Raw genomic sequence first — 72,089 nt, 5'->3', positions numbered from 1 at the left:
AGCAGGGAATGCCTTTCCATTTCTTTAAATCTTCTTCAATTACCTTCATAAGCTTTCTGTAGTTTTCAGCATACAGATCCTTTACATCTTTGGTTAGATTTATTCCTAGGTATTTTATGCTTCTTGGTGCAATTGTGAATGGGATCAGTTTCTTTATTTGTCTTTCTGTTGCTTCATTGTTAGTGTATAAGAATGCAACTGATTTCTGTACATTGATTTTGTATCCTGCAACTTTGCTGAATTCATGTATCAGTTCTAGCAGACTTTTGGTGGAGTCTATTGGATTTTCCATGTATAATATCATGTCATCTGCAAAAAGCGAAAGCTTGACTTCATCTTTGCCAATTTTGATGCCTTTGATTTCCTTTTGTTGTCTGATTGCTGATGCTAGAACTTCCAGCACTATGTTAAACAACAGCGGTGAGAGTGGGCATCCCTGTCATGTTCCTCATCTCAGGGAAAAAGCTCTCAGTTTTTCCCCATCTAAAGGCCTTTTCAGATTGTGGCATTAATCAGAACTATAGTTATTATGAACCAAGATAAGCTATTTTGAAGAATATGAAAAGTAAAGTCCATTACTGGACCACACTGCCCCTTTTAGGGCTTAGGAAAGGGTCCCACTAAGTGGGTCTGGGCTACAGTTGAGGACGAAAGCTGGATCAGTAGTTGATCTTACCTAGAAAGGCTACAGCTGAATGAGTAAAAGGAATAAATCTGGTCCAAAGTTTTAGAGATACTCTGAGAAATCAAGATAAGTAGATATATCAATTGATCAATAATTCTACATAATAACCACCCCAAAACTTAGTGGCTTCAAATGATTAGCATTTATCTAGCTCCTGAGTCTCTCTGGGTTGGGTGAGTGATTCCTCTGATGTGGATTTGAAAGATCTCAACTGAACTCACTCATGATTTTGCAGTCAGCATGCTTGTTGGCTCAAAGTGAGATTGTGTCTGATGGCCTCTGCTTAGATGGCTTGTCTTATGACACCTCCCGTCCCTCCAGCAGGTAAGTCCAGATATGTCCAAATGACAGGCTCGGGGATTCAAGAGAAAGCAGAGTAGGTAAAGCATCTTGGGGCCTAAATTCAGAATTGGCACACTATGAATTCTGCCACATTCTGTAGACCAGACAAGTCACATATCCAATCCAGATTTAAGAGAGGAGAACATAGACTTGACTTCTTGTCAGGGGAGATGTAAAGTCACATTGTGAAGACCAGATTTAGGAAAGCCAAGAATTCACACCATCAGTGCAATAAATCAATATTGTTAAAGAAACTTGAGACTTTCAGTTACAGGGATTGAAGATAGAAGGCAAGCCAAATGTCAAGAGCTGGGCAGAAATGTAAAGAAAACAGTACCTTTAAACATGAAATAGAATTCTGGAAAATTAATAACAGTTTACATGACCATGTACTGATGTTTGATTCATGATGAAAGCAACTCACTTTCAAAGGTACAAGTCTCAGACAAATAACTCATCATAACATGTTTGTTTAGGGGTGCCTGGGTGGCTCAGTTGGTTGAGCGTATGACTTCAGCTCAGATCATGATCTCACAGTTCGTGAGTTCTAGCCCCACATCGGGCTCTGTGCTGACAGCTCAGATTCTGATTCAGAATCAGCTCAGATTCGGCTTCAGATTCTGTGTCTTCCTCTCCTTGCCCTTTCCCCATTCACACTTTGTCTCTCTTTCTCTCTCTCAAAAATAAATAAAGATTAAAAAACTTAGAAAAAGAAAAAAAAAACCCACGTTTGTTTATTCCAGGATTTTCAGTGGTTCCTATTTGGGGATGATTTTGCTGCCCACCCCTGTCAAGGCATACTTGGCAATATCTAGAGACATTTTTATTTGCCACAACTGGGCAATTTTAATTCCAAGACTGCTACTGGAATCTAGTGGTTCAGAGCTGGGGATGCTGCTGAACATTTTACAGTGCTCAGGACAGACACTACAATGAAAGAAAAACCTCCAAAGGTCAACAATGCCAAGGCTAGAAAACATTGTGCTGGACTGATCTTCCCTGTTGAGAAATATTTTTAGTGCAGAGTAATCCAAATTTGCCCAAGAGAGTTAAAGATAGGGATTAAAGACATATTTATAGTCACATTGGTAGTTAACATATAAGTCTGAACTCAACCAACACAAATATTGAATAGCATAGCTGTAAACTTACAAGGGAGTAGACTGAAGGTTTTCTGAGGAGCAAATATTTATAAAAGAACTTCACGGGAAACACACTCGGGTCTTCCTTTAAACAAATGAAAAAATTAGGTAGCAGAATGGATGTAGTAAGATAAACCAACAGCTACAAAGGAATTGATGTTGAAGAAAAACTATAAAAGCATAGTAACCTCAGATATTTTGGTTAAAAGACAAAAATACTACTTAATTGCTCAGTAAGCCCTGCAGACATGATCACATCGTAGGACAGAAGTAACATCACGTAAACTTATGAGTTCTTCACATTCATGATTGCTCTCCTTTTGCGTATCATTTTAAAATCTAACCACTAGGTGCCTAGGGGCACCTAGGAGGATCAGTTGGTTGAGCATCAGACTCTTGATTTTGGCTTAGGTCATGATCCCGGGTTCGTGGGGTTAAGCCCCACTTCAGGCTCCAGGCTCTGCACTGAGTATGGAGCCTGCTTGAGATTCTTTCTCTCTCTGTCTCTCTTTCTCTGCCCCTCTCCCCTCATCATGCACACTCTCTTTCTCTAAAATAAAAAAAAAATTTAAGTTTAACTGTTTTATTAAAGGCCATGCTCAAATGTTTTAAGCTCTTCTGTACTTTCTTAAATGAAATGCAGAAAATGTAATTTAACATCCTTCCCTATATACAAAAATTATAACACACACTCACACATACATATATATGTGACCCATACATGTATGATAAGGTTATTTATATTTAATAATTCTATTTAAGTCTCAGTACAGACTTACTGGTTAAAATCTTACAAAAGACATATTCACTATTCTAACAGTTTGATCAATTTATTAATTTACCATCAATGTGCTAACAATTAATTAATTATTTATAATGCTAACAGCCTAGGACAGTGATGAGAAAGATATACGAGGACTTGTCTAAGATTGAATGACTGGTATCTTGGATTGCCACTAGTATCTCACAGATGATAATTCTTAACTTCAAGCCTTAAATATTGGCATTTGCTTTCCCTGATAACCTATAAGTGGCATGTAAAAGAGAAATATTCAAAATGAGTTTATGTAATGTCAATTGTCTTAGGGGCAGTAAATATTAAGGTTGGTAATCTTTACCTATTAATTTATTGATGTCAATATCAATTTTACTCAAATTATTGAAATTTGTTCCTAGAGGTTTCTTCCAATTGTCTTGAAGAGAACATTATAAATGGCAGTTTGGCTGGCTCCCTCCTATTTTATTTTTCCTACAGAATAAAAGAGAGAATCAAAAAAAGAGATTTAGTAAGGAGAGGGCATAAGATTAGTTAATTATTCAACAAATACGGATCAAATATGTTTGAGCCAGGCAGTGGCTCTTATACACTTGAGAGCCTCACAAAGAAAGAAAATGTCACAGCTTATTCTTTAAAATTTATTTATAAAATATGCCGAAGAAGCAAAAAAGAGTGAAACACCCCACAGCTCTCACAGAAGCCCTTATACGTGAAGGAATACACGTACATGTGGGTGCACACACAGTTTCCTCTGGTCAGGATTTCTGGAGATTTCCTGTTCTGTGGCCTGCCAAGGCCCAAGCTTAACACAATCAGGCTGCAATGATAAAGCTGTTCATTACAGAGCAGGTGGCTGAGCTAATTGACTTGGGAGGAAGTGTGGTCTATCAGAGTAGAAGAAGATCAAGCTTTGGAGTCAGACAGCTATTCATCTGTGACCAGCTCAATACTGAATTCACTTCAGTTGATTTTACATCTCTGAACCTCAGTTTCACTAACTTCAGACATGAATTTAAAAATTGTTCCTACTCAGTGTTATCCTAAGTCAATGTTTATTCAAGAGTTATTTTCAGTTATCTTTCTCCATTTTTGTCATTGTTAAAAGGTTTGCTTGGCCCCAGATACGAACTCTGCCCTCACAGTTATCTAGTAAAGTCATTCATCAGGGAAGAAGCAAGTAGGTCATCATTAGTCTAAGCTTGTCTGGTTAAGAAAGATTGACTAATCATTGGCTTCAGCTCAGAAGGAACTTGCATCTGAGTGCAGAGTGGTCAACTGCTTGGGTGGATCTCCTGACAAGAAGTATGTTTCAGACTCCCATTACCCCAGTGGGAAAATCTTGGATGAGGATCTAAGGCATCTGCAGGAGTTGAAGAGTCCTGATGACCTAAGGAGCTACCCTTCAGATCGATGTTGACTTTCAAGAACTGTGCTCTGGTGTTATTATAGTCCTGCCCTCAAAGGGTTCACAGATTCATAGGGAGACAGACACATACACTGATACTTCATTGCAACACGGATTCTGCAGGAGTTCCAAGAAAGACAAAGACCAGCCAGTAGTATTAGGAAAAGCTTCCTACAGGACAAAGTACTTGGAAGAAGATAAAAAGGTCTGACAGAGAAAACAGGAAAGCATCTCCACAGAGCATATACCAAGGGCAAAGTTCTTCCCAATTTATGTATTCAGGCTATAAAATTTTCAGCAGAATATCACCTAGTCAACTTAGGACTTATAAGAGATTTCTCAATGCTGCCTAGAAATGTTTTATACTCTCTCTCTCTCCCCGCTTTCTGGAAATCTTACCCAGCATTCCTCTCTTCTAGTTACTCCCCTCCTCATCTTTTGGTCTCAGGTTGTGGCCAAATGAGAAGCATTTCCCAACTGCTCAAGTCTGGAGTCTGAGCCATCAGATTCTTTTTCTTCTTTTCCCCATCAGTATTTATTATAGCATATAATATTTGCCTCTCTACTTATCTTGTCATTCTCTAGCTGTTTAAGTTCAGTGTGGGCCTGGCCTCTCTCTATTCTGATTATCCTCATGTTTTTTAGACTTAACATACACAGTATGCAGTCAATAAGATGTTGAATAAACTAATGAAAAGATGTATAGATATAAAATTACATGAATATATGTATACATTTATGTACCTCCCATACACATACTCACATACATCTACAGTGATTTCTTATTCCTTTATGTTAGTACTTCTGCTGTTTCTGGCATTTGCTTAATGCCCCAACTAGTTAAATCAAGATAGGCACAAAGTAGGAGTTGCAAACCAGAGGCATTATAGGAACTTGGTACTAGACAGGTCTGTGGTTACAGGGGTCAAAGCAAATGTCCAGTTTTTGGAATGGTGGAATATCACTATAATAGTCTCATAATTAAACTGGTGCAAAATTGGTTTTTTTATGAATCTCAGCCATGGGCTTTAAGGGACTCTGAATGCATCAATTCAAGTTATGAATTCAGACACAGGGACTTTAGTACCCGAGATGGCTTATTTTCCTCTTTCCCAGCATTACAACATCAATGAACTAAAACATACCCACTGGGAAGTTAACTATATTATAATTCCCTGTCTTTCATTTCACTGCTTTGGTCTTATCAGAAGATATGGGTCTAATTCCAAAGAACTCCACTGCCTGAAATATCTAGGAAAAAAAAGTAGCCACTTTGTTTGTAATGCTGTAAAAATGGGTACTGAAAGGGCGGACCTACGCCAGCTGACTCCATCTTGTTCTGTGTCCTTCACCTTGACCACACCTCCTCCCCTTGAGTAACCCCCCCTCACCTGCCTAACAGGACTCGGACCCTTCCCCAGGACCCTTCCCCAGCCAATCGGCTGAGGCCACAGCCATTACCTCACCAACTGCCCCTAGGCCCCAATAAAACCTTTGTCCTTTTGAAACTCGCTCTCTTTCCCTGGTATCTCACCGCTGCATCGGTGCAGGTAGGGGATTGAGCTCGAGCTAGCTCGAATAAAGGCTCTTTGCTTTTGCATCGGACTCGGCTCCCTAGTGGTCTTTGGGGATCACGAATTCTGGGCATAACATTTGGGGGCTCGTCCGGGATCCCCAAGACCCCGAGGGACCCCCGACCCAGAGAGCCTGACTGGCCACGGTTAGTGTCTGTTTGTTCTGTCTTTTCTGTGTGAGCTCATTTCTGGAATTCTGGTAGTGCCCGACGCAGTCTAAGTGGATGCACTGGAGGACCACGGGCCGGGAGTTTCGGAAGACGTTCCGATTCTCCCTTCTGGAGGGACGTGGAATCCCCTCAAAGGTCTGAGACGAGGCGGGTCGCTCCCGCTGGTCGGCGTGAGGCCGTCGTCTTTGGAGGGACGTGGAATCCCCTCATCAGTTTTGGAGGGACATGGAATCCCCTCAAAGGTCTAAGCTAGCTTGCAGCTGTGCTTCCATGGAGTTGGAGGACTTTCTAGGGGCCCTCTGTTTGTCTGTTTTTGTGTTTCTCTGTTTTGTTCTGTGGACTTACTGGACAGACATTATGGGACAGACTCAGACTACTCCTCTAAGTATTATGATTGATCACTTTAAGGATGTGAGGGGAAGAGCTAACAACCTCAGTGTGGAAGTCTGAAAGGGTCGGTTGCAGTTTTTTTGTTCTAGCGAGTGGCCAACTTTCAATGTCGGATGGCCACCAGAAGGGACCTTCGACCTCCCTACCATCCACCGAGTCAGGAGTATCATCTCTCAGCCTAAGGTGGGCCATCTTGATCAGCTCCCTTACATTATCACTTGGCAGGACCTTGTAGAAGACCCACCCTCTTGGCTTAAGCCCTTCCTAACCCTCCTCCCTCCGGAGCCAAAACCCATTCTTGCTTTGCAGGAGACAGAGAAGAGGAAAAGTCTTACCCAGCCTTCAGCACCCCTCTACCCTGTCCTACAGGGGGGTACTGAAGAAGAATTAATTTTTCCTCCCCCGTATAACCCCTCTAGGATGCCGGAAGAACACCATCCTCCCCCTCCGGGGGAGGCAGACGCTGTTCCGAGAGCGGGAGGCGGAAACGCTCCAGGGGGAAGCCCGCCCTTTACCAGACAAAGGGCTCAGAGGGGGCAATCCGCCTCCGCCGCCGACTCCACTATTCTGCCCCTGCAAGCCACTGGACCCCCAGAGGCGGAGGGGAATCAGCCCCATCACTATTGGCCTTTCGCCACTAGTGACCTCTACAATTGGAAAACTCAGAATCCTAAGTTTTCTGAGAAACCGGCAGGGCTTATTGATTTATTAGACTCTGTTCTTTTTACCCATCAGCCCACGTGGGATGATTGCCAGCAGCTTTTGCAGGTCCTGTTCACGACTGAAGAAAGAGAAAGAATCCTCAGTGGGGCCCGAAAACTAGTTCCAGGCGCAGACGGAAATCCCACCACCAACCAGGCTCAGATAGATGCCTCCTTCCCCTTAACTCGGCCCCAGTGGGATTTCAACACGGCAGAAGGTAAGGAGAGGCTCCGGGTCTACCGCCAGACTCTAATGGGGGGTCTCCGAATGGCTGCTAGAAAGCCAACCAATTTGGCCAAGGTAGGAAATGTACAACAGGGAAAAGATGAATCTCCGGCTGCCTTTTTAGAATGGATCATGGACGCATTCCGTACCTATACCCCCATGGATCCAGAGGCTCCAGAAAGCAAGGCAGCTGTTATCATGGCCTTTGTAAACCAATCGGCCAAAGACATTAGGAGCAAATTACAGAAAATAGATAGACTAGGAGAAAAAAGTCTGCAGGACTTACTGGTGGTAGCCGAAAAGGTATATAATAACCAGGAGCCTCCTGAGGACAAGCAGGCTCGCGCCATGGCGGCTGCCAGCAGTAAGCAGACTCGAGACCTGGCCAGAATACTACTAGCTACCACTGCTGACTTCCCCGAGGAACGAGACCGCCGTCTCCGGCAGCTGGCAGACGAAACAAGAAAAGGTAAAAGCACCAAGGGGGGGGAAGCAGAAGCTGCAGAAGGATCAGTGCGCATACTGCAAGGAGTTAGGGCATTGGGCCCGAGATTGTCCAAAAAGAGCTGGTGGGAAGGGAAGCAACACTGATCGAGTAAAAGTCCTAGAGCTAGATGAACTAAGTGATAGGGGAGTCAGGGTTCGGAACCTCTCCCCGAACCCAGGGTAACTCTTAAAGTGGAGGGGACCCCTATTGACTTCCTTGTCGACACCGGAGCACAACATTCGGTCCTCCGCACCCCACAAGGAAAACTAGCCAGCAAGAAGTCCTGGGTACAAGGGGCAACTGGTATGAGCCAGTATTCATGGACTACCCGAAGAACAGTAGATTTGGGAACGGGCTGGGTATCCCACTCCTTTATGGTAATACCAGAATGCCCCTACCCGCTGTTAGGACGGGACTTACTGACCAAGATTGGAGCTCAGATAACTTTCAGACAAGGGGGGCCTCAGGTCACCGATGGCAAGGGCCACCCCATCCAGGTCCTGACCATGAAACTGGAGGATGAATACCTCCTCCACCAGGAGGCACTCCCGAGAGAGAATAATATAGACAGATGGCTACAAGAATTCCCCTCGGTTTGGGCAGAGACTGGGGGGATGGGACTAGCCGCTCACAGGACCCCAGTCCTGGTAGAGCTCAAGCCAGGAGAGAGTCCGGTAAGGATCAAACAATACCCCATGTCTCAGGAAGCCTGGAAGGGGATCCAGCCACACATCCGGAGACTATGAAGCCTAGGGGTACTAGTTCCTTGCCAGTCTGCCTGGAACACCCCCTTACTGCCAGTCAAAAAGCCTCACACAAATGACTACCGACCGGTACAAGACTTCCGGGAAGTAAATAAGAGGGTCATGGACATACACCCAACTGTTCCCAACCCATATACTCTCTTGAGCTCCTTGGCGCCCTCCAGGGTCTGGTATACTGTACTAGATTTAAAGGACGCCTTCTTCAGTCTGCCATTGGCACCCCAGAGCCAACCCTTGTTCGCCTTCGAGTGGCATGATCCGGAGGAGGGCTACAGTGGGCAACTCACCTGGACACGGCTACCTCAGGGATTCAAAAATTCACCCACCATCTTTGACGAGGCACTACACGAGGACTTGGTATTTACAGACACCTTCTCTGGCTGGGTGGAGGCATACCCAACCAAGCATGAAACGGCTCAGACGGTGGCTAAGAAGCTACTAGAAGACATCTTACTCAGGTATGGTTTTCCTGCCATGGTAGGATCAGACAATGGACCAGCTTTTATCTCGCAGGTAACACAGGCAGTAGCCAAGGCAGTGGGGGCAAACTGGAAATTACATTGTGCTTATAGGCCCCAGAGCTCAGGACAGGTAGAAAGAATGAATAGAACCCTAAAAGAGACCCTTACCAAATTAACCATGGAGACTGGCAGGGACTGGGTGACTCTCCTACCGTACGCCCTTTACCGGGTTAGAAACACTCCTTACACTCTGAGTTTTACTCCCTACGAGATCATGTTTGGCAGGCCACCCCCTGTTATTCCCAGCCTTCGAGCTGAACTTATTGCTGAGTTTAAAGATCAAGAACTTTTTCTTTCCTTGAGAGGGCTCCAGAGGGCGCACGAGGACATTTGGCCATGCCTCCGTGCCATCTACGAGGCTGGCCCGATCCCGACACCTCATCAGTACAGGCCGGGAGACTGGGTCTACATCAAGAGGCACCACCGAGAGACTCTTGAGCCGTGCTGGAAGGGACCCTACATCGTGGTGTTGACAACCCCCACCGCTCTCAAGGTAGACGGCACCGCGACCTGGGTCCATCACATCCACGCTCAGCCAGCGGACCCCTCCTCGATCCAGAAGGACGTTGTCACGCGATGGGCCATCAGTCGGGACCAACACAACCCGCTCAAGCTCAAGCTACAGCGCATTTGACCTACCTAATATTGGTAACTCTGTTAACTCTGCTTGTCATTGCTCATGGTGCCGGGAGTCCCCACGCCCCCCAAAACATCACCTGGCAGATCATAGACACCAGCTTGGGGACAATACTTAATCAGACGTCCCAGAGCCACCCCAGGGACACTTGGTTCCCAGAACTTTGCGTAAACCTCCAAACTCTGTTCCCCTTGTCACCATAAATGCAGCCGGTCCCATGATTGGGTCCCTAAGCTACATGACAAGGGGGGAATGAAAGGGCGGGCCTACGCTGGCCGACTCCATCTTGTTCTGTGTCCTTCACCTTGACCACACCTCCTCCCCTTGAGTAACCCCCCCTCACCTGCCTAACAGGACTCAGACCCTTCCCCAGGACCCTTCCCCAGCCAATCGGCTGAAGCCACAGCCATTACCTCACCAACTGCCCCTAGGCCCCAATAAAACCTTTGTCCTTTTGAAACTCGCTCTCTTTCCCTGGTATCTCACTGCTGCGTCGGTGCAGGTAGGGGGATTGAGCTCGAGCTAGCTCGAATAAAGGCTCTTTGCTTTTGCATCGGACTCGGCTCCCTAGTGGTCTTTGGGGATCACGAATTCTGGGCATAACAGGTACCTTACTTAATAAGCTTCCCCTTTCCAGGACGCTGACAGACACCTCAGTTACCAGGCAATTGCCCATTTCTCATAACCAAGAAGTATCATAACACACATCATAAAGTGAAGAAGTATCAAAACAGTGCTCTCCACGAGGATGAACAGAGACTTACAAGTGACAGTGATAAAAGCTTGGCAACAGGAGTGGGTTGAGGGGACCCAGACAAAGAATAATATAGAGGCCATCTGGCAGACAAGTGGAAGGAATGGTTGGGAATCTTCCCTCACTCTAACTGAAGAGTTGTACACAGTATTTGGTCAACACACCCTAGAGCTCAGCTCTTCACTTTGTGGCAATGACTGCTGGCAATCGATGAACAAGCCATCTGAACAGCTGTGAGGAATTTTTCTGTTAGCTTTGAATATGTGATTGGCAATTGGATGACAAGATTGCTAAGTAGCAAGGCCCTCTATGCATCTCCCCTGGGTACTATAGTCTGACAATTAAGCAAAGTGGGGTGCCGGTCTTGTAGCATGACTAATTTGTCTAGGTGTTGTGCTCTGTGCATGTCATTAATAGAATAGTGGAGAGGAGGTATATCCCCCTCCACTGATATTCAGAAAACCCTTCAGCTCTGAAGTCATCTGTTTTCTCTGTCTAAGGCTCTGCAGAGAATGTGAAGCTATTTCTATGTTCTCTTGAGTAAATAGCCGGAGAATTGCTGAGTCTCAGGACATAGGTGTCTGGAAGTGATGGGGAGGTCCAAGCAGCTATTGGGTAATATTTTTATGTGGAATGGTTATATTTCTGCACTTTGCAAAGAAGGGCAAGAATTCACTATAAAAAAGACAGCAAGAGCACTAAAAGTCAGAGCAACCTCTTTGGGGTCCTGTCCCACTATGTACTGATGGAGGGGACAATCTTGAGCAATAAATGTAAACTCCCTCGCTCCCTGTTGCCTCATTTGTCAAGTTCTGAAAATAATGCTAAATTTTAATAGTGTTTAATAAATTTTAATAGCGTTTTTAGCCAGATTAGGGGACATCTATTGGATCCTCCACTTAAGATGTAGAGATCTTAGAAAAAAGGTAGTTGAATAAACATGACATTAATACTAACAAAAATAGCAGATTTATTACACTCCTTATTATTGGCACTATGAATGCTTTAAATACATGATTTTATTAAGTCTTAATACCACAGCTAAGTGAAAACACCTCTGGTTTTCCTTCTCTACATGCAACACTCACACTTCATGTCTGGTCACCAAATGTGTGTGGGGTTTTCCTACACCAAGCAACTGTCTGACACACCTGCTGGATGTCCTCCAATTTCACTCAGTTCTAACACTATCTACCTGGAGTTATTGTCAGGTACCGTGGCTAAACTCTCCATCCCACAAGACTGCCCTACTTCAGACACCAACCACAAGTCCAGATTGTCACTTGTGCTTTTTGACTGTAAATTGGAGGTTCCTACTACACCTTCAAGTTTGATCTATTGCTAGAAAGGCTGACAAAACTCATGAAAATGGCTCACTTACTAGACCAGCCGTTTGTTACAAAGGATGTAACTGAGGAGCGGTCAGATGGAAGAGTAGCACGGGGCAAAGGATGAGGGAAGGGGTGTGGAGCTTCCTTGTCTCCTCCAGCCATGCTAAGCCCCACCCCCAGTACCTTCATTGTTCAGCAACAATAGGGGGGGAATAGATGGGAATCCCACACTTGTGAGATTTTAATGGAGGCTTTGTTACATAAAGATATGATGGATTACGCCATTGGCAGGTGGTGATTAACTCAACACCCTCATTCAGCCCCTCTTCCTTCACCTCCCCAGATGTGGGAATGAAAGTTGCAACCCTCTAATCACATGACTGATTTCCCTGGCAACCAGTTTTAATCCACAGACTATCCTGCAGCCCCAGGCCATCAGTCAGGTGTCTATTAACAAACAAAAGGAAATGCATTACTGCAGAGATCCCAGTGGTTTTAGGAGCTTTATCAAGAAATGGGGACAGAGATCAAATATACACTTCTTATTATAAATCACTATATTACAACACTGTTTATGAGGATGTCTATATGTCCCCCTGTCTATATGTCAGTGGTTAGCTGAGATTTGAACCCAAGCACACTGATTCTAGAAGCTACCCATTTTACTGTCTATTTTTGGCACATAATTATTGTTTTTCAAACCTTCCATACCCCTCTTTCAAGGTGCATTTCTTTATAAAGAGCCAGGAGAATAAATTACCTTTTTTGTCACAGAGTACTTCACTTTCCCTTTTCTTTGGATGACATATAGTATTTACATAATCTTTAAATTTTTACCTTTAAATAATTTTAAATTTACAGAAAGGTATAAAGCTAATCCAGTATTCCCATACTCCATTCACCAGCTCCCTTAATATTAACATCCCCTATAAACATGACACGTTTATCAAAGCCAATAAATTAACAGTGGCACAATAATGTTAACCATATACATACTTTTTATATTCTTTTATCTGTTGACTGAGGAGAACACAAGAATTTTATTGGTGCAAAACTTAAGCAAAATCTATCTGGAAATTTCTCTCTGAATAGTAAATGGAGATTGCTTTAGGAACTTGGCTTCTCCCATCTCACCTGATGAAATCTCTGCTGATTGTCCTTCAGTGTGGATTATTAATGATGAGGAGAGTGTTATGCCCAGAATTCACAATCCCCAAAGACCACCAGGGAGCCGAGTCTGATGCAAAAGCAAAGAGCCTTTATTCGAGCTAGCTCGAGCTCAATCCCCTACCTGCACCGACGCAGCAGTGAGATGCCGGAGAGAGCCAGCGAGTTTCAAAAGCACAAAGGTTTTATAGGGGTCTAGGGGCAGTTGGTGAGGTAATGGTTGTGGCCTTAGCCTATTGGCTGGGGAAGGGTCGTGGCCTCAGCCGATTGGCTGGGGAAGGGTCTTGGCCTCAGCCGATTGGCTGGAGAAGGGTGGGAGTCCCCTTACGCAGGTTGCTGGGCATGTTTTGGTTGGGAAGTTTGAACGGGTGAGCGGGAGGTTATTCAAGGGGAGGAGGCGTGGTCTGAGGTTTCTGCAATTTTCCTGGAAAGGGGGCCATGTCAGAGACATAGTCACTCAAGGTGGAGGACACAGAACAAGATGGAGTCGGCCAGCGTAGTTCCACCCTTTCAGAGAGGAAGTTGGGTATATTGTTGTGGCTCTTACAAGCCTTATTGTAGGTGTTCTCCTCTGATCTTGGAATATGGTCTTTAAGCCTTGCTCCCAAGGTGTGGTGAGCAGCTCTCCCATCAAAGAAGTCACCTCAGAATCTGGACATGGGCTGAGCTCCATATTATCTGTAGGCCCCATCATCCCAAAGGGATATAGTCCCTACAAAAGAGACCCTGTATCTTGACAGGATCCCACATTTTATGGGATTGTTACACAGATCGAATTGTGATGATTTATGAAATGCACATCACACCATTCCTGATTTCTGATAATTGCTCGGAAAATTACTGAAATCTACATTTAAAATGCCTAAGTGGAGGCAATGTTGATAATGTTACAAGTCTTTACTTCTTAAAGTGTAGTCTCAGGGGTAGCAACCTCAGGATCACCTGGAATTAGTCAGCATGCATAAGCTCAGGCCTACTGCAGATTTACGGAATCAGAATCTGCACATTAAAAGAATTCTCAAATGATCTGTATGTACATTAAGGCTTAAGAAGCATTGATATAAATTACCTTTTTGCTTTTCCTCATGTGCTGTTATTTTTACTAACATCTTTCCCAACATACACCATCCTTTTCCTGACTCTTCTCTGCCCCAATGTATGCTCAAGACAGCTCAAGTCTAGGGGCACCTGGGTGGCTCAGTCGGTTAAGCGTCAGACTTTAGCTCAGGTCATGATTTCGCGGTTTGTGAGTTCCAGCCCCACGTCAGGCTCTGTGCTGACAGCTCAGAGCCTGGAGCCTGCTTCAGGTTCTGTGTCTCCCTCTCTCTCTCTCTCTGCCCCTCCCCAACTCATGCTCTGTCTCTTCTCTGTCTCTCAAAAATGAATAAATGTTAAAAATTTTAAAAAAAAAGACAGCTCAAGTCTAAAGATAAGTATTTTTTTTAAGTTTATTTATTTTGAGAGCGAGGGAAAAAGCACAAGCAGGGGAGGGGCAGAGAGAAGGAGAGACAGAATCCCAAGCGGGCTCCACACCATCAGCGCACAGCACGATGTGGGGCTCGAACTCACAAACTGTGAGACCATGACCTGACCCAAGACCGAGTCGGACACTTAACCACCTGCGCCACCCAGGAGCCCCTAAAGATAAGTGTTAACTGCACTTCAGCTTCCAGCTGGATTCCAACAATAAAAAAGACAAGCAAGAAATAAGAAGGCAAGGAAGAGACATCAAGGTACACTCCTATATCTCTTCCCAGTCCCACTCTTGGAGCTCAGGTGTTGACAGTAGCTGCATCTTCAGACAACAGCTTCCCTATGGCAGCCACAGCTCTGAATTGGGCTCAGGCAAGAGGATTCCTCCCCTGAACTTTCCCAACCCAAGTTACGAGTTCCACTCTTGCTAATACCTAGCCGCTTCCTCGAAAGCCTTGTTGGTTCCCTTACCTCTGCCAAAACTCTGGAAACAGTTACTTCGTTACTTCATCGAAACCTTTTTCAGGGGTGCCTGGGTGCTTCGGTGGGTTAAGCGTCAGACTCCTGATATTGGCTCACATCGTGAGATTGAGCCCCGAGTCAGGTCCACACTAAGCATGGAGGCTGCTTGGGATTCTCTCTCTCTCTCTCTCTCTCTCTCTCTCTCGACAAATAAATAAACTTTAAAAATAAAATCTTTTTCGATAATTTTTCCAAGTATGTTACGTTTCCTGCCGTGATCATGTCACTATATTTTCACTACATCTTCAGAACTGATAACTAAATATTCAGAATTGAATACAACTTATATACTCAGAATTGATAAGTCTGGACTCTGTAAACTTTGCTCTGAGAAATTTGTGAACTTTTCTATTTGTTCATTTGAGCAAACACTAAAACCATAAAATTTCTATTGCCTTCAAGTATCAGTTAGAAACATGAACGTAGACCTTCTTTAGAAAGCAGACCTTTTGGACAGTAGCATGCCCAGATTCCAGTTACCTCAAATGGAAAAAAAAACAAAAACAAAAAAACATTTAAAAATCTTTTCTGTGTCTTCCTTATGGGGCCAGATGTTTCTCCCAATATTGATAATGTCCTTCCTGACTTATTGATCTAGCTGATCCTACTTGTCTTATCAAAAGTAAATTATTTCCTTTTCACCTGGCTCCATCTATGGGACCCAAGGAATTTAACAAAAATCCCCTACCCCTGGACAAGCAGAGCAAGACTAACTCCATTTTGTGCTACACCCGCCATCTCATGTATAACCCCCATATGACCTACTTATTGCTTAAGACACTCCCCCACCCTAGTCAAGCCGCTGAGCACACCCTTACTGGAAACCGGCTCATTTAGTAATGTGGAACCCTTAACCGCCAAAGAATGTAAATCCCGCCTTTTGCTCGCCAAACTTGCACGCCAATTCTTAAACCCCGCCTTTTGCCCGCCAAACTTGCCCGCCAATTCTGACCAGAGTGTAGGCTAGTTCAAACAGTTACTCTAGGGTAAATTGTAATTCAATTGGCCACCTGCGTGTGGACTGACATGACTATGCAACTTTCTGTGTGTGTTACAATCTCATTGGCCACTGGCCCCTATAAAACTGCTACGCCTCTTAACCTAGGGGTCCAAGTCCCTGCTTCACTGTGTCGGGTATACTTGGGCCCAAGCTCGAGCTTGCAAATAAACCCTTGTGCGTTTGCATCGGTATTGGGTCCTTGGTGGTCTCTCAGATTCGAAATCGGGCGCATTACACATCTACTTTTAGTACCTTTCTTTTTATTCTATAATAATTTTATATAAAAAGTAAAAGCTTGTGTACCAAATACCCTTAAAGAATTCATTCCAAGATATATAGCACTAGGAAATTCAACCTAAGGAAATAAATCTCCGTTTCCATGTAAAAAATATTTTTTTGAAACATTTTTAAAATAATTAGTACAGGGGCACCTGGGTGGCTCAGTCGGGTCAGGTCAGGATCTAACAGCTTGCCAGTTCGAGTCCTGCATCATCCGGCTCTGTGCTGACAGTTCAGAGCCTGGAGCCTGATTCGGATTCTGTCTCCCTCTCTCTCTGCCCATCCCCTGCTCATGCTCTGTCTCTCTCTCTCTCTCAAAAATAAAAATAAACATTAAAAAATAATAAAATAAAATAAAATAAAATAAAATAAAATAATTAGTACAGAAAAGAATGCCTTAAAAAGGAGATAATTGACTAAAATTTGTAGATCTATACAATCAAATATTAAGTAGCCATTGAAAATCACCTTTTAAACTGTATTAATATAGGTTATATATATATATATATATATCTGTCTGTGTATATATATGTCAATATGTAGTCAGTATGTTTCTCTCTCTCTCAATATATATATATTACAATATATAAAATACATATTACACATACATGTTGAAGTATATAACATAAATGTTGAGAGAAGTAGAAAAACAGATCCAGAAAAAAAATATACATGCAAAAATGTTGATGATAATCACCTATATACTCTTAGCAGTGGTTTTTCTTCATATATAACTGCATTTATGATATTTTGTATGTTTATATTTAATGCATTTACAATAAAATGTAAACTGCAATGCACTAACTAAAAAATAGGAATTCTTCCTTTAAAGGTATAACTCTAACAGATTATCTGCTACCAGCTCTCCTGAAGAGAAGTTCTAAAAGTCACTTAGTTGGGACTTGCAGAATTGCATTGTGCAGAATTGCACTGTAGAAATTATATAAATGAAAAATTTGTAAGTGGGAACAATAGTAATCTGTCCCCAATTTACCTTTCTCTATTTTGTGTGACAACAAGATGCTTTGTGATCCAGCTGTTTCGCTCAAGGTTGATGCAGTAGTCAGGTCAGATATGCATCAAACACTCTATTTTGTAGATTTCATGTTTTATTTATGGTTATTGTTTTAGATGCATTTCTCCTATCTTGTGGCTGAATCCCTGCCAGGGTGACTCTTGAAAATAACAAAATAGTATGAACGATAGCAATTGTAGTTAGAATATTTTCCTCTGTGTAACTGACACTGCTGACAGGTAGTGAGAATTTTGGTTTGGCCTGAAGGCTTAATGTAAATAAAAATCTAAATGACTCACTTTTTTATTATTAAACTCTGCCTGTGATAGAATTCTCTGTCACTGTAGCCCCCGCAAGAAGCTGACATGGGTGTCAGTGTGTGCCAGAATATTCAATTAACCAAGTAGGAAGGTGACCTTTTGGTCCAGTGGCTGCCAAGGCAAATTTTTTTTCAAGAGTCCATTATTTTTCCAGGTGAATGTATTAGATAACCTTGCCTGCCAACAAGTCCTTTCTGATTCTATAGTTCTCGATTTGTGATTTTGCGAGCCTTCCAGCCCATGGATTACAACTACAAAATACAGTAACACTGTATTTGTCCAAGGATCTAGAGTTTGCAAAAGTAATTTTATGTATCTTGTTTCTCTTAACAATTCACAACACCTTAGGTAAGTAATACTATTGTCTCCACTTTACAGATAAGGAAACTGAGGCTTAATTTAGTTCATCTAAGGTTGCTAGGTAATTGATGGAGCCGGTAGTCAAACTGTAGTCTTGTTACCTCTTTAGGTAACAAAATTTTTAACTACTGTTTATTGCTACATGGCTTTCAATTTGTAAAGTCCTATGGTTCACATAATTCTACAGTTTCTAATTAATGAAAATCAATAAATCATATAGTTTTCTCCAAAAACTAGAAATTGAGACCCTGATCCATTCAGAGAGGAGTAAAGAAAAAAAAAGCTGGGTGAATATTCAAAGTTACTAAGCCACCTTGAAATTTTATGAGTCCAGAGCTGTTTTAGAACTTTGAAGATTTCACATTTTGCCATACTTTTATGCTCACCCAGCACAGGTATGTTTCTAAAAAAAAATGCTCACTCAATAGTATGTGATTCTATCATGAAGATTAAACTTGCTAAGAAAATGCTGTGTTGTTGTTTTATAGTTTTAGTTTTATTTTATTTTTTGTAATGTCCTCATAGGCAATAATCCTCTATTTTATATATTTTGTAAGTTTAAATTTTCTTATAGCAAGGGTTCTTGAAAACAGATGCTTGCTTTTCCTAAAGCTAGGAAAAGACATCTTGGAACATGAGTGGCTAAAACTGAAAGGTGCTGTTTGCCTATTTGGGATTCTGCTCTATGTGAGCCCTGTGGAAACAGCATCAACAAAATCACGCTTAGTTCATGCCAAATCTGAGGGCTTGCTGGCTTCATGTCAAATTGAAAAAGTATGACACTTTGTATGGAAGAGAATGCTTTCTTCAGTGTGTGTGTGTGTGTGTGTGTGTGTGTGTGTGTGTGTGTGAATTCTCAGACTTAACACAAAACTTAGGGTTTTTATACTCCCCTCTCTTACCCCATTCTACAGCCCATTTCCTAGATTCAGTCTAGACCACAGGACATTTGGTCCTTCAATAATTTAAGTCACCTCAGCTCTCGTGCAGTTCCTTACCCTGCATCACCACCATCCCTGCCATCACACAACACCAGCCCATTCTTTTCACTGCTCTATCATTAAGAAAGGAGTGGGATTTGCAGTCAAAATCCTTCAAATTACTTCGGCTCACCTCTCCCCTCTTAACTGCATGGTATTTCCACCTCTCCCTCCATCCTGGCTCCACCAAATAGGCAGCCAAAACCATTTCTCATCCATACTATGAATATTATCCCATCCACCCTCCTCCAAAACTCTTGCATCAGATATACCGTTTCCTTAACTCCCACCGCTTCCTTGCTTCTGTATATTTCAACCAAGAAACCCTTGGCCTCTTCATACTAAATCAACGCATACGTATCCCCCACTTTTCAAAAGTTTGCATTATGCCACTTCCCTTTCACAACAGATCCACGTTGGTACCTGCTTTCACAAACTGACAGAAACCCAAAGAGGATTTTTCACTTCTATGGAAAAAGATGAAAAGCGAAAATAGCATCCAGCACTTGTTTTGCAATGAGCCCTTATGGAGGCCATGTACCCCCTGAGCAGCAGCGAGGGCCCCGCCAAGGTCCTTCCCCTGGGAACTACACACACAGCATCTCAGCATCAAGTGCTGTAGCCTTCAACTGTGTCTGTGAACATCTGTGCTTTATCCTGATTTATTTTGTGTATCCACTAGCAAGATAGGTCCTAAGGTATCAGGAAAAGGCTGACAGGTTATTTTGGGGGGCTGGAACACTCAAAAATTTTTCCATATAAAGGTAATTGGTTCTTTCACTTTACGCCATTTCAGCTTCGGAAAGCTTTCATAGGAATGCACTACTTTCGAATAGGGAAACCGTATCTCTTCAATCATGGATGCTTCTTTTTAGTAACAGCACTAACTCGGCAGCCAAGGTACTAGTTCTCTCTGAAGTCTTTCTTCTTTTTCTTATCACCCATTCATACTTCAAGCCAGGAGTGACTTCCAGCCTCTTAGTTCCCCATCCTATTCCTCTAAAATTCTTCTTCTTATTCTTCTTATTCATCCTTCATCCTCCATCACATACATAAAGCATTATTGAGGCGTAACTGACATACAAAGTAGCATACGCATTTAATGTATACAGCAGGTTGAGTATGGACATGTACACACATCCATTCTCTTATTGCCACAATCAACGTACTAAACAAACCCAGAAAATTCTTGCTCAATGTGTTTAAAGTTTCAGTATGCAAGGTGAATAGGTTCTAGAGATCTGCTGTCTAGCATAGTATCTACAGTTAACAATATGCTATTGTGCACTTTAAAATGTATTAAGGGGATAGCTCATGCTAAGTGTTCTCTCTCTCTCTCTCTCTCTCTCTCTCACACACACACACACACACACACACACACACACATACACACAAAAAACCACAAAAGAACACAAGGAAATTTTTTGAGTGGATATATTTTCTTTTGCAAAATAATTATTTACTTTTCTGATCATAAAATCAAACAAATATACTAATTATAGAACATCTGGTATGTATATATATTTAGTTTTTTATATTCAGTAGTCTTTTTCTCTTTATTTTTACCCCCATTTATAATTAGATTTGTTAGTGTCCTATTTTATTTTTAAACAACCAGACTTTTGTGTTTATTCTACTTTTTATTTTGTATATTTTTATTGAATATTTTCTCTTAATATCTTCCCTTAGTTTCTTTTTAATACAATTTTTTAATGTTTATTTATTTTCAGAGAGAGACAGAGCATGAGTGGGGGAGGGGCAGAGAAAGAGGAAGACAGACAGAATCCCAAGCAGACTCCAGGCTCTGAGCTATTAGCACAGAGCCATATGTGGGGCTTGAACTCACAAAGTTGGATGCTTAACCAACTGAGCCACCCAGGTGCCCCGATATCTTCCCTTAGTTTCATTCGAGTTGCTCTTTTGTACTTGAAGGTCTGAACTGATGGTAATTTATGTTATAATGAAAGTATTAAGAATATGGATGGACATCTAAAGGGAGCTTTAGAGAATCCATATTTTGGAAAGCACAATTCTCCATATTTAATATATTCTAAATATACTGAAATTGTATTTTTATTTGGATTTAGTAGTTACTTAGAAGAATATTTTCCTCTCTTCAACTGATGGTTCAGTTGAAATCTGAAGTTTGCTTGATAATTTCAATTCTTTTTTTTTTTTTTTAATGATATGATCAGAGAATGTGGATTGGATAATGTTTTCCTTTTCTGGAGCTAAGTTTTTTATTTTTATTTTTTCTTTTTAGAGTGGCACATAATGAATTTTATAGTTAGTATGTAAAATTTAATAAAAGGTATATTTTTCTATTTGTGAGAGACAATCTTTAATATCTTTTATCTCATCTTTATTAATTATATTATTCAAATCCTTTGTAGCCTTTAAACATTTTTATCTGCTTTACTTGTCATGGAACAATAGTGGTATGTAAAACACTCCTGTAATGATTATGTTTCTGTCAAATTTTTGACAGTGTGCCAATACACACATTGATTCCATACCATTAGATGCCTAATTATACTTTGATTATTTGAATTGCCGTTGGCTTTATCAAATGTCATTTTTTAACAACCTTTTATGCTTCTGTCTCTTAATCATTTTAAATATTATTTTACTTTTAGCTTCTCTGGATCATATTTTACTAATGAGAGTACCTCTTAGTCTCTGGCTGTGGTCTTTTGGGATCCAGTGATAACTTTGACAAAGTTCTCTGTTGCTAAGACTAACCATTGGGCATGCTACTGATTTTTTAATTGTTCATCTGGACTATATATTATCTGGCTAATGGATATTTTCACCTTAACCACAAGTAATATTTGGACCACCCTAAAATGCAGATAAATTAAATTATTCCCCAAAATAGATGTGGAAAATTTTATGTTAATTGCATTTGCTTGAAAAATCAAAAGACTTGAGAAATTGGACTCGCCTTCCCTTTTGGTAGTAATGAGCAGAAACTTGTTCAGAGCTACCCGCTTTAAAATGGGGTGTATGCTTGTGATCTGGCTTCATGCATTTATTACCTATACTGGCTCTGTAATCACTGTTGTCTTCAATTTTTGTTCATACACTCAGTTTAGACACTGCTGTTGCATAATCAGAATCTTCCTGCAGTGATTGGCCATTTTGTCTTTGCTTGTCTGTCCTTGTCTGTAAATAGACATTTATAAACTCTTTCCTACTTTTGCAAAAGAGAGAACCACAAAAAACAAAGAACAACCTCTACCCTTGGATCAGAGAACAAAGCCCTGTTTACCGGCAACTCTTTCTGATTTTACAAATACCTGAAGTGTGGACTCAACTCACTTACTTGCATGCAAAGCATGTAACTTTCCTGTCCCTAACACCATGGTTATCTTAGGCTTTTGACTGCCTTTCTTGAACTTGTATTATTGCCTTTTCTTAATTTACACTGACAACCTGGGTTTCGGTTTCTATTCATCAACCTAGCTCCTCTCCACCTATCCACAAAAATGTTGTGACCTTGAAAACTGACTTGTGGCTGACCTAGACTCACTGCTTTCTATGAGAGGAATGTTCACCCTCATTCTCCTTTAAAACTTGACTTTTTATCCTGGCTTCTCCTTCTGAACTGGTGAGACACCGACTCACCAAGGGGAGGATATCTTGTTTCGGTGCATGGAGGAGAAAGCATTACTGTCCTTCAGTGAACGTGTTCTACTTCCTAGTGAAGTTTCCAAACCACCCAAAAGAAAACCTATAACAAAACAATTACCTGGAAAGTGAGCATATTCCTTCTCATGCATTTAGAGGGAGTCCTCAAAAAAGAATCATTGCCAAAGCAAGACGCCTGCGATGTTCAGGCCCAGGATGTTCAAAGGATATAATGGGAATTCAAGCAGGGCAGCAAGATACAGTGCCATTCCCTGCAACTCTATCGTAGATACTCATGTTTCTGTGGCTTATTTATAAGGCTGTCATGTTTGAATTTATTCTGCCGAGCAGTCATTTGCTTTAACGTGCTACTGTTCTAGATATCAACTACATAGCCATATCTCCATCTCTTTCCTTTTTTTTTTTTACCTTGTCATCTCTCAACTATTTCTTTATCTTCCCTCTTTCCAATATGACACATACTTTTACTGCTCTCTTTGTATTTCTATCGTTTCATTTGAGCTGCCACATCCTTTTTAAAGACTTAAGGTGCCGTCAGAAATAGTGCCAGTTGGACCTCCCGATCACCATCTTACTGTTACTTACCTAAGCTCTTCATTCTGACGCTGCAAATTACAGTGAAGTAAAATGCACATTTCTCTCCAACGACAGCAGTTCGTTCAGGCTTTGGAGGTGCTTGCAATCTGAGGGGATGGACGTGCTTGAAAAGAAACGAGGAGACGATTCATTAATAGTGACTTGTTTATGTCTAGACATGTTACAAACAGAGACGGCACGTGTGTTGCCGGTGAATTGGCATTTTTGTACATGCCGTTAATTAAATGATTGAGGATTTTGGTTTCAGTAGTGCAGTGTGAATTTTCAACGGGGTCCTTTCCTTGATGCGTCTTCACCCTGGGCCTGTCTGTCTCGCGTGGCTTCTTCTACCGCAGCTGCCAGTGAACCACCTGCGGGCTGGTGCTTCTCGCTAGAAGATCAGTACCTGTTAAACAGTATTAAGCTGAAGTGGTCATGGCATCTTAGCACCTAATTAGGACCCTAGCCAGAAGGACTAAAAGTCCATAGAAGAAGGTTGAACGTTGTTGAGAAATATGAAAGCCTTTGAGAACAAATACTTGCTGATGTAGACTATTTACGGACCTCCTTGCTTCTTTGCCTGTTAACCTCATGGCATATTAGTTACTTAGTGAACTGCATTTTGCTTAGTCAGTCAACGTTTCAAAAGAGTGATGAACTTTGATTTGACTTTGTCTTGGTAGATAGGACATTTTCATTTTAGACATTTTGGCAGCTTCGGCTAAAGCTTACAGGCAGGGGAAAGATGGACAGTGTAGCGAACGCTTGTTGGCTTTTAAACCACCTGGCATCCATGTCCCCTTTCTAAAGATACCCTGGGTTCCTTTTGGAAAAGTATCTCACCAAATACTGTATACGGTCCTAATGGTGGGTGATAACTAAGGAACTTGCCTATTGCAGTGGAGGATCCTTATTCTCACCATCTGGCATATACCTGCAGCAGGTATCCGATTCAAAATTGGCTAAGTGTTAGTCTCTTCTTGGACACAGAATCATGGGCAAATGAAGTAGGAGATGGTGAGCTATCGTTCCAGTAGTAGTGTCCTAATCTGGGGATTCTTTGAACTGAAATGCAAGACTGCAATCTTTCCACTGGAAAATGCAGCCTCTCAGAAAAAAACACAATGTACAGTTTGGTATTCTAACATACAGCTTATAAAGCATCAGCACTGAAATCAGACAGCATCACTTTTGCCCTGGCTTTGCATGTAATCAGATAGCACCAGGCCTGGTGTTTGTTCCCTACAGTCTGCTGCCCCTTCCCTAGGAAGTAAGTATAATCATGCCATCTACCCCATGGAGTTATATGTATGTAAAGTGCTTAGGATAGAACCCAAGATAGTGTATATTCGCAAGATATAATTATGATATCCATTGTTATACAACTAATTCCAACGTTTTTGTTTAATCTGTCATACACACACACACACACACACACACACACACACAATTATCTCAACTGACTTCTTCACAAAGTCACTCACTATCCTGCTTATAAACAGACTCTTAACTATAAAGAACAAACTGATGGTTACCCGAGGGGAAGTGGGTAGAGCGATGGGTGAAATAGGTGATGGGAATTAAGGAATGCACTTGTGATGAGCCCCGGGTGATATATGGAAGTGCTGAATCACTAAATTGTACACTTGAAATTAATATTACACTGTGTGTTAACTAACTGGAATTTAAAAACTTAAATATAGAATTTAAATGTAAAAATTTAAAGTCTTCACCCTGAGCCTGTCTGTCTCTCGTGGCTTCTTCTACCGCAGCTGCCAGTGAACCACCTGCGGGCTGGTGCTTCTCGCTAGAATATAAAAACTTAAAAAAAAAAACAAAGTAAAAACTACCAAGTTCCATATTTAGCGGGCAAGATAGTATCACTAGCTTCCAAAGCAAGCACATTGAATATCCTTCTGCCAAGTGTTATACTGTGATGAATTGGAATGTAAGTTATATTCCTTCCAGGAAACATCTTGAAGAAGTTTCTGCTGTCATATTTGCAGGATCATGTTACCAGACGTATAGTCCCTGTAGCATCTCATGGAACTCGCCATGAAGAAACTACAGCGTCTACATTGTTGCTCTTGCACCCGAAACTTCCTGGTTGTTGTGGCCGTGCTGCTGTTGTAAAGTTCTTGACTGAGTTGAAAAACACGGAGCTAAGAAACAGGCCGTAGACATGGACGTTCAGAGTCTTTTTTTGACATATTGGATCTCCCTATATTTCAGGTTGACTCTCATTGCTCAAGAGCAGAGTAAAGAGAGAAAAATTGCAGTGATCTAGAAACCTGTATCAACTCTTTAGAACTTATAATATTTGAAAGGGATATTCTGGTCATTCCCATTGTTTTTATCTTATTTATTACACTTTTGATAGAAAGGCTATATATTATGAAACACTCTGGGAGAGCAAAGAGAAATGCCCTAGAATGACAACTAGCTGGAAGCAATTTAAGCAGCTGGCCAGCCCTGGCATCTGTCAGCAAATAAGGCTAATAGCATGCTATTCACTCAGAGTCTATTTGTAAGATTAATGGTACAAGATAAGGTATTTCATACCCTTACTCTGTTTACCAGCATGAGATAGTCAGAATGGAAATGGTTTTGAAAACACAGAAATTCCATTGTGTATTTTATTGAGAATATATATTTTGTCAAGGTATTTTGACAACATTAATGTGGTTCTGACACCTTTTACTATTTTAAGAAGGTTTCTATACTGCAAAATGTATAAATGGTCCCAAAGATAAAATACAGGGTTTACAAGTGGAGGGAATTCAAAGCACTTTACTGTAGGCTCTTTCGATCAAGAGGGAAGTTAGAAATGCCTTTCTTTGTCTCAAATGTAGATCATGGATCCCACACTCATTTTTTAGAACACACTTTCATCTAGCATAGGCAAGTTAGGGGAACAACATATTCAAAATTAATAATATAATGTTTTTAATGACTAAAACAAAAATAAAACATTTCAAATAATTCTCATGACACCTATTAAAAGATATACTATCAATCATCCTATTTTGATGCCCGAAAGAATTAGATTCTTCTCATTAAATAGTCTTACTTTTCATTCCTTAAAAAAAAACAAAACAGATTTTCAGAATTAGATGTGTTAGAGCTAGGCTCACTTTGGCATCAATATAGTAGCAAAAACATTTTTTAAATTAATATTTAATAGTTGAATTAATACAAATGGCATTTCCAATAGGCCCTTTAATTACATCTTTTCAATAAAAATAAATGACAAAACCTGAATTACCACTGAAGTCTGATAAATACATTTTATGAGAAAGTTATTATAAGTACAGCACTAGGAAATATCAGATAAGGGGCATACTGCTCAAATGGCATCTTAACAAATCTTCAATTACTTTCAGAGATCATGAACTGAAGTGGACACATCAGGAAGCAGTTTTGTAACATGGAGAAATCTCTCAATGAAGATTTTGCAAGAACATAAAGATGCTCTGGGTGAAAGGTTGAAATACGTGCATTTATTGCCTTAAGAAATTTTTTAAATGTTTATTTATTTTTGAGAGAGAGAGAGAGAGAGAGAGAGAGCAGGGGATGGGCAGAGAGAGAGGGAGACACAGAATCCAAGGCAGGCTCCAGGCTCTGAGCTGTCAGCACACAACCTGATGTGGGGCTTGAACCCATGAACTGTGAGATCGTGACCTGAGCCAGAGTCGCATGCTTAACCGACTGAGCCACCCAAGCCCTCCATTACCTTTTTTTATTAGGATCATGCACGTGTAACATCATCACTATACTCTGCAGCTGCTCCTTTCACTGGCCTTTCTACATTTAATTCTTTTCCTCTTCAATGCATCTGAAACTCTGTCACCAAAATCTCTCCTTCTGAACTTTTTTTTCTGAGATTCAGGAAACCACATCCTCATTATCAACCTATTGCATCACAATAGTGGGTAGGCTGCATGTATTAGGCAGGGGTCAGGATCTCTGAAAATACCCACTTATTTTGCTGGTAACACATGAGAAAGTACTCCTCCATCAACAGCTGACCATGGGGAAGCAGGATCAAGGAGAAGAAAAGCATAAGCCTGGCCAATATTGACAAGCCAAGCTATGCAGGGTGTGTGTGTGTGTGTGTGTGTGTGTGTGTGTGTGTGTGTGTTGCAGAATGTGAGAGTCCAAATAGGTAAGTAGGCACTAAGGAATTTTGAAATTTTTCTATTTTTTTTTACTTTGTATATTCTACAGATATTTATTGGATGCTTACGATGTATTAGGCTCTGAGGCATTGGAAATAAAAGGTATGCAATGCAGTGTCCACAGCAGACTGGGAGAAGACAGATATACAGGGAATTATATACTTTGGAAGTATTATAACTGGGGTAAATACAAGGGACTATAGGAACACATAGGTCATCTAATGCAATGTGATGCAGGGGAAAAAAAGTCTTCCTGGAGGAGCTGATGCCTAATCTGAGACTCAAGGGGTAAGGGAAAGCGAATCAGTGGGAATAGACAAGAGAATGAGGGCTGCAGTGTGGGAAGGTCTTCCCAAACAGAAGAAGCAGCATGTGCTGATGCCAAGAGGGCTGAGATCATATGGCACATCTTGGAAGTTGCACTTAGCTCCTTTGGGTTGGAGAGCAGGGTAACGGAGGGCTGAAGATGTGAGACTCTTTTTGCCTCCATCGGGATTAGTTAGGGGTCTTGTGGAAGGCAGCAGGTGGAGATATTCCAGGAAAGGATTGGCAAAGCAAGTGGATGCAAAGATTGAGGAACCAAAATGAATACTGAGAAGGTAAACTCTGCCTGCCTATTGCCTTCAATCTCCATTTCCTGTTAGGGATTGTACGAAACTCGCTTCTGTGGTTACAAGCAATAGAAAACATCTCTGACTAACTTAAACACAAAGACAATTGATTGGAACGATGTTGGTGGCCTATAGGAAGGATGGAAAATTAACCTTGGAAGCAAGCAGGAAAGAAGTCAGTTTTGTATTTAGTCAGGGCTCTGTTTTAATTCAACAAAAGTACTACTAACCACCTGCTATATGGCAGACACCGTACAAGGCTGGGGACTGAAGAAACAGAATTATATAAAATAGTTATGCACTTGCCCTTTACTGCTCTTAGAATCTACGGTGTTGGTGGTGGAAGGAACGTGCCTGAAATAATCCCCCAAAGCACTTATGTCATTATGAAGTATAATACATGCTATGAGAAAGAAATAACAGAATTTTAAATTAGCATATCAGAAAACATTTAGCTGAGGAGGCACATTTAAGCTTAGATGTGAAGAATGTGTGCTATGCAGGTGAGAAGCATGTGCAACTTTCCTGAAATGTGGAAGGAGCCAGTGTACCAGAACACGGTGAAGGCAGGACAGTGGAAGCATAGTGAATTAGGCGGCGTGTAGGGTGAAATAAAAGCAAAGTGTGGCTGGAGCAAGGTCATGCACAGTGTAGTAGATCATGCATAGATTCAGTCTTATGTTCTAAGTACAGTGAGAAGCTATTGAGGGCTTTTGAGCTGAAACATACGATCAGGTTTGCATACTGAAGATTGACCTGGGTCTCATACATAGGGCAGAGACAAAGTGTGAGGCAAGCATAGAAGTGGAAAGGTCAGGACACAGGTACTTATGGCAATCTGGACACATTTAACATCTCTCTTCTTATAGTTCCTTTGGGGAATCTCTCCTCCCCCTCTGTATGTCCTAGATGTGACTACTAGTCTTGATGGTTACTCAGAGTATCCCCATCCCTCTAGTCAAAGTGCTTGGCTCACCAAGGGGCAATGACTCAACCAGAATCGATTGGTATGTTCTCTGGGATCCACATATATATGCCAGGAAAGAGAAATTATTTTTCACTGGAGTGGCTAAGCTGGTGAGATGTAAGCATAGTACATCTTTACATAGCAGCCATATTTAAATATATGAATAAATGTACGATCGTCCCAGTTCAGGGCTCAGATGTGAGGTGAGCAAGGCACCTGCCTCCGGCACATGATTTAAGCAGGTATTACCAACTTTTCCTTTTGCCTTAGCCTCCAATAGGGCTCATATACCATGATCCTTCATTTAAAATTTTGAATGTTAGTTCTTTATGGATTTTTTTTTGCATTCATTTCTTTAAACCTGACATTAAAGTATTATTGATCTTGATTACTGGGTTGTTTGGAACTCCCTGAAATCTTTCATCCTAGATGAGCACCTCGCTCACCTCATCCTTGAACATTGATCATTTTGGGTCTGTCTAGCATTTGAACCCAATTTCTACGTTCAGGAAATAACATACCTCGTATGTTTTGATGGGAAGCAGAGCTCATGTCTACTGTGTCAACCATGTCTATTGTGGATACGGTAGGTTGGTTCACTCCACATCCATTCTAATGGGTTTATTGTCTTTTATTTTAGAAGCTAGGGAACTAAAATATTCCCCATACTTCCTTGCAACTACTGATCAGATATATAATGAACGTAGGCTCTACCAGTCTTACAGCTTCACATAAGAACCCGATGCACATGAACAGAAGGCTAGGTGTGTAGTGATCAGATATTTTCGTAAGCCTGGTAGCAGAGGCATATATGTAGACTTTTGGGGGCAGATGAGGTAGAACATCTGGTTTCCAGTCTAGGGGACAATAGTACTGAACAGCAATCTGTACTTCACTAGAAATGTCTCACAATGCAATAATGCCTTGATTTTTCTGGCCATGCAACACACACATGATTCTTTTGGCTTTCCTAGACATTCCAAGAGTTACTGAGTATCATGTAATAAATTATTTTTTGCTTAAATAAGCAGGTAGGGGCTATACTTTGTGTAACAAAGAGCTCAGTTCATCTGTTAGCTTTTCCAGCCTCCCTTGCAGCAAAGGCACAGATGTGCAAATTAGGGTCAGCAATCAGAAGCATCTGTTTTGTTCCTTGAATCCGGAGCTAGTGACACAAAGAACAAAAGGGACAGGGGTGCACCTTTGTTTTGGAAGAAATGTCAGCAGAAACAATACCCGGTTTGTGAAAGCAACAGTGGCAGATACTAGAAGCAGCACCTGGATGCCTTGATTTCAACCTGATGAGACCCTGAGCAGATGACTTCCCTCACCATGTTTGGACATCTGACCCACGGATCCTGAGGGGTAATAATTTTGTGCTGTTCTAAGTCCCTCCACTTGTGACACTTTATTATACAGCAATAAACATTTAAAACAATGTGTCAGTGTTTGACTTAAATTTTTTTTTTCTTAGCAGTACACAAAACAGTGGAGTATCTCAGAATTGATAACATTATAGGTTCAAGGAAATGTTGACAGTGATTTAAATCTTCCCTGTTTGTTCAGAAGTTCGGTTTTTCACATTCAGGAGTGAATAAATTAAATCCTTGGGTTCATTCAGTTGGAGCAGCATGAAAAGAAAACTCAGAAGAGTTGGGAGCATTTTCAGGATGCTATTTATGATAATGGGCCACATTATCTAAACAAAGGATAAAAATATTAAGAAATAAAGGATAATAGATAGCAAAAAGTGGTATTGCCACTTAATATCTATGATAGTTTAGATAAATCTCAAAATGGAGATAATTAGATTCGATCTCCCAGGGCTGTGGTGATAACTATATAAAATAATATATATATAATATACGTATATTATGTATATAATATACGTATATTATATACGTGTGTGTGTATATATATATATATCATGTACTCCAAAGTCTAGCATGTGGTAAATAACTATATTCTACCATCAAACACTATTTAAGATAATGCTTCTCTAACTTCTTTATCTAGAGGCAATTTCAGTGAGAATAAGTTTTCTTCGGTGCCTATTCCCTCTGACTACTCTGTCATGTCTTGAACTTTTCTAGGCTCATGGTCTAGACTTGAAAATTACTTTTTAGTTAACTCTCATAGACCAGAATAGAAAAAAAGTTTTCACTGAATCTACAATACGATGAAAAATACAATTATTCAAGACCAAGAAAAATTTGCAAATCACACCAAAGAAAAAGTCTAGCTTATTTCAGCGTATGTGTGAGCATTTACGAATATTTTATGAAATATTAAAAAATAATTTTAAGTCGTTGAAATATCTCTCTTGAACAACTGGACAAACCTTTATAAAGTTAAGTCTTTACATTCTCCACATGCTCGAGCTATGTCTGTACCTGGCATTTCAAAACCAGAGGCTTGAAATCTCTCTTTTCTGAAGTCATGGAGGTCAATCTTTCTCAGCATGTCATTCATTTGGCATTTCAGTCACATGTCTCAAAAGCACTGTAGAGAAATCTTAGTGAAATCTTAGCTCGTGGTATGTTTTGTATTGACAGGGTTAACCAACTGGAACAGCTACTTAGAGACACTTCTTTGAATAAAACTGACTGAAAACAGAATCACTGCCAGTTGAAAATCAATCTAAAATAACATATTTTTATATTAAATGTTAATATAAATGTGATTACTATACACATTCACCAAATATGTGTGTGCATCTGCATATATTTGCATATAATTATATATTATATACACACACATATAAATTTTTGTGTAGCTCTTTGCAGATTAAAAGAGGTTTAAACATATGATAATTATTCCTGTGGTTCATTTACCATGAATCCAGTGGAGGTCCGACCACTACCAGCACAGATTTTTAGAATCTCTAAATGGAACTCATTTACTATATAGTTACCTAACTTGTAAGAACTTTGAAATCTTTATAGGAAGAAGAACCCTCTGTGAGAGGCTTATAATAACAGTATTTAATAATTGGGACAGCCTGCATACTCAACACTTCAAATGGACTCTAGCAGACAATAATGCATGTTGTACGTTAGCCTTGATCTCTCACAGTTTGGATTTGTCGGCATTTTATGAATATTCTACTGACACAACAGTAACTAATACTATTGGGAAATATCAGCTTTTAAAAAGTGTTTTTACATACATTTAATTTTATAACAATTCTGTTATTATCAACCACTTTACTGACAAAAGAACTAAGAATCTGGAGATAAACAATATACCCAGTTTCACACAACCAGTTGAAAGAGGATTTGGGATTCAAACTGAGACTTTTGGTTCTAAGTTTAGGCTCATTTCTCTTTTAACACATTTGCCATGTATGACTAAGGCATTATATTAATTATATTATATTATATTATTATTATATTTATTATAATTATTATATTATAGCTATACACTTCTTTTCTTGTTGTTAGGCCTGAATGCCAAGAAAAAAGAAACTTTCTATTACTGAAAACTACTAAGTTTCTCTAATCCTTTTCAAAACTTGAGATGTTTCTAGGAAAAGATTTTTCAAACTTGACTGTTAATTATAATACTTAGTTTCTGAACAAGCAACACTTTTTGTATCAGAAGTTTTATATGAATAAAACAAAAAACAATTCATGCTGTCATCTCTGCCAGCTAGGGTCCCAACACTGATTCCAAGGCAGTACATAACTCTACACACAGAGGGCAAAAAGCTCTATTGAATCCACCTGCACCAAAATAAGAAAATAATTGATCCCTCTATAGAAAACTAACACACTCTAAGAATTTTGTACAATATTTGACTTTTCAGACAGCATGGAGATGTTCACCACTCTGTTGAGGAGAAACTATTGTAAGCATCAAGCATTCACTTTGTAATTCAATATAGAGCTATGGTGGACCTGTGCTTTTTTTTTTTTAATGGGCTATATTTTTTATTTTATTATTATTATTTTTTAATTTTTAAGTGAATTAGCATACAGTGTAGTCTTGGCTTCAGAGTAGAACCCAGTGATTCATCTCTTACATACAACACCCACTGCTCATCCCAACAAGTGCCCTCCTTAATACCCATCACCCATTTAACCAACACTCCCTGCCTACCCCACCCACCTCCAGCAACCTTCAGTTTGTTCTCTGTATTTAAGAGTCTCTTATGGTTTGCCTCCCTCTCTGTTTTTATCTTATTTTTCCTTCCCTTCCCCTATGTTCATGTGTTGAGTTTCTCAAAGGCTCACATTTAGAATATCTTGGTTTTAGAGAAATAGGTCTTTTTCATATTCATCCATGGCTCAGTCTACTTATCAAAACTTCATTCCCTCTTTGGTGAGAAAAATATCTACTTCTCAGTGAAACATTCCTATATGCTGACCTTACTCAATCAGTAAAATATAAGCCTTTAAAAAATTCTTTCAGATTAGTATCTAAGACTATTGACTGAACTATTTACTCCTATATATTTTTCATTTTGAAACCCATTATGAAACATCCTGGTTCTCATAAGATCATGTCACAAAACTCCTAATATCACAGTGCTCTGCCTGAAGGTAGCCTTCAGAACAGGACGAAACTCAACCTAATCCTAAGTGGAGAATTCATTTGCTCAAGAGAGCTTTTTTGGGCATTGTCTGTGTGCAAAAAACTGGGCTAGATACTGGAACACAAATATGTGTGTGTGTGTGTGTGTGTGTGTGTGTGTGTGTGTGTGTTATCCATGTTACATGATCAATACCATTTGGGCCTGTGGACAAAGTGTCCATCTGGGAAGACTTGGAGAAAGAGCAAAATCTGGGCTAGAACATCAAGGAGAAACACGCATTCATTACAAAGCACGTAAAGAAATGGCATTCTAAGCTGAGGAAAGTTTATGTTATAGGATAAGAAGGGGGCAAAAAGAAAATATGGGAAGCGATAAATACTTCACATTTTCTCAGAATGTAATATACAGAGGAAAGAACAGCAGGAGATGGATTTTGAAAGGTAAACAGGAATCAAATCATGAGGATTCTAGATACTACACAATAAAAAGAAGAGGGACAGAGTTCGTATTTTTTTTTTTTTTACCAAATCCACTGAAGAGTTTTATTAAAGGGCTATATAAAATCAAATCTGTACTTTATAAATCCCACTTTGGATGTGCTATAGAGAAATAGAGGGAAAAAACAGAGTCAGGGAAATGCGGTAGTTTTAAGATCCTGTTTTAAATACTTAGTTCACATATACAGGCACACACATTCTCTTACACATCAAAGCTTGGCGTTTCCTACTATAAACTAAAAAGACAGACAGGTGCTCTTCAAGGGCATAGGAATCAGCTGAGGCCACTGGAAAGTGGCATCTACTTCTTTCTGACCTGAAAGGTTTTCCTATGTTTTAAAAGTGTTGTTTTAAATAACCCAGTGAAGAAATGGGCAGAAAACATGAATAGACACTTCTCTAAAGAAGACATCCAGATGGCCAACAGGCACATGAAAAGATGCTCAACGCCGCTCCTCATCAGGGAAATACAAATCAAAACCACACTCAGATATCACCTCACGCCAGTCAGAGTGGCCAAAATGAACAAATCAGGAGACTATAGATGCTGGAGAGGATGTAGAGAAACGGGAACCCTCTTGCACTGTTGGTGGGAATGCAAATTGGTGCAGCCACTCTGGAAAACAGTGTGGAGGTTCCTCAGAAAATTAAAAATAGACCTACCCTATGACCCAGCAATAGCACTGCTAGGAATTTACCCAAGGGATACAGCAGTGCTGATGCATAGGGGCACTTGTACCCCAATGTTTATAGCAGTACTCTCAACAATAGCCAAATTATGGAAAGAGCCTAAATGTCCATCAACTGATGAATGGATAAAGAAATTGTGGTTTATATACACAATGGAGTACTACGTGGCAATGAGAAAGAATGAAATATGGCCCTTTGTAGCAACGTGGATGGAACTGGAGAGTGTGATGCTAAGTGAAATAAGCCATACAGAGAAAGACAGATACCATATGGTTTCACTCTTATGTGGATCCTGGGAAACTTAACAGAAACCCATGGGGGAGGGGAAGGAAAAAAAAAAAGAGGTTAGAGTGGGAGAGAGCCAAAGCATAAGAGACTCTTAAAAACTGAAAACAAACGGAGGGTTGATGGGGGGTGGGAGGGAGGGGAGGGTGGGTGATGGGTATTGAGGAGGGCACCTGTTGGGATGAGCACTGGGTGTTGTATGGAAACCAATTTGACAATAAATTTCATATACTGAAAAAAAATAAAAATTAAAAAAATTAAAAATTAAAAAAAATAATAAAATAAAATAAAATTTTAATAAAAAAATAAGTGTTGTTTTAATGAAAAATAATAAATCTACTCTTGTTTAAATGATGCTTTCATAACAAGGCGGGGGAGAACAAGCCACATTATGCAAAGAAAGGTATATGGTGATGCATCTCCAGGATTCCGGAAGCCAGCTCATAAATAATTGCCATATTCTGCTAAGAGACAGAGTATTAACCACACAGGGAGATAGGGAATGAAATGTTGTGAGAATACTGGGAGAGTGATCAGACGTGGGGGTGAGAAGAAAAGAAAAAAATAGAGATGACTTTCATGTTTCTTCTTTGGGTGATGGTGTTTCCAGTAGAGCCTTTTACAATGGTTGGAAATATAGTTTATATTCCAGAAATGTTTAGGTTGGCATGTTTTAAACCAAATCAACAAACATTCAACTTAATGTTGTGATTCTGAATCAGATAGTTGGCATCAAAAAAAATTTACTTTCCGTTAGTAGTTGGCAAGCTAGCAATTTCCTCAGTGCCTACAAGTGAACTACGTAATTTACAGACCATGGAACATTTGGTTTCACTTCAAAGCCAGGATAATAGTTTCAGCTGATGCCACTTTATAATACAGAACATTGCATGAATAGTTATAATTAGGCAATTAGTTATATTACTCATGGCATAAAGTGAGAGGCACAAAGCCTCAAAATAGGTAATCAATACTGCCACATGGAATCAGTTGAATTTAGACTGTAGGTAAACACGGGACTAAAACAAGTAAAGTCAATTACAAGTATCCTGATGTGATTAAATAACACTCTGGAGGGATTTATATAAATATTTGAACAAAAGTATCCATTGCTTCCAGGATAAAGTAATCTTACCTTTAAGACACAATTCATTTATTCATTCAACCTACAGAACACCTATTAAGGGCCAGACACTGTGCTAATAAATACTGGGGATAGAGTCATAAAAACCACGGCCTCTGTAGTTTGTAACTTAGAGGAGGAGGCAAGTTCAATGATTGCAAAAACCTGTAATCATAAACTGTGATAAAACCAGAAAAATGCCCCATAATCCCAAAGATGTTCACATACTAATTCTAAGAACCTGTGAAGATATTATCTCACATGGCAAAAGGACTTTGCAAATGTGATTAAGTTGAGGATCTTGAGATGTTGTACCCAGATGGGACCCAATGTGGGAATGCCAGCCACTTTGAAAGCTGGGAAAGGCAAGGAAACAGATTCTCCCCAAGAGCCTTTTTAGGAATGCAATCCTGATGACACGGATTTCTCCACTGGGTTACCCAGTGGAACTCAATTTGACCTTCTGGCATCCAGGACCGTCTGATAACACAGTGTGGTTTTGAGCCCCTGCCTTTGTGATAAATTGTTACAGCAGCAATGGGAAACTAAGCCAAAGGTTCAAAAAGACTATGCAGAGAATATACAACAAGAGGATTTGCTTTGAAATCACCTATGTTAAACATGATTTTGAGATTCCAGTAGGATCGTGCCAATCTCCTTAAAATGCTTCCACGGTTTTCTTTTTGCCGTAAAAACAGCAGAATCTGTAACATGACCGAAGAGGCCCTGATGATCCACTGTGTGTGTTGTTTTTCCAGTTTCGTGGAAGGCAGCTTTCCCTTTGATCTCACCATTCCAGGCATGCTTCTCTTTTTTCTGTTCTTTGAAATAAGCCATATTCCCTCCTCCTGGACAGACCTTAGACAGGGTGTAGGATGCTCCCTCCTACAACCCCTGCTTCTCCAGTTCATTGCAGCCTATCTTTCAGATCTGTGTTCCAACTTTCCTTCTCTAGTTCTGTGAATGATAAGTTGGTAAATGTTGGAGGAAATTTAAGCTTATGTATATAATGAGGATATACACAAATTAGGAAGGCAGAGGTGACCAACACGAGAAGTCATAATCAATATGGTGAGTTTTCTGAGAAGGTAGAAAGCCATGAGATTGAAGGCAAAATACAGAAGGATTAGGAGAAGAATACATGTCTTTAGTTTAATTTTTTTCCCCTCTCTCTCCTTTACTTGTTCATTCTCATCTTCCTGCTTTAAATCCAGGATGCCATTGGTTTTAGTATACACACACACACACACACGTAAAGTGTATAAATATTCTATCTATAGTTATATATATATGTGTGTGTGTGTGTGTGTATATGTGTGTGTGTGTGTGTGTGTGTGTGTGTGTGTATTTCTATTTAGATGATTTTATTCGTGGTTAACTTGGTGGGAGGGAAACTATAGAGGCAACTGGGAGAAAGTGGTTATCAAACTGGGTAAGCTATGGGCTTGACCTTCAGTGACCACAGGGAGAGAGGAAAATGAAGATCCCTATGGATCCCCAAGACATAAAGATGCTTCAGTTGAAAATGAGAGTCCTAATTGAGCCAGTACAAGCACAGACCTGTCTAAGCAAGGCAGAGTGACAAAAACATCCCTGAGTAATAGAGAACTGTGATCATCAGAAGTGAGAAATCAGCATGCAGTAAACAAATAAAAGTAAAATAAAATGGAAACTTTAGAATAAAGAATCAGGGTTCCAACTGCATGAAGAATAGAACTCTAAGAGACTATACTTTAGTGTGTATATTGATTAAAGGATATGGAAACAATAAGGTAATTGACATAAAAATGGGCTGAACTGAAGAACAAAACAAATACAAATTCTAGAAATTGTTTTCTTCATGAATTGACTCTGTTTTCATTATGAAATATTACTTTTTATGTTGAACAATACGCTTTGTGCTGAAATCTACTTGTACACCAACTTCCATATGCCTACATTTGCATGGAATGTCTTTTTCCAATCATTTACTTTCAAATTTCTGTATCTTTATATTCAAAGTGTATATCTCTCATCAACATCATATAACTGGGTCTTGCATTTTTGCCAGGACTGACAGGATTTACCTTTTTTAGAGTGCTTAATCTTTTTATATTTCCTGCAAACATTGATGTATTTAAGTCTCCTGTCTTGCCATTTGTTTTTTTGTATGTTCCATTGTATTTTTGGTTCCCTTATTCCTCTTTTCCTTTCTCCTATAAGCTGAATTTTTTATTTTCTAAAAGTTCACTCTACAGATTAAGAGAAACACTTTCAATTTAGTCAGTTATGACAGGGCTCCCAGAGCTATATTAATTAGTTCATAACAGAAAGAATCTCATATACATAAACTGGGATGGGAAGGGCAGAGACGGAAAAACCTTTGGAGTCACCGAAGGGGCCCCAAATTGCACACACTCCAAATCAGATGGGTTTATAAAAGCTTTAGATGTTGAACAAGGTTTTTGATGACTATCACCAAAATCTTTCCGATGAAAATAGATTGACTTCATTCAAATCCTGCAAGCAAGGAAAGGATAAGTCTATTGGAGATATTAAGGATAAGCTCTTTAACTATTTTAGACAATACTCAGGAGTAGATCCTGAAGCAAATGTGAACACAGCTCCCTTCTCTTTTTTTTTTTAAGCTTTAACAAAAAAAATAGAGGATTTAATATGCAAACAAAAGTCAAATGGAAAATAGTGCTTTTTGTCAAATCTTCTGCTCACTGAATATTTTTATGAGGCTGTGGAACAAAAATAGAATAAAACCTAAAATACGCTGATGTCCTTACAAATAAAACAACTAAATGCTCTCATCCCAGTCATTAAAGATTGTAACAGGAAATTTCGTCTCAGGATACAAATGCATATACCATAAACAAAACTGACATGGGTTGGGGGGAGGAATACAATTGCCCAATGTTAAGTAAGACAGTTAAAAGAAAAAAAAAAGTAGGCAATCAATAACGATGACCTAAGGGGCAACCAAATGCTCAATTTTTTTTGTTTTATCTTTCAACCTACAAAAAGAAATTTATCTAAATATTAGAGGACAATCTTGCAAGTTTTTATTTACACAGGTGCTACAATACTAAGCATAAAGTGTTGGGCTCTTATATAACCTCAGTTTCAAAGTCAACAAACTGCTCAGGTGGTAGGTGTCTCTAATGACCTTCAGACACTCATTCTCATGTGTTTAACTGACAATATTCTTTCCTCCTTTGTGACAGCACAGCTTCTAACTTCATAGACAGGGGATATGCTGTGCAAATTGACAGATTCAATGTTCTCCTGATAGCCTCTTTCCTGAAATCCTTCAAGACTCTCCTGTTCATAATAAGGTCACAGATAATTTGGACATTGACTTACTGGTATTCTTGTATCTAAATCCAAACTAAATTGAAGAAAGGAACTGGAAAAGAACAAAGAACTGGAAACTCTGTGCACTAAAATGTCCACTGATATTGGCAGAATTGTGGAGGCTGAACCCTTGAAGGTTCAGATAGACCCATCCAAACCTCTACAACAACACTCTTTTGCAACACTCTACTAAGAAAGACCAAATCATTAAATGAAAACCCAATAAAGACACATTCTATCTGTACCAGTTATTGTAATACTTTTATCATCCAAGTTAGGAAACAAGCAATGATATAGATTTTTTTCAAGATCATAGGGCCATAAATAAAATAGTTATTTCCAACTTCCCTGTGGTACCAAAAACAAATACAGTTTTATATTTGGTGTCACATGAGGCTATATAATTTATAGTCATACACTGGTAGTCTGCTTTTTTTATTGTCCCTTTAGATCAAGATAATCCAATACTTCTCTGACTTCTCCTGGCAAGGTCAACAGTATACCTAGACATTTATGCTTCAGGATTTACAGAGGTATCTCCTTAGTTTTTACAAGTTCTTTGCCAGGGCCTTCACAACCTTACGAATCTATTTGACCCCATCGCTATTCAACCTGTGGATGGCCTTTGGCCATACGTAAAGGTAACTTGAACACAAGAGGGACATAAATGTTTCCTAAAATAAGTGACAATTTAATCAATCAAGGTGCATTAACTGGGGCGTGAATTATCATAGGAAGTAAATTACTCCAAAGAATCCCTAAGTCTCATTAGCTATGGTAGGCTCTGAGTTCCCAACTTGTCAGAAATAGACACACCTCTTTAAGACTTAGGTAAGTCTTAAGTAACCAAAAAGTTCATGCTTTTTCTTAAACTCATCAGAGAATGAGGTAGTAAGGCAATGAACTGAACAAAAATAGAAAAGATGGGCCCCTGAAGGAAAGGTGACCCGTAAGTGCTGGCATAATTGAGTGGGGTGCAGAAACAGTGGCAGGAAAGGTTTAGTAAGGGTGATTGGCACATTTATTGGAATCTGAGACTTGCCAGTAAGGGAGGGAGATACTCCTATGGATGGAAAACACAGAAGTCTACACACGCTTGCAGGTTTTTCTCCATGAACACAACTTGCTAAAATGATTAGACAAGTCCCAAGAAAGTCTTTCTAATGTTGCATACCTTGGGGAGAAGAACAACAACCACTGCAGAAAGCCACAAAATTCTTCTACTAAGACCCTTCTCTAAATATCCTATGAAACAGAGCCTTAACTTGTGAAAGGAGAGGAAAGGCAACAAACATGGTCATAAATTAGAGCATTGGTGAAGATCTATTGCAGCCTGAAGAAGGGAACAGGGAAAAAGTTTCCTCTACCCTGAAGAGGGGCAGGGATATGTACTGGTGTCAGAGATATCACAGGAGAGGGGCAGGAGTACTAGAGAGACCACATCCCTGAAATTTGGGATATAATAATTGTCTGTAGCTTAATCAGATGCAGGAAGAACATCTCCCACTCCCAACCGCAAGACTAACAAGCATTGAATAACAAGTTCACTGCAAAAGACATGCCTTCTCTGAAGCATAGTGCAAAGGGGAGGCCTAAATCTGAAGATGGAGCAGCCATTGAGAAAAATCCCTTTGGCAAATCAGCTCCCACTCTAAACACAAAGTATCCTGAAAGGATTTTGATGCCTGTAGTAAACTGAAAGTAACCATAGAAACCACAGACATCAAAGTCAACCCAACTCCTGAGGATTAGCTCAAATCCCATACTCACAGAAAGCATCAGGAAAGGTATGTCTATTTCCAGGTACAAACAGATTTACCTTGGTCTCTACTGTCCTAAGAAAAAGGCAAGAAAAAACATAAAACCAAGAAACAAATTATTAAAATCATATCTACATATGACATGTTGCAACTACCAATTTAAAATTATTATGATTAAAATATTGAACATTCTAATAAGAAAGCTGGGAAGCTAGATGAAGTGGTAATTCCAGCAGAGAAACTGAAGCAAAAATATAAAAAAATAAAATAAAATAAAATAAAAGCACCAGGAATGCCCAGCTGGCTCAATTGGTGGAGCATGAGACTCTTGATCTCAGAGTCATGCATTCAAGCTCCACGTAGGGTGTAGAGATTACTGAATAACAGTATAGAAAACTTTTGACAGACTTATCAGTAGTAGACTTAATACAGCCAAGGAAAGTATTAGGGAACTTGAAGACAGGTAAAGAGAAAATATCCAAACTTAAACACAAAGAGAAAAAAAGGAGTAGAGGAAGAGAAAACAAGTACAAAGCATCCAAGAGTGTGGGACAATATTAACTTCTCTGCCATACACATAATTGCAATCCCTGAAGAAGAGACAGGAGAAGACAGAATAAATGTGAAGATGTGATAGTTTGTTTTCTAAAAATTAATGACAGAAACCAAATCCAAGATGCTCAGAAAACACCAAGAGGGAAAATTATCATTGAATTCACTCCAAAAGAAAAGTCAACATATATGAATGTGTCATTATATTCATATTGCTCAAACAGAAGACAACTCTTTAAGGAAATCAGATTAAAAAAAAAGACATTTGCAGATGAATAGATAAGAATTATAGAAGACTTCTCTTCAGAAACCATGCAAACTAAAAGATGAAGCGGTGACACATTTAACGTGCCAAAAGACAAATCTCTCAGCCCATAACTCAATATCCAGTGGAATATCTTTTTTTTTTAATGAAGACGAAATAAAGTCTTTCTCAGACAAACAAATAATGAGGAAATTCATTGCCAATTCCCTTACTGTCCAAAAATATTAAAGATGGTTCTTTAAGCAGAAAGAATATGAGACCAGACAGAAATTTGTATTTATACAAAGTAATGAAGAACACTCAAATGTATGTCATTGCCTTCCAAAACTTGACCAATAAAAATCGACTCTATCTCTCAACAAACCCACTGTTTTCCAGATCCTGGACCCAGATCTCAGGTACTCTGTACTGTCTTTTTCATTTCTACCATATTCATTTCATTCTTTCATAGACATTACACCTCTCCTCTGGAAACATCCTCTCCTGGTGACCTCTTTCAAAGACACTTTTAGGACTCTGACAAAATGGCTCTTTTTCTAATTATATAGGAATAATGAAGTTAGCTTTGCTTGATCAAGAAGTTTTATGATGGTCTTCTTGTTTGAGCGTCAAATAAATTAGCAAAACCTTAAAATTTTTACCATAAAACACAAGAGAATGTGTTTATGATCTTAGATAAGGCAGGGTTTCCTAATGAAAAGGTGTATTGATCCAACCAAATTGGCAAATGATTTCACCATCCCTAGTGAAATGAAAGATGTGCATACCAGTAAACCTAAGAATCCCACTTTGTTACATTATATGAATTAATTCACACATAAGGAAGCATATACAATCATGTCCATCACTACACCATTTATAATGGTGAAAATGTGGGAGAAATGTAACAGAACCTCAGTTGAGAAAGCTTAAATTGCTCTATGATGACACAATAAAATTCTGTCAAGCAGAAATATTAATAATGCAGATCTAGTATTTTTTGACCTAGTATTTTTTTAATATAATTTATTGTCAAATTGGCTTCCATACAATACCCAGTGGTCATCCCAACAAGTGCCCTCCTCAAAAGTGGGTATGGCAGATCTAATATTAACAATATTAAAAATACTTTATACTTGAAAGGTTATATATATGCAGGGTAATATACATGACAGGCTCCCCTTACCCACAGGGGATAGGTTCTAGGTCCTTCAGGGAATACCTGAAACTGCAGATAGTATTGAAGCTTATATATACCAGGTTTTTTTCTATACATGCATAGCTACTGTAAAGTTTAATTTACAAACTAGATGTAGTATGAGATTAACAATAACTAATAATAAGATGGAATAATTATAACACTATACTGTAATAAGAGTTATGGGAATGTGGTCTCTCAAAGTGTCTAATTATACTGTACTCATCCTTCTTCTGATGATGATGATGTGAAATGATAAAATGCCTACATGATATGATGATGTAAGGTGAATGATGTAGGCATCATGATGAAGTGTTAACCCAGGTACTGAATACATATGAAACCATTACATAGTAAGTTGAATTATATAAAGTTCTCTTTTCATGGCATCAGTTTCATCGCATTCAACTTAATCTAATTTATTTTTTCTCTAATTTTTTAAAATTTTATTTATTTTGAGAGAGATAGAGAAAGTGTGAGTAGGGGAGGGGCAGAGAGAGGGAGAGAGAGAATCCTAAGCAGGCTCCACACAGCCAACACAGAGTCTGATGCAGGGCTTGAACTCATGAAACCTCAAGATTGTGACCTGAACCGAAACCAAGAGTCAGACACTTAACCAAATGAGCCACCCAGCCACCCCCATACTAATCTAAATTTAAAACACATTTAAAAGATAGTATATATTGTCTGTGGATATTGTTATTGGTAACTAGCTGATAACTTACTAGCTAACTAAATTCCTTGACCTTATAGTATTTGTCAAGCATGATTATAAGAATTTTACATGTATTAATTAACTTAGTTAATCTTCACAATCACCCAATGAGATAGATACATTATTATACTTATTTTTATAGAGGAGGGCACTCAGGCCAGGGAAATTGTGTAACTATTTAATGAAAAGAAATAAAAAAGCATGTCTGAAAGGAAGTACACCTATCTTATGGTAGAGTTTACTCATAGAGAAGAAGGTGGGTGAGAACAAATATTGTGGGGAGGGTGGAGAGGGATTACGTATCTTTACAAGTCAACAAACAAAAAACAAAGAGGATGAGAGATCTAAAGTCCATATGGAAAAATGCTATGATCTCCTTTATTTCTTGACAGTTCATAATAGTCTATTATTTTATTTTTTATACTTAATGTTTGGAATCTTTTTCTCTCTCTCTCTCTCTTTTTTTTTTTTACATTTCAGAAGAAAGACAACCAAACTCTTTGTGAATTGCTCCCCCATAATTCCTAGCTTCTCCTCTAGCAGATATTCGTCTTCAAATGATCTTCAAAGTCCTCCAGAACAGCCCTTGATAATAACAGGTGACACTCACTTGCCAGAAAAGCATCTGTAAGAAGTACAAAGAAAAGAGATTTGGGGCAGGTGAGTGGCTCAGTTGGTTAAGCATCTAACTTGGGCCGAGGTCATGATCTCATGGTTCCTTGGTTGGAGCCCCACGTCAGGCTCTGTGCTGACACCTCAGAGCCTGGAGCCTGTTTCAGATTCTGTCTGTCTGTCTCTCCCTTTCTGCCCTTCCCCCGCTTGCATTCTGTTTCTCTCTCTCAAAAATAAACATTAAAAAAATTTTTTAAAGAAAAGAGATTTTAAAAAATGAAAAGAAATTTCCTTCCCCCCAATATACATTCCATCTCTGCAAGTACTTGGGGATTGCTCAGTAAATAGTGTGGAATTCCAAAAATCATAGACTCGTTTAGCTTCCTGCACATGAAAGAAAACTGCTCTTTGAAATTCCTCAGCTGAGAAGCAGTAGAAGTGGAAAACTCAGGTGAGTAAACTAACCACAGTAATCAATTCACAAAACTCAAACAGTGAAAATGTCGTAGCACAGGAACATCTCCAAGTTAGGGTAAGATCACAGTCAGTGCCTCTCTTAATTAATAAAATTTTTTAAATTGAATTTGACATATAACATTGTGTATTTAGGGTGTAAAATCATGACCTAAGCTAAAACCAAGAGTCAGATGCTCAACCAACTGAGCCACAAAGGCACCCTGTGGACAAAGGTATTTTTTAGCCATTGTAATTGTGTTTGGAATTGTAACTGTGTGAAGACAGGAGTGAAAGGCTCGGGTCCCTTGGAGGTACAGTGTCTCTTAGGATATTTTCCCTTCCGTGAGCCTGGAACAGGATGTCTTCTGGGCAGAGCAATTCTTCCTGGGAGGCATCCCAACACAGCTGATAAAGTAAATTAGAGCCTCAGGCTGCTTCCCTGAGTTGGAAAGGTCTGGGGAGAATGGATTCAATCACAGAAAAGTGGTTTGCTCTTGTTTTTCACTTGTATCTTCACATGACCTTCTTGCTCTGTCTTCCTCCCTCTCAGCGGTTGCCTTTTCCTCAGTATTAGAGGTGCAACTACTGAGTGCTTTAACATTATCACCTGATTCTTCTTGAGGGAACAATTTAAGAGACAGTTACCTGGGACTAGAACCCATCTGTGTTTGTGGATTAAGACAAATTTGGTGTAAGCAGCACTGCACTTTCACGAGTGAAACAAATCTTGAATATCAAACTCTGAATTTGATTCTTAATTAATACCCATGATGATTTTAGATATGTTTCATACAAAACAATGACTCTGAGGGAAAGAATCCTCATCTAAAAGATCTTTCAGCCTGAATCTGAAAGATTTGGTGTCACTTGTATTTTCTTTCCTTTCCTTCCTGTTATTTAGCAAAACAGATATTTGGGGTCTTTAATCAGTTTAGGAATTTTTGTATTATATAGCCTGGTTTTCCCAAAATTTTAACTACCATTCATGAAATATGTAAGAAACATATTTTATATAATATTTGTACACACATATGTGTGTGTATATATATGTGTGTGTGTGCTTCTTTATGAAACAAAACTTCAGGGACGTCTGGGTGGCTCAGTTGGTTAAGCATCTGACTTAGGCTCAGGTCATGATCTCGTGGTCTGTGAGTTCAAGCCCCACGTCGGGCTCTGTGCTGACAGCTCAGAACCTGGAGCCTGCTTCGGATTCTGTCTCCCTCTCTGTCTCCCCCTCCCCCACGTGCACACGCTCTCTCTCTCTCTCTCTCTCTCTTAAAAATAAATAAACATTAAAAAAGTTTCATGAAGCAATACTTACCTTTCTATGTGTACTGCACTCATATTTCCACTCTTTTTTTTTTTTTCCAATTAAAAAATGCTGGTGCTACATCACTAATCTCATGACCTAACACCAGGTTACAGACAATTTTGCAAAACACTCGTTAGCCCACATAGATATAAATTTATCTTATTAAAGCAAAGTATATATGGAATACTATGTATATAACACATCTATAACACATACAGTATATATGTACTATGTATATATAGCCTATATGTATAATATATGGTATCTTACACAATTTATATACAGTATTATATACTATACATAGTATTATTCAATTACCTCACTCTCATTTCTAAAATTTTAACCATAGTAGTGAGATAATGTATATTAGACTTAGACGGCCATTCAAAACATTATTTTTGCTGGTTTAGATCTAAATCAGAACTCTATGCAAACAATGAAATGATTTGATAAGATTGGATGAGCTCACAGGGAGATGAAAATATGGTAAAGCTTACTCCAAAATTGATAAGCATCTAAGTATATTCAGCCATCTCTATATAAGATATCCTTTCAATTCTTAGTGATAAACTGGTAAAAACCTTTAGTCAAGTGTGATTACAAAATAGTCTTTCTACATTGAGGATTCTCAATAAATGCTAGTTCTTGTTTAATCTTCATTGTGTATTGGTCATTTTGAGTCCCAGCTTTACAAACACCTGGAGAAGACGCCATCAGCTCAAGTCGAGGCACTGAGATTTTTGTTTCCATGGGATAATTCTGTTTACGCCTAATAATAATGGGGAATTTTGCTAAATTCTTCAATTAACTTGAGGTTTTCATGATACTTATAATAAACTCACAATAAGCTACAGACAGTTGTCTTATTTTTGCCTTCTTTATATTTCTTTATATTCTTCCCCACTATGGTTGCAGCTAAAGCAGAAAAGGACTAGTGTTGGCTTACAGTTTCACCTATTGTTGGAAAATACTGGAGCCATCAATGACAAATGTGCAGCAAAAAGTGAAAGGAGTTTTCCTGCTTCGGAAGAGCCATAATAGAAAGTCCACCTAGTCATGACAGAATCTATGCATCATGTCTTATTTGTATAGTAAATAACTTTTTACTTAAATGTAATAAAATGGCTTTCTCTAAAACTTAGTGTTGTAATTATCACTTCTGTTTAGGGCACACCCACAAAGAAGATTAAAGTCACATATTTTGAAGACAAGGCAACAGGTCAAATCCTAAACCCAGAACCTATTCCCTAGCAGCCTACAGGAGTCGAGAGAGAATGCCCCAGTTTTTGTGTAGACCTCTTTATGGGCCATTAGAAGAGTATTTGAATGACATTAGAAGAATTGCACTTTACAGAGATTACTCTGATTGCAGCCATCATCCCCAAGGTCAAAAACAAGAGGAGAAACAACCTCCATCACTTTTTAGTTCCATAGTTAGTAACTTCTAAAGCACAGGAAATGAAGGACAGCGGGGTGCTATGCAGAGCAATGAAGGAACACACAAAGAAGGACCAAGTCTTCAGATGTAAACAGAGCTGGTTAAGGAGCACTTGGTTTTATTGAGAACCAGCCACTTGGTCCCTGATTGAGTTTTCCGCAGTTAAAGGCTGAAGGTTAGAGGAGATAGGTGCCAATTCTCCAGAACTCACCCAGAGAAGAGTGAGCCACGTTCTTCACTTTATTCTGCTTTTTCTAATAGCTCTCCACAAAAACACGAATATTAAGTACCATGGGCATAAATATTTAAATGACACAGAATAACTGCGTGGAGGAATTAGAACAACAATTACCCAGGTATAACTAGACTCCATACTCCATACATCAGAACTGTAATAAGCTACGCATACATTTGAGTCAGAACTGTTTCAAGGTTTCATACCAGCTTCTCTCTGCTATAATTGAACATTGTTTTAAAATATCTGATTTATTAAAAGATACTGTGGGTTCTGCATTTACATTTACCTGCAAATATCTAGATGAATGAACTGACCTGGAGTGTTTTTGAATGGGATGTTTTCAAAGGTGAAGGAAAACCCAGTTAAATCTGGTAGATTCTTTCAGCCGGGGTGCCAAGAGTGGAAGCACGTACAACAGAATCACACGCACATCAACTACACCTCACTTTGTGCAGTGTCTTACAGAGAAGGGTATCATACCCTGGGAAACCACTGGGATGCCCTCCCAAGTGAAGTTATTGACAAGAAATCCACCAACCTTCTTACATTTTTTTTTAATGTTTATTTTTATCTTTGAGAGAAAGAGAGACAGAGTACAAGCAGGGGATGGGCAGAGAGAGAGAGAAGGAGACACAGAATCCAAAGCACAGAGCTGTCAGCACAGAGCCCGATGCGGGGCCCAAACTCACTAAATGGAAGATCACGACCTGAGCCAAAGTCAGACACTCAACTGACTGAGCCTCCCAAGCGCCCCAGAAATCAACCAACCTTCTAAGGCAACCCTACAATGTGCTCCTTCCTACCATTTCCCCAGCAATTTTTTTCACTAGGTAAGTTTTTGTATACTGACAAGATGAGCTAATATTGTCTTCCTTTTTAACAGTAAAACCAAAACCAAAAAAAAAAAAAAAAAAAAAAAAAAAAAATCCTCACTTGGAAATCACAGGCTTTCTTTTCTCACCAGAAATAGTTTCTGCTTATGCCTTCATTCAACACATATTCATTTTGCTTCACTCAGGTAATTTAATAACGAGCATTTGTTGTTCATCCTCCTGCGTGTCACCCGTATGCTAGCCCCTGAGAGTATAGACAAGAGGCACAATCCCAACTTTCATTGCTCATATTCGACAGAATGAGAATAGTAATGTGCTAGGTAGAGTATCACTACTTCTGTGTGATACTGGCATAAGGGTTTGAGTAGAACCCAGAGAGCTAGAAGCCTGATGACTGATTGTCAGTCATATCACCCAGATGAAATTGCTCACGATGTGGATTGAACTGTGACATCAGATGACCTACTTTGCAGTCTACTCAAGCCGACTCTGCTTAAAGCCTAAGAGAACAGCTGAATCTGGCTCGGAAATTTCATGTTGGATTCCAAAAGGGCTTAGTAGCTCCATGCGGCTATGGCTAGATTTTCATTTAAAGGTTTAGACCATCTGTCCACTTATTTCTCAATGAGCTGCTCACTTCATGGAAACAACTTTTATTTTTTTAATGAGTACTCTACATGTTAAATGACACAGTTATCACATCAAGTAGATAAGAAACTTCAGAAATGTACAAAAAAGAAGCTTATGATTTAATAACAACACCATCGAAATGTCCTGATTAACTTAAGTGTAGTTTTCATGTAGGGATAATAAAAAATTATATATCTACATTATATATATTATATATATTATTATATAATTTCTTTTTAATAAGCAGTGTAGGGTGCCTGGGTGGCAGTCAGTTAAGTATCTGACTCTTGATTTCAGCTCAGATCATGATCTCACGGTAGTAGGATTGAGCCCCCATTAGGGATCTGTCCTGGTATAGAGCCTGCTTAAGATTCTCTCTCTCTCTCTCAGGGGCGCCTGGGTGGCTCAGTCGGTTAAGCGGCCGACTTCGGCTCAGGTCATGATCTCACGGTCCGTGAGTTTGAGCCCCGCGTCGGGCTCTGTGCAGACAGCTCAGAGCCTGGAGCCTGTTTCAGATTCTGTGTCTCCCTCTCTCTGACCCTCCCCGTTCATGCTCTGTCTCTCTCTGTCTCAAAAATAAATAAACGTTAAAAAAAAAAAAAAAAGATTCTCTCTCTCTCCTTCTGCCCCTTCCCTGCTCTTGCTCTCTCCCACGTATGCGTATGCTCTCTCCCTCTCTCAAATAAGTAAATAAATAGATGAATGAATCAATAAATATACAAATAAATAAATAAAAATTAAAAATAAAATAAGCAGTGTAAAATCCTCTTACAGATCGAAATGAAGGGGCTGAGGTGGAGGTCAAGTATAATGCATCTGAGTTGCAGGCAGATATGTTTGGAGTAGTGGCCATTGATGAGTGACTGACAAGCAGAGAAGAAGAGATAAATATGTATGCAAAGGATTTCAATTATTCATGTTTCTTAGGAGGCAGCCTGGGTTTAACCTAATGGCATCTCATTTCCTGTCTGTTTCACTTGGAAGTGGTCTAGCAGGCCTAGAGAAGACAGTCTTTTCCCAAGAAAATTCCTTTGCAGCAGAGTACCGAGAAAGGACAGCTTCACGCTTCACAGCGGTTCCTGTGAGGGAAGGGAAGGCTGGAAAATCCATGTTGCTTCGAATAAAGAATATTCAACTGCATTTAAATCACTTATCTAAATTTATTATGATAAAATCATGAATTATGTTCACTCTACATTTGCAATTAGATGGCACAACAGATGGTGAAGATTTACAGAAACATTAACATTCTGGATAAGACAAGTTTAATAAATTTGTCGATGGAAGTCTCTGGGGCGATGGAGAAATGTTTACATGCCAAATAAGATGGTAGATAGGTTTACAAGAAGGCACAGACCCAGTGAGGGGGATTTTGGCGTTTCCGCAACCAAATTCTGCATCCTGGATTTGCAAAGGTTTTTATTGTCGTGAGAACTCTAGATAGTTTCAGAATTTGTTTCACTGGAGCCCACACAGTATGCTGAGAGTAGAGCTGCCAGAAAAGATGTCTGTGAGCAAAAACTGGGAAACATCTGTCTTAGAATAGTCCCTAAACTCAGGAGCATCAGGGCATCTGAGGTTTTGCTTCTCTTTGAAACACAAATCATGAAAACATATTCAAATCAGCGCCATCCCCAGTCAGCACTCACAGTTTTTTCAGGCCACACAAGCTGTACACTTTAACAAGTCATTTGTTCACTCACTCATTCAAACAAACAAACAAAACATTTATTCACTGCTCCTTATTTCAATAGCACAATAGTAAATTTTATGTACTTTATGTAGGGAAAAAAAGTCCACTCCCTAAGCATTGTATTTACACGGTAAGAATCCAGAATCCCCCTTAGAATGGATTTAGCTTCATTAGTAAAAATTCTCTCTTGAGTCACTTTTGATGGATTTTTTTTTCTCATTGGCAGTAAAAAGCACAGCCATCAGATCATTATAAATATATTTTTCACATAGTCACTAACATTTAATTAAACCAAACCAATAAACAAAACCAACACAATTTTAAGGAAAAAATGTTCAGTAAGCCTTCGTTATAAAGAGTGTTCTTAGTGTTGTACATCAAGTCCTAAAAATTTTATAAAACCATATATCAAACCAGGGCTACATGATGTCTTTTAAAGGAAATTCAGGGATGTGGGTCAAAATTCTAGCCTGAGCTTCAAACTTAAATGGTTGGGAAATGCTCAGAGTCACTCAGCTAGCAAAGGGTGGGGATTCGATTACAAAACTGGCTGTCGGACTGAAAAATTTCTCTCTAAGCGTCTCTGTTGTACTTTGCTAGCAATCCTGCCTTATTTCCTTATGGGTGGGTAGCACCTCATACTGAGTTATTCACTTTAATAATGGCACCAATGACTCGCGGTCTGTGAGTTCGAGCCCTGCATCAGGCTCTGGGCTGATGGCTCGGGAGCCTGGAGCCTGTTTCCGATTCTGTGTCTCCCTCTCTCTCTGCTCCTCCCCCGTTCATGCTCTGTCTCTCTCTGTCCCAAAAATAAATAAACGTTGAAAAAAAAATTTAAAATATAATAATGGCACCAATGAAGCTATAGCTCCTGTTAAGTTGCTAGAATATGTTCTAACCCCCCCCCCCACTTTTGAATATTAATATCCTATTTGTCTTAACCCCAGCACTCTGGCTGAGGCAAAAATCTGAAATTGTATTTTCCCCAGCACTGATCTGACCACAGACTGGAACTGGCACTTTGGTCCCTGGTGTTCTCACTAATAGATTTTCCATCTGTTACTCCATCATTTTATCGGTGTATGACTATATTACTTTATGTAGCAGTGGACCCAGTCAATGAAGACAGGGTCTCCAGCCACACTCTGGCAGGGACATTCAGTTAGAAACCTGCCCCATTCGATATCTGATACCTTCTATGTTTACTTCAGCAATAAACTAAAAATGATAAGGTACCTAATGTTAAGATGTAGACAGCAACCTTCAAAGCAATTGGTTGCTTTTTTAGTATGGCAAATATCCCAAATATTTTGCCACAGTACTTTTATTTGAGTTTTATAAACAAGAGCACAGTGCGAACACAGAAGACAAAATGGACTGGAAGATCCATCTTGATAAGTAAACCAAAGGTATAAGAAAAAAAAGTAAAAATGTGTATAGTAAAAATCCATTAAATCCCAAACTGGTGATATTTTCAGAAAATAAAAAAAAAGTTTTACCAGAAGTTAGGTAAGGTGCAGAACTACATTGAGAAAACAGGATAAGAAAAACTAGCCAATCCTGTTGAATGTGGTCCTAGTAATAAGTTAACACTTAATCCACATCTGCTTTTAAAAGACAAAAATATATGTATTTGTATATGCCATAGCTAAATATAAAGCACACTTACAAATAAATAATACATAGAGGAAGAAATACATACTTTGACTAGGTAAAAATTTGTTCTGAATAGCAAAATATCCAAAAACCTCAGGAATGAAAAATAACTTATTATCATTAAAGCAAATGAAACAAACAAACAAAATAAAAACAAAACAAAACTCAAGAAAGGCACCAGGAAGAATCTATTATATACACACTTGCTTTTAATTGTCTTTAAGGGACAGAAAATCTCCAAGCTACTTAAACTATTAGAGAACATTTAAAAATAAAAATCTTTCAAATTCACTTTACTGAGATCCTATAGCCTGATATTAAATTACAAGGCAATACAAAATAAAGAAAATTATGAAACCAACTATTTTACAAATATAGATGCAAAACATTTGCATCCAGATCTCAAAACATCAAAGCCCAGCCAAACAGACTCAGAACTTAAACAAGCATGAGGCAGTGGGACTAATTCCAAGAATGTAGGGGTAATATAAAATCTGAAAACAGTACATTGCATCAATAGGCTGATGGTAAAAAGTCACCATCTTGCAAAGGCTGTAAGAATATTAGGTAAAATGAATGTAACTATTTTACTTGACTGCCTCACAGAAGAGATCCTTTTAAACAGATGGCCTTGTATCTACTACAGGAACTACCACGAAACTGGGGTTTTGAGTTGCCAGGAGATTCTGATCATGGGGAGGGGTTCCCGGGGAAGTGAAGGTAGAGATCAGAACACTGAATTGAAGATGGAATTCAATCCCAACCAAACACTTCGACATTAGAAAGGGACTGGAAGAAGAATGCCAACCTGTTATCATTATTGTCTTTCAGCGGTAGACGCACCCAGCCAGTTTATATTTTCTACCTTTCATAAATGCCAAAATTACCAAAATGAGTATATATTACATTTATAATGGAAAAATTGTTTACAGAACTGTGATTGTTTTGGTGGGGGAGAAGGCTGTTCTCAACCTATAGAATAGCTCATGTAATGTGGTTATGTTTCCATCTATTTTCAATGTCTCAAATGATAGAACTCTCATTGTTTTATCTGCAAGAATTTCTAGGTATTTTTTAAACATCATAATATCTAGAAACGATTCTTATTCTTCACCCTACATTTTTCTTTTATTAATGTCTTCCCCTGACCTTTGAAAGGTCATTTCGAAAAGCTCAAAGAAGTCAACCTCTTTATACATGGTAAAGGTTTGTGTTTCTTAAATAACTTTAATCTTAATACTTTTTGCTGTTTTTTAAAGGCTCTCCCCTTCCTATCAGTTGATTTGCCCTTCTTTTTCCCTCATGCTGTCTACAAAAATCCTACTTTAATTATACCACTGCTGAAACTTCAAAAGAAAGACTCTGCCCAATGGATTTATTCTTTTGTGGGTTAATTTTACCTATTAAAAGAAGTTTTCTTTACTTACCACGTAAAGAAACCCAGATACAGTTGAGTTTTATTGAACTACAGCCAGGTTTCAGTTCAGGCTTTTTGAAAACCAGATTTGGTATGATGGAATTCAGTCACTATATTTTTTTCAAATAACAATGCACACATGCCATCATCCTCCCAACTTTTATTCTTTTATTGAAGGTATTTCTAAGAAAGGGGATATGGTCCCTCTTCCCATGCAATATACAATACTGCTCTAAAATCCCCTAAATTAAACTGAATGAAAGACAGTAACTTCAATAAAAATCAGCCTGGACACAGAATTAAATTAATCATGCACCTATAGGCAAAGTTCAGACAATAAAAGAAAATACAATCTTAAAAGACTGCATCTTATTAAGGACAAGAAGAAATCTGAGCTCTAGACCACAGAATAATATCATAGCATTTCTGCTATAATTTTTTTTTACTTAATTTGCTAACCACCCTGCTAGCATTCATTGGCTTCCCACTGCACCTTAAATAAAACTCAAACTCCAAATCCAAACAAGACGCATGATGGGTTTCAAGCTTACCTTTGTAACTTCATCTCCTGACACATCCCACCCCCACCATTTTGGCTGCTTTCTAGCTCCTGAAGTACACAAGTCAATCCCTCCTCAAGGCCTTTGAGTTTGCAGTTCCTATATCCAGAATGTGTTTGTCCCCGCTTCATTAGCCGCCGCCTCCTCTTTCAAGGATGAAAGCGCTCCACTTCAATGGATTGTCCTTTCATTACTTACTTTTCAATCTCTGTACCCACTTTGTTTCTATCTAAGCATCCAACACAATTTACAATTACATATGTATTTATTAGGCTTCTTAATGTTTGTCTCCCTCTCTAGATGCTAAGGACCAGACCACTAAGCATCTAGCAGAAAGTTAGCATATAGTTTATGGGCAATAAACATTCAGTAAGTGGATAACCAAATATACATACAGACAGACATACAGACATACAAACTATATCAAAGAGAGGACACTGTAAAAGCTCTTCTGTAATAACCCATGGCTTAAATCTTACAGCAAATATTTTAAACCTATCTTCCTGCTGAGTGTAGATGCAAAGTTCAAAGCAATATATAATGATTAATAGAAACAAAAAGGTTCATAGAGTCACAGAATATTAAGATCAAAAGATATTTGAAATGTCTCGCTTTAATTGTCTACTCTTTTCTGGAGTTTAGTAGGAGAGAGATCTATTCAGAATACAAGAACAGGGAACCTCTAAGCAGCAGTCCTAAAAAGTAAAATGAGAGGAGAAAGACTAGAAGTTGTCTCCCAGAAGCTGTCAAAAGCTAAAGGTGAGGTTAGAAGGAAGGAAGGAAGGAAGGAAGGAAGGAAGGAAGGAAGGAATGGAAGGAAGGAAGGAATGAAGGAACGAAGGAAGGAAGATAGAGGAAGGAAGGAAGGAGGAGGGAGGGAGACAGAAAGGAAGAAAGAGAAGAGAGCTGGGAATTTAAAAGTGAGTCCTAAAATTCTCTGTTTGATCTAGCCCTGCCTACCTCTCTACCCACAATCCACTGTTCTTCCATTCACTCTGAATGCCATCTCCATTGACATTTTCAAATAAATATTTTTAAAATAATTAAGTGAATTACATTTTATTAAAATATAAATATGAAATATAAATAAGTGTTTTTTAAATAAATAATAAATACAATTTTAAATAAAATTCTCCATTATTTTAGGGGGAAAACTCTTTGTTTCTCAAGAAGTTTGACCACATAGTTTTCTCTCCCTGGAATGATTTTCCTTTTAGTCAGGTGACTCTCATGCCCTATAAACCTCACCTTTAAAATACTACCTCCTTGGGCCGTCCGGGTGGCTCAGTCCATCAAGCGTCTGACTTTTTATTCGGCTCAGTTCATGATCTCTTGGTCATGAGAGATCAGGAGATTGAGCCCTGTGTCAAGCTCTATGCTGGACATGAAGCCTGCATTAGATTCTCTCTCTCCCTCTCCTTCTGCCCCTACCTCGCTCTCTCGCACTCTCTCAAAAATAAACATTAAAATTTTCTTTAAAAAATCAAGTGCCCCTGTTCTATTGTTGTGGCACTCCTAATTTTCTCAGATAAAAGCTATGTTACTTTTTGCTTGTGTGGTATCTATGTGTCTACCCCCTTACTTGACTTATTTGTAAGACGTACATTTTCATCTCCTTTCTTCACCACATGCATTAGTTTTATTGGGCTGCCTTCACAAAGTAGCACAGGTTGGGTGGCTGTAAGAGCGGAATGTTATGTCTGCACAATCTTGAGAAGCTATAAGTCTCAGGTCAAAGTGTCCACAAGACTGGATTCTTCTAAGGCCTTTCTGCTTGGCTGGCAGGTGACCACCTTTCTTCTCATGTCTTCACTGGTTTTATCCCTGTGCCCCTTTGTGTTCCAAACATTTTTTTAAGTAAGAATATTGGGGTGCCTGGGTGGCTCAGTCAGTTAAGCGTCCGACTTTGGCTCAGGTCATGATCTCATGGTTCGTGAGTTTGAGCCCCACATCAAGCTCTGTGCTGACAGCTCAGAGCCTGGAGCCTGCTTCCGATTCTGTGTCTCCCTCTCTCTCTGCCCCTCCCCTGCTCACACTCTGTCTCTCTGTCTCTCAAAAATAAATAAACCTTCCAAAAAACATTTAAAACAAGAATATTAATTATATTGGAATAGGTCCCACCCCAAAGATTTCATTTTAACTAAGTTACACCTTTGAAGACCCTATCTCCAAAATACAGTCACATAGCTATATTCTGAGGTCCTGGGGGTTAGGTCTCTTTGTGGAGGGGAGGGATGCAATTCAGCCCATAACACCACTGTATTCCCAGCACCTTTCTCAGGCTTGGTACACAATAGATGCCTTTGTAAAGCAAAACAAACAAACAAAAAACAAAGAAAAAAAAAGATGTTTGCAAAAGAAATGAATAATTTAGTGCAATATTTCTTTGTTCAGTTAAAAGGAACAAGAAATAAATCACGTTTTCCCATTTTTTATGAAATCCTCTAAAACACCTTTTCAAAACTGTACGTCTAGTAAAAATATAGTGATCTTGGCTTTTAAATATTAAACAGCCAAGTTTTCTCTGAAAGATTCAGGTAGGTTTCTTTTAAATGAACACCTCAAGAAAAGATAATCCAATAAACTGTTCAGCCTAAGGAGCAAAAGAGATAAATCTTGAGGCTAAAACCTATGCACGATTTCAAAGACTGCAATGTTTTTAAACACAGTGTTTAGCCTTAGTTGTATCAGACACGTGAAGAGTTTGTAAATTGCATCTTTCCTATAAATTAAGTCATTGCTCTTAAATTTGTGAAGTAGATGCATTTGGAGTTGGATCTTGTTAGGTCAATAATCAGACAATACCTTTTAGCTTTCTCTGTGTTTTAGAATAATTATGGGAATAACCATAAATATTAATTCCTATTCAATATGTATGTACTTTGGAATCCTGAGGTGTGAATAGCAATATCTTATTACGCGAACCAGAGTATTCATTAAGTGCTTTGGATAATCTTTAGAGAGTACATTAAAATTCAAGTGTTACAATGCATATGGGTAGTCTGCAAAACTCAAAGAAAGATTTCAGAAGTAACCACTGAATATATTACTGGAGTAAAAACTTATTAATCAAAATATCAACATGAAAGAAAAGAAGGTCAAGTGGTTACATGAAGCCAAGTTTTTTGAATATAAACCCGAAAGAAGGATACTATAATACAAGAATGATATTGCAGCCTTCCAACAATACATTATTTGTATCAATGCAGTTCACTCAGAAATGCTTTGATGTTGCTATTTTCCTTTGCATTGTTATTTTGTTCTGTTTGATTTTGTTTTGTTTTTATACTGGTAGAATGTTTGCATACAGAAAAGAAACATTTTAGAAATACTCCTATGCACTGTGATGGTTTTAAAGTTTTTAATCATATTTTTTTAAGTGTCACAATTTACTTTTTCTTTTGATTTACATTTTTATGAATTTAACACATGTATAGATACTTGTAACTATGCCTGTAATAGGACAGAAAACAGTTCCATTACCACAAAAAACTTTGGTGTTATCTCTTTATAGTTACATCCTGCCCTTAAACCCAACCCCCAGAACACAGTGATGTTCTCTCTGACTATAGTCTTGTCTATTTGAGAATGTCTTATAAATGCAAGGACATCTTGTTTAGCCTTTTGAGACTGGCTTCTTTCATTCAGCAGAATACCTTTAAGAGTCATCCAACCTGTTGTATGTATCAATAATTCATTCCTTGTTATTGCCGAATAGTGTTCCATTTTATGGAATCATCACAATATATTGACTCATTCTCCCACTGAAGGACATCAGGTTGTTTCTAGTGCTGGCAATATAAATACAGCTGTGATAGACAATAAAATGCAGTCTTTGTGTGAATGTAAATGTTCGTTTCTTTAAGATAAATGCCTAGGAGTAGGATTGCTGGGTCAAATGCTAAGTGTATGTTTAAATTTATAAGAATCTGTCTAATTATTTTCCAGAGTGGCTGTGAAATGTTCCATTCTTACTACAATACCTGAGAGATCTGGTTGTTCTACATCTTGCTAGAATTTATGGGTTTTTTTGTTGTCATTGTCTTTAAGTTTAGCCATTATAATAGGAAATACAATGGTTTCTCATCTTGGTGGGGTTTTTATTGTTTTTGTTTTTGTTTTTGTTTTTGTTTTTGTTTTAGGATTTTATTTTTAAGTAAGCTCTACATCCCACATGGGACTCAAACTCATGAACCCAAGATGAAGAGTTGCAGCCTGCTCCACTGACTGAGCCAGCCAGGCACTGCTTTTCCTGGTTTTAATTTGTATTTTCCTGAATGTGAACAATGCTGAACGTCCTTTCATGTGTTTATTTGCTATTCTTATATTCTCTAAAGTGTTTGCTCAAATCTTTTGCCTAGTTTTCCATTTAGTTGGTTATTTTCTTATTGATGAGATTTATTTTTCTTCATATATGTTTCATCCAAGTCTTTAGGTGGATATGTGATTTGCAAATATTTTCTCTGATTGGGTAGCTTGTCTTTTCATTCTTTAAAAGTGTTTTCTGCAAAAAAAAAAAAAAAATGATTTTAATGAAATCCAATTTGGTATTTTTTAATGGATTATAATTTTAATTATCTAAGAATCTTTGCCTCAACCTAGGTCACAAAGATTTTTCTACTAAGCTTTCTCCTAGGAGTTATGTATTTTTATGTGTTATATTTATAATCCATTTCAAGGTAATTTTTGTATAGGTGTAAGGTTTATTTTGTATAGTTTGTGGTTTATTCTTTTGTATGATCTGTTGTTCCAACACTATTTGTTAAAAAGTCTAACCTCCCTTCAGGGGCGCCTGGGTGGCGCAGTCGGTTAAGCGTCCGACTTCAGCCAGGTCACGATCTCGCGCTCCGTGAGTTCGAGCCCCGCGTCGGGCTCTGGGCTGATGGCTCAGAGCCTGGAGCCTGTTTCTGATTCTGTGTCTCCCTCTCTCTCTGCCCCTCCCTGTTCATGCTCTGTCTCTCTCTGTCCCAAAAATAAAAAAAAATAAACGTTGAAAAAAAAAAAAGTCTAACCTCCCTTCATAATCTGTTTTATGTAACTTTGTCAAAAATCAATTGTCCATATTTGTTTAGATCTATTTCTGGACCATCTATTCTCTTCCATTAATCTATGTCTCCACACCTTTGGCAACAAAACACTGTTTTGATTATTTCAGCCTTTTATAATAAGTCTTAGAACTGGTAGTCTGATCGCTCCACTTTATTCTTCCCTTTCTAAATTATTATAACTTTTGCCTACCTTTATAAATTGTACAATCACCTAGTAAACACAAAATTTTTATTAGTATTGTGTTATATTTATGGATCAATTTGAAAAGAATTGACATGTTTACTATATTGACTATTCAAATCTATGAACATCATATGTGTTTCTATTTAGGTCTTCTCTAATGTCTTTCATCAGAATTTTTAAGTTTTTAGCATACAAATTCTGTATTTATTTGTGAGATATCTACATCAGGATTTCATTTGGGGAGGTTATTGTAATTGGTTTCAACATTTGTTTTAAATTTAGGTTTCTTCTTTTTAAAAATAAATTTAGGTTTATAACTATACATTTCTTGTACATAGAAATACAATTGACTTTTGTGTGTTGACTTTGCATCATGTGAACTTGCGAAACTAGTTCTAGGAGATTTTTAAAATGAGATTTTCTACAGACATAATCATGTTCACTGTAAGTATAAATAAATAGTTCTATTTCTTCCTTTCTAGTCTGTTGACTTTGTATCGTGTGAACTTGCAAAACTGGTTCTAGGAGGTTTTTTAAAATGGGATTTTCTACAGACATAATCATGTTCACTGTAAGTATAAATAAATAGTTCTATTTCTTCCTTTCTAATTTGTATGGTTTTTAACTTTTCTTTGCCTCATTGCAGTGGCTAAGACCACCAGTATTGTGCTGAAGAGGAGTGATAAATGCAAACATCCGTGCCTTCTTTTCAACCTTAAAGGGAAAACATTCGGATACTTTTGACAAGCCTACCACTTTTGATGTACAGGCTGTGTAACAGAAACCAGTAAACTACTGACTCTTTTTTCACAAGTAAGATGTCTTTGACTCTATCAACTAGGGCTGTTGTAGTTGATATAATTTCTATCCCTTTCAGATAATACTCTGAGACCCAACCCTCCCACTTCTGGGGAAGGAGAGAAGAGAATCTTCTCAAGTAACCAAAAACTCAAAACTGGCTGTTGATGGCTATACACCACATCTACCTCAATGGCAAGCATGTCCACATTCAAAGGAGCCTTTGAACCTAGGGTCAGTATTTGTTTCAACCTATGATTTGGATTCATAGTCTCTTTTTAAACGAAGCTAAAATGAACAGTTTGCTTGCTTCTCAAATGACCTGCATTAAATACTATTTAATTGTTTTAGACCACCCAAAGCTCTAGAGATAATGCAAATGATAATATGATGTCTAAGCAAGCCACACAAAATAATTCTTCAGCAAATATCAACAGACATGCATAGAACCCATGAGGTACGTGTTTATACATGCATGCTACATTACATATTTATATTCATGTGAAATGCATGGTGTGCATATATATAAAACATGAACATACATAATTGTACAAATTACTCTTAGAACCTAGAAACAATTAATAGTAGTTAACATTAATAGGTCTCTCAGTTATGGGGTGCCTGGGTGGCTCAGTCAGTTAAGCATCTGACTTTGGCTCAGGTCATGATCTCATGGTCCATGAGTTCAAGCCCCGCGTTGGGCTCTGTGCTGACAGTGCTGAGCCTGGAGCCTGCTTTGGATTCAGTGTCTCTCTCTCCTCTGCCCCTCCCCTACTCATGCTCTGTCTCTCTCTCTCTCTCTCTCTCTCTCTCTCTCTCTCAAAAATAAACATTAAAAAAATTTTTAAATAGGTCTCTCAGAGCTCAAGAATAAAAAGGACCTTTTGACTGAACAATTAAAGAATATAATAATACTGACTCTCCACCCACATCCCAGGATTGTGGTAAAGACTTAGTAGATAATAGGTATAAAGGATTTTTAAATCCTTAGAGAAAGTTTTGTGTAAATAATTTTTTGAATTTGCATACCCTATATGTATGCTAATAACAAAGTTTCTTTGGAGATGATTTCTTGCCTGGGGCACTATACATTAAAGATGATATCAAGTTATGTTTATCTCGTGAGAAAATAAAGCAACACTGGTTTATCACGAAGAATAACATGAAAGCTCAAAAATAAAGTCACCAAAAAAATGATGCATTATTTCAATAGTATTTTACATTCTTATTGCACATTTCATCATAAAGATCAATAAAATGTTCCAACTAATAATAAATGCAGGAATTATTCAACCTCCTGTCTTCACAAACTGTCTCAGGAATGGAAGACAGTAACTGTATTTACACCCACCCATCTACACAGTTCAATGATTTAGAATAGAAAGTAAAAATCTCAAAAATTATAGACAGAATTATGTCTGTCAGAGCTTGAGTCAGGGGGAGACTGACCCAAGAAAGTAACCCAAGTCCACACACTAGGTTTTTGTATTGTGAAATATACATCTTGCTTTTAATAAACAACAATAAAATCTATAACCATCGCTAATTGTTGTTTTCTTAAATTTTTCAAATAGGGATCTTATAGAAAATGTCTTGAAATTATTGACAAAGAGGTAAAAGGGAGAGAATTGAGCTATTTTCTATAGTTAGTCTAAGCTTTTTTTTTTTTTTTTTTTTGGAAGTAGGGTAGTAATGAGATTTTCCCGTGAGATCTTCTGGCCCATGGAGAAAGTAAGTCTTACATAGTCTATCTGGTGCAAAGCTTTCCATCATCAGTGAAAGAGCAACCTCCTTTAGGAGTGTTGTTGCTAGGTTACTATTAAATAGAATTACTGTACTGTAATATATTCATAAAGAAAGAGTCAGGAGATAAGTAAGAAAATAATTATAATAACTTTGTCATGTTTATGCAACTTGATGCATTCATATATCCAGAGGCATTATTCTAGGGGGAGAAAAGAAAAATAGATTTTCCATTTTGAATATTCTTAGTGATTCATTGAATGTGTCTCAGATAACCCAAACACCTTGAAAGCATTTCAATTAAAGAGGATACTTAAGCCACAAGTCTAGGTTCCTGGATTTCTCTTAATCAATACTGCAGCTGATTGGTACAAATGCTGACATTTGACAGAGGAAAATTATAAATGTTGTATTGAGGGAACCTGGAGTTATATATATTCTAGCTTACAACCATTGGAAAGAAGCACAAGGTATCACAGTTTAAGGATTCTGTGGTTTAATATTCAACCATCAAATAATGTTTCTTTTATAAATGGCTCAGTGTAGTTAATACTACTTTTATTGGCTCTTGTGCTAGAAACCAATGATTGTTTATATATCATGATCACTGGACAAAGTTTTACACACGAGACACTGAAGCCAGAAACTTGTAGATGGGGCTTGGCATCAGTAAGTTTTAAAAGCTCCATGGGTCATTGACGAGCACCAGAGCAAAGATCCCCAGGTCTGTAGACCATCAAAAAGTGCATTCCTCTTTCAGAAGGTTTTAAAATGAAAGGGCAGAAGAGCACAAACCTTTAGAATTGTGCATTGGCTGTGTCAATATTAGGTGAATACCAGAATCACAATATATAATTCACACTCAAGAGGAAAAACTTTAACAATGTATTTTCTGCAGCAGGCCTCTCCAATCTTTCTCATTCACACTCCAGAAATTATATTGCTTTAGAGAAAATAAAGGGATAGAATGAGCAACTAACTCCATCTGTAAATTTTTAAAAATAAACCTACAACCAAAAATTGCACCTCTAAAGTGTGAGTTTGGGATTTGGACATTTTTGCAAGTGAAGGGTAAAAAATAAAACCTGCCAGGAAATGGAAAATATAATTTTTTTTCTACTTACCACTTTATGAAAGTGACTACAACATGTGCAAAATCACCACTGACATTCAGTCAATCCCTGAAATATAGGTTTGAGTAGGGTAGAGGATTGAATATGAACTGAACTATGTGAAGCATACATGACCAAAAAAAGTAATAATAATCCAAAAGAATATGGAGTGCACCAATTTTTTTTTTTTAATTCTCTTTTCCTATACTGATGGTTCAGAGTGCAGGGACAAATGTTTTTAAAATTTTTTCTCCACCTTACAAAAAAGGTTCTATTTCTTGTCTCATCTTAAACACACAGCTAACTAGCAAAAGTTATTGATACCCTTCATTTTGGGCAAGTTCAGAAGAGTGGAGATACTGTAGAATTCTCAGCCTTTGAAAGGGAAATACTTTTGAACTTCTACTCTGGCCATCCTTCAGTTCTTAGCTCTGAGCAGAAACCCAGCAAGCCAAGCTTTGCCTCTATTTCTTAAATGGGAAACACCAGTCTGTCACCTCCCCTGCCTTTACCCTCCACTGTCAGCCTCAGGCAGACCAGCTGCCTGCCTCTGAAGGAGGGCACAAAGGACTTGGGGCCCCTCAGGGTGGCCTCTGATTCTTCCAACCCTCAGGCAAAGGCTTCAAAGTCTATAACTGAGCTCCAGTCTTGCCACCTTGTTCTTGCATGCTTTTTTGAGTGTTTCCCAAACTCTGAAATGGAATTTTAGCATAAATCAATGAGTAAGAAGCTTGTGAAAACTGAGCATTCTCAATTGACAACCGTTCCCAACAGGGAGTCATCTTTATTTCAGTTTTGTCATCAGTGCTGAATTTCCATAGGTGTGTAAATGAATAGAAAAATCTGGAAGGATAATGTACCTCAGTGATAACAGTGGTTATCTCTAGGAAAGGGAGGGGAGAAGAAGGGGGGTGAGGGTGATGGGCAAAGTAACTTTCACTTATTCTCTGATAATTTGTGTAATTAATTGTTTTAAATGTGTAATACTTCAATTGTATATCAATTAGTAATATGAATTTACTGTATACTTAACATTCAATAGAATAAAAAGTTCTATGGAATATGATATAAAATAAAGTCTCTGATGCTAGAGACCTTACCATTGCAAAGGAGATCCCCTCTTTTTGAGAACAGGAATATACCCAAGTTTATATGACTGATTCCAGTCAAGGATACATTTATTTTGTTGCCTATATACCCAAACGACTAGATAGTGAATTATAGATTTTATAATTTTGTTCATCAACTGAGGGAAGAAGGAGGGAGGGAGGAAGTATAAGAATATGGCTTTTCAGGGGCGCCTGGGTGGCGCAGTCGGTTAAGCGTCTGACTTCAGCCAGGTCACGATCTTGCGGTCCGTGAGTTCGAGCCCTGCGTCGGGCTCTGGGCTGATGGCTCGGAGACTGGAGCCTGTTTCCGATTCTGTGTCTCCCTCTCTCTCTGCCCCTCCCCCGTTCATGCTCTGTCTCTCTCTGTTCCAAAAATAAATAAACATTGAAAAAAAAATTAAAAAAAAAATATGGCTTTTCACTTCTATGCCTAAGGTGGATATCACTGAGATTGCACATATTTTCACAATCCTTGTCAAAATCTCAAAACAGTGTTCCAGAAGCCACTGTTAATCTATAAGCAACGGCCCATATGACCCTATGTAGTCTTCTAAGGCAGCAAGTTGTTCTTAATGAAGCAGACACTAGACTTGCGTCCTGAACTTCTTATCATGAGGATGCATCGGAATAGCTCAGGGAGATTTCCCACATACATATACCCAAGTTTCAGCACTGGAAAGTTTTATTTTTGAAAAACGTTCATGTATTTATTTTGAGAGAGAGAGAGAGGGAAAGAGAGAGCATGCACACACATGAGTGAGCATGACTAGGGGAAGGGCAGAAAGAGAATCTTAAGCAGGTTCTGGGCTGTCAGCACACAGCCTGGCTTGGGTGGGGGCTGGGGGGAGGTGGCAATCTCATGAAAGGTGAGATCATGACCTGAGCCAAAACCAAGAGTGAGACACTTAACCGATTGAGCCACCTAGGCGCCCCAGGAAAGTTTGATTTTTTGTAAATATGATTAGATCCTAACATGTACATACTGCAAACAGAATCTCTGGATGATTCTGATGAATTGGTTAGCAATTACAGTGTCATGTAATTGACATTACACATTTATAAATATCGATGGTAATGTAGGTCTATTACATTTAACTTTGGATGACTTCAGTTGTAGTTCTGATCCTAGAACTTAATAGCCTCATGACCCTGGGTGGTTATATAGTTACCCAAAGGTTTAGGTGTTTCACTGACAAAACCTGATTACAAATACATTGTTGCTATTTCTCATAGTCTTTTCGACTCCAAAGGACTCCTGGCTTAGCCGTATACTATCTGTGGGACAGTGAATGAATCACCTCACCTCTGGGTCCTCAGTATCTTTACTGGTTCCATGGTTCTCAATCTCTGTTCTGAAACAGAGCCTTGGAGGACCAAGTTGGCTCAGAGGATACGGTGAAGAGTGCAGGCAATGAGGTCTCTATCCCTCTTTCCCTGCTTCAACCACAGCATCTTATGTCTGACTATTAGATTTCTGTGTGAGATTCTTTCACAGCCAAATATATTTTAAAGCACTGAACCAGATGAACTTTGAGGTCACAACTAGCTCAAAAGTCTTTAAATCTAATCACAGAATTGCTGGGCTCAAATTAGATAATAGTTGTTAGTGTGGTGTTTTATAAAACGCAAAGCCATCAAGCTGAGTGGCCTTGGAAGTCTTATAGCATGGGCTTAAATTTTCTCAGCTTGCAAAGTGGACTAATCTCCTTTTTCTTCTTCTTCTTTTATTGTCAGTCCTGGCTTGATTTCTCTTGCCCTTGCACCTTTATACTGCCCATAAAAGAAGCCAGTTTCCTGAACCTACCCTTTCACCAGACTCTTTGATCCCAATCAAATGCTGGCCTCAGCCAATTTCAGCAGAGGTAAGAGCATATATTCATAGAAACCCTGCTACCTCCCCTTGTCCAACTGGCAGGGCTTAGAAAATAACCACACTCCTATGCTAGGAAGGAATATGGACGTTCAGGCAAGATTTCTGGGTCCCCATATTAACCATCCTAACCTCTGCACAACAATGAATTCGTGGCATTCGGCCCTTCCTTGAACACTACAATTGAGTGAGCAGTTCTGTCTTAGCAATGGGCTGTCTTCAGGGTCCTGCTCAACTCACCCCTTTCATTACTCCCATTCACATACCCATAATGCCTTACCCCAAAGGTTCTCAAGATGAAAATGTCCAATTTTGAATCTAGTCATTCTGTACTGATGATGGTGAAGAAATCATTCCACAAGTACAAATGAGGAAAGACTTGTGAAGTCTCAGTCCCATGACTATTTAATTTATAATTGAGGGAACAGCATCAACTCTAAAGCAGGTAAACTACAGTCATTGTGTTATTGCTAAAGCATGATGTATGAAGTCTATGCAGAACGACGGGAAAGTTAGTTGAAGAATGAGTATGTCTTAGAAGGAGTTTATGCTAATGTTAAGGCATTTTGGACTTTATTTTGCAAGTCATGAGAGAACCCTTGAGGCACCTGATCACTGAGAAGCCATCTACCCCTACCAATTCTTATTTTTACATAGATGTCTTGAAATGGTTTGTTTGGGCAAACCACAGCTTCTAATTTGCTATTTACATTTGCACATCAAGAGATTTTTTTTTCTTATGGAAAAGTACATGTAAATTATATGAGACCAGGGATATAAATGCAACTACTCTGAAAACATTCTGCAAAAACTGCCTTGGAGTATTTTAAAGCATATACGTTTACACTGAAATCCAGATTCCTAAACGTTAACCTCTTCCGGAGTGTTTGAAACGATTTCATCACTGGCAAACACACAGCTCATTTACTGAGGCTTACATTTTACTGACACTGGCTTAACAAGGCACGAGAGGCTTTAGTTTACATTTCTCCCTAAAATGCTGTGAGAATTATGCAGATCTGTTCCTGATGCTGCCATTGCTCTACCTAATTATTTTTTGCATATTCATTTGAGTGCTTTGATTCGTTTTCTTCAACATATTCTCTGACTTCAAAGTGTTTTTAGGTCCCTTCAGACGTTTGTGATATTTCTCTCCCACTGGGTTCTAAAATGTGGCAACTGGCCACCTTTTGGGAGGTTGTTTAGGAGTTTTGAATTTTTTCTTTTAATTTTAATTCCAGTGTAAAGGACAGTGCCATATTTGTTTCCAGTGTACAATATAGTGACTCAACAATACATCACCCAGTGTTCGTCACAACGAGGATGCTCCTTCATCTGGTCTGGGAGTTTGGGTCCTCCACATGGACAGGTTGAATGGGTGGCATCCTCAGTCCTCTCAAGTGTACTATTAAGAAAAGGGTGATGAAAAGCTAGCCTACTTCTTCCTCCTCCAGCCCATTTTCCTCTCCTTATTTATCCCTGCCAGTCCCTTTCTCCATATACTTTTGAATAGTGAAAAGAATGATTCAGATTTTTCCTCCATTTCTACACACATGCCAGTATCTGTTCCCATTCCCACTGAAGACTGTCTCCTCAGAGAAGGAAGATATTTTAGCTGATCTCCAACAGTGAAAGAGTGGCAACACAGAAACCCATCTCTCTTCTAGATAAAGTCTTCCAAACAAGATCTGAATAGTAATCTCATCATCATCATCGTCACCATCATCATAACAAAAGCAACAACAACAGCTACCAGAGATTGAGCAGGCAATGCTAAGACTTGCACGCGACTTACATAAACGATCTCATTTAATTTTTGCAGCAATCTTATGAAGCTGTCATTCATGTCATCTCTAATTTGCAGAGGAGAAAACTGTATTTATTCAGAGTTAACATATTTTTCCCCAACAGACTGCTAGTAAGTGGAAGAATCGGTATTCATCCCCAATCTCTCTGACTTTTAAACCCGGCCTGTGAACCCCACTCTATCGTGGGGATTGCTCTGCAATCCATATCTTCAGACATTCATCAGCTCTCCAGGTGGTAATAATGGATAGCCTCGCTCTGGTAGACCCCTCTGTTAGAAACTGTACAAGATGGGGCGCCTGGGTGGCGCAGTCGGTTAAGCGTCCGACTTCAGCCAGGTCACGATCTCGAGGTCCGTGAGTTCGAGCCCCGCGTCGGGCTCTGGGCTGATGGCTCAGAGCCTGGAGCCTGTTTCCGATTCTGTGTCTCCCTCTCTCTCTCTCTGCCCCTCCCCTGTTCATGCTCTGTCTCTCTCTGTCCCAAAAATAAATAAACGTTGAAAAAAAAAATTAAAAAAAAAAAAAAAAAAAGAAACTGTACAAGATACAAACAGGAGTCAAACCTGCATTCTGCTCTCAGGAATCATACATGTTTTGATACAAGTAAGTACAGTACAAGACAGAAGAAGAAAACACTGTAACAGCATAATGTAGAATATGTGTTGCCAAAGTTCTAAGGAAGAGGAGGTGGCCCAGCTGGATGATCGCAAGGGCTTTTAGATGTGCGGCCTCATTAATCTTCAGAAAACCGCAAACTGAAACTACAATTAAATAGTAGTCCTCACACGCTGGAGGTTAGCATCCATGTTAAAATGGATGCAAAAACGTTAATGTCTATATCTACTAAGTGCCGAAGGAGATGTAGAGCAAAAAGAGTTTTCTAGAATCAATTTTTCATAATCTGGGAAAGTTTAAGGCATGCATACCCTAGGTGCAACAATACCTCTTCTAAGCTACCCTTGAGAAGTACTCTTACAAAACTGTACAAGTAGAGACATACAAGTATGTTCATAGAAGCACTGTTTGTAATAAAACAAAAAGGTGGACAACCTAAATGTCCATCAATAGTAGACCTGATAAATAGAAAAATTTTAAAAATGTGATGTATCCATGACATAGGATACTATATAGTAATTAAAATGGATCCACTATAACTATAGGCTTTAACATCAATGTACCTCACAAACAATATTCAAAACTAAAGAAGCAGACCACAAAATAACACATACAGAATGATTCCAGCTATATACAATTTTAAAGAAGGCAAATTAAGCTATTTTTTAAGGAGGCACATACACATAGTAAAACTATAAATAAGAGCAGGAGAGTGTTTCTTGAGAAGAAATCAGGCCATTGATGGTCTCTATTCCACAGCAGCATAATGTGCACAGTGTTTACATGTAATGAATAGTATCTTAAGATAAGTGGTAGATACTGGGATGGGTTCCAGTTAGTCTTTACAATTTACAGTGACCTTTTAAATTGTCTACATGTTACAAATAATCTACATGTTACAAATATCAGTCTGTTGTAGGAGTATCTAAAAATAGGGGCGCCTGGGTGGCTCAGTCGATTGAGCGTCCAACCTTGGCTCAGGTCATGATCTCATGGTTTGTGGGTTTGAGCCCCACATCAGGCTCTGTGCTAACAGCTCAGAGCCTGGAGCCTGCTTGGGACTCTGTGTCTCCCTCTCTCTTTGCCCCTCCCCCACTCACACTGTCTGTCTCCCAAAATAAATAAACATTAAAATTTTTTTTTTAAATGTACCTGCAACAAGTAATGCCCATGTAAGAGAAACAGCGGCAGAAGATGGGATGGACATGAGCCCATTTGAAGACCACAAGATTCAAAATGTATTGATGGTCTAAAAACATGTGATGTCTATATTTATTACATAAAAGCAAAGGTGATTAGGTAGTATCATGAGACCAAAGTAGGTAAGTATTCTGACACAGAGAGTGCAGGCCTTCCTTGAGAAAAAAATCACAATACAGCCAACAGAAGAAAACACAGAGTGCTCAGACCTTTAACGTTTAGATATAGAAATGGTGGGAAATGTATATTGCTCCGGCGGGAAATGAAATTCTAACATTCCCGTGGCCGCAAAAGACTCAGGGCCAGAAGCAATCCAGAGCTCACAAGTCTTAAATGCTTTCAAAGTTCAGAGAAAAGGCAGTGGTAGGAAATGTTATTAAGTGAAGAGAGTCCACATCACATGCAGGCACTCAGAATCAAATTTGGAAAATGAGTAATGTGGCTATGCCTCCTGAATTCCAGCCTTCAGGCCACCAGACTGGGACTCCTGATGGCCGGTTGCCTTGGACAAGGCACTTCCTGCAGTCATACAACCAAGAAATGGCACAACACTGTATGTATGTTAGTCTACATCCTCATCATTCAGCAATCTTTCCATTATTGTAGCACATTACTCTTCTCTCAGTATGATGTTGTCAATGGAGGGTGGTAAGGGGTTGGAGCATATAGAGTGACTTCTATTGTCTGTCACTGAGTTTGGTAGAATTTACACTTTCCATTTTTTTTTTAATTTTTTTTTTCCAACATTTATTTATTTTTGGGACAGAGAGAGACGGAGCATAAATGGGGGAGGGGCAGAGAGAGAGGGAGACACAGAATCGGAAACAGGCTCCAGGCTCCGAGCCATCAGCCCAGAGCCTGACGCAGGGCTCGAACTCACAGACCGCGAGATCGTGACCTGGCTGAAGTCGGACGCTTAACCAACTGCGCCACCCAGGCACCCCTTTACACTTTCCATTTTAAAAGTAATATCAATTCATTTCAAAAGCACACAAACCTAAATTAACATACAGGTGTGGATTTTTAAATCTCATGAAATAAATGAGGTCATTGTATTCAGCACATCCTTGACATTTTAATGAAGCATATTAACAAAAATTATGCTCCAAAGTCATTACACTGAGCTATTATTCTCTGTTACACTAGGTCATCACTGAATCCGAAGGAAAAACACCTAATAAAATTATGTTATGGTAATATTATCAATAATGACATAATTATAGTGACATTAATGACAATATGAGGGACTTCATTCTAAAATATCACTACATGGTTGAACAAGTTGAGTGTAAATAAAAAGCCATCATTTGTAGCTCATGAGCAATTCTCTGCTTAATTTTTCATGCTGTAATTTGCAGTAAAAATGACAATATGGAGACCCATACTTTACTTGTCAAGTAAAGCTGCAGTTTCCTTATTATCTGTCACTGAAACTATCCATTCCAGACTATTTGAATTTCCCATTCTCCCAACATTTTGATAATACGGTGAAAATATTAAAGTATTCTACACTTGGATATACTTTAAATAAATTAACGTTGCCTTTCAATATTTCCATCCCCAACTATTCTATCATCATCATCATCATCATCATCATCATCATTTTTATTGTTAAATAGATCCCCTGAAGGTGGCAGATGTAGTGACTTCAAAATTGAAGAGAGTCTAAAGTGTGAAGCACCTGACCTTCTACTTCTCAATCAAACAAGTCAAATGACTAGTTTCATTTCTAAGGATATTCTCCACTCAAATCTAAGGTAGAAGAAGCATTCTTTGCTTCCCCACTTACCAGCTGAAGGGTTTTTGAAGTG

Source organism: Herpailurus yagouaroundi, unplaced genomic scaffold (genome assembly GCF_014898765.1).
Source record: "Herpailurus yagouaroundi ecotype Mexico unplaced genomic scaffold, PumYag 189, whole genome shotgun sequence".
NCBI classification, from domain to species: domain Eukaryota; kingdom Metazoa; phylum Chordata; class Mammalia; order Carnivora; family Felidae; genus Herpailurus; species Herpailurus yagouaroundi.
Note: the sequence above shows the minus strand (reverse complement) of the source record.